This window comes from Mercurialis annua, linkage group LG5 (assembly GCF_937616625.2).
Source record: "Mercurialis annua linkage group LG5, ddMerAnnu1.2, whole genome shotgun sequence".
Classification (NCBI taxonomy): domain Eukaryota; kingdom Viridiplantae; phylum Streptophyta; class Magnoliopsida; order Malpighiales; family Euphorbiaceae; genus Mercurialis; species Mercurialis annua.
The window spans coordinates 20375471-20447559 of NC_065574.1; the positions used below are offsets into that span (position 1 = coordinate 20375471).

At 35.6% G+C, this 72089-nt stretch overlaps 5 protein-coding genes across 5 annotated transcripts; 4 read left to right on the top strand and 1 right to left on the bottom strand.

The window, feature by feature from the left end:
* The first annotated feature begins 27849 nt into the window (after positions 1–27849).
* Positions 27850–29918, top strand: LOC126681682 (protein MAIN-LIKE 1-like). The gene is made up of 4 exons (XM_056105876.1): positions 27850–27999; positions 28432–28762; positions 28850–29269; positions 29365–29918. The coding sequence occupies exons 1-4, from the start codon at positions 27850–27852 to the stop codon at positions 29916–29918; spliced, it is 1455 nt and encodes a 484-aa protein (XP_055961851.1).
* Positions 29919–29966: 48 nt separating this feature from the next.
* Positions 29967–30701, top strand: LOC130015540 (uncharacterized). The gene is made up of 2 exons (XM_056105877.1): positions 29967–30416; positions 30495–30701. The coding sequence occupies exons 1-2, from the start codon at positions 29967–29969 to the stop codon at positions 30645–30647; spliced, it is 603 nt and encodes a 200-aa protein (XP_055961852.1). The 3' UTR covers positions 30648–30701.
* A 598-nt stretch (positions 30702–31299) lies between these two features.
* LOC126681683 (PKS-NRPS hybrid synthetase cheA-like) lies at positions 31300–33760 on the bottom strand. Its single transcript, XM_050377236.2, has 4 exons — positions 32742–33760; positions 32430–32653; positions 31986–32351; positions 31300–31904 (listed from the first exon to the last, which is right to left on the bottom strand). Exons 1-4 carry the CDS (start codon positions 33758–33760, stop codon positions 31300–31302), a joined length of 2214 nt encoding a protein of 737 aa, XP_050233193.2.
* Positions 33761–41646: 7886 nt separating this feature from the next.
* On the top strand, positions 41647–42694 carry LOC126681685 (putative E3 ubiquitin-protein ligase SINA-like 9). The gene is made up of 2 exons (XM_050377237.1): positions 41647–42163; positions 42657–42694. Exons 1-2 carry the CDS (start codon positions 41647–41649, stop codon positions 42692–42694), a joined length of 555 nt encoding a protein of 184 aa, XP_050233194.1.
* An 8280-nt stretch (positions 42695–50974) lies between these two features.
* Positions 50975–52478, top strand: LOC126681686 (uncharacterized). The gene is made up of 4 exons (XM_050377238.1): positions 50975–51092; positions 51619–51739; positions 51812–51974; positions 52080–52478. The coding sequence occupies exons 1-4, from the start codon at positions 50975–50977 to the stop codon at positions 52476–52478; spliced, it is 801 nt and encodes a 266-aa protein (XP_050233195.1).
* The last annotated feature ends 19611 nt before the right edge of the window (positions 52479–72089 follow it).

A 72089-nucleotide genomic window follows, 5' to 3' on the forward strand; every position in this document is an offset into this window, starting at 1 on the left:
TATTTGTGCTTTTGTTTCACGGATTGTAATGGTATATGTTCTATTAAAGTAGGATTATTTGCTTTGTAAGCTCCTTTCATTAACTTAAATGACAACGACTTACTATTATTATAGGGTCATTTTTCACATGAAAACAATCAAAGGTGCATTACAAACAAAGCCTGCTAATTGTTCATTACCCCTACTAAATGGAGCATAAGAGCTCCTTTACCAACATACAAAAGTAGTGCATGGCATACACTAGCTCAAAAACTTCTTTTTTTGTCATCTAGAGCTTACTATTAATTACAGTTAAACTCTCTTCAAACAACCCCTTTTTCCTAAGAACATACAAATTCTTGTTCATATCAACATTGCTAAGTAATAACCATGGTTTTATTAAAAAAAAAGTTATTACCATAGTTCGAATTAGTACTCCTTGAAAGTTTAGTTGTGGATATTCGGTTTATAATACGTTGATACATGGTGGATTAGATAATGGCTATTATGGGTTTATCAAACAAGTAAGAGTCTCAGCAATATACCACGCAAAACAGAATGATCAAAAAATTAAATTTATCCATGTCATACCTGAACAATAACTAACTAATAAAACATTTATCCATGTTTTTTGTTTTTTACATTACTCATTTACAAATTATTGTGAATTATGTATAAATATCTATACTTCCTTTTTTGAATAATAATTGCTTTGTATTAGCCATAGTAAATAGGAAATTAACTTACTAGTCCATATGCAAATATCTTGTCGATAACTATAAATATTTCTAGAGTCCAAACTGTTGTTTGTTACACCATGGATGTTGGGATGACGTTCCCTGCGTCCTATATAAAGTATAATTAAGAAGGTAGAAGTAGGGATCGAAGTTTAATCGACGTTTACGAAGAGAAGTTTAATGAATGTTTTCCATGCTTAACCGTAGTAATAAGAAATTAATTAACTACTCCATAGAGTCGAATGCAGCATATCCGGTTAGTATCTATAGATATCTTGCTGTGTTATAGGTTTTATTACCTTGTTGTGTTATAGGTTTTAATGCAGCATTGGAGTAACCGGTACCTCCATCTTTGTCCCGCTCCAATTGGTATTCCGAGCTCTTTTAAGACAGAAAAAGTCTGCGCGACACTTATCGTTTTAGACATTTTCTTTTTCAATCGGTTGCATTAGTAAACGATTCAGAGTCTAAACCGCTTGACTGTATGGCTAATAAAATCAATTTTTATCCTTTTTAACATTTTTCATAGTGAACTGATCGTCACTAAACTTCATTTTGATTACTGTTTTCTTCCTAAAAATTTCACTTCTGTACTGACAATTTTTTCCCCGCATTAAATTAGTGCCATTTTATGAGTACTCTGTATGTGCCGATACTCTTTTCATCTAATAAAGACCTCCCTGCGTCCTGTATAATTAAAAACGGGGATTTTACTTACTCAAAAAATAAATATAAACCGTTTCTGTTGCCATGTCCATGTCTTTTCTATAAGTTATCCGGGCGATATCCGCCATGATATGGTGTAGATTTCACCCTGACTCTGCACACGCAGGGGCTTCAAGGGTGATTTCGCCCTTTTTAGAAGACGAATCCGGGTAGGATGTCCCTATGAAAGCTGTCGGAATTTCAATTATTCAACATGCTTACATTATTCTAACCCTAAGCCCTAATTGTAAACCTCAGTATGCCCCCCACAAAATCCAAATCCTAATATCAATTTCTTTTTGTCAAAGGCTAAAAAAAAATATTTTTTTTTGTCAAAGGCAATTTTTTTTTGTCAAAGGCAGTTTTTTTTTTGTCAAAGAAAAAAAAAATCTTTTTTTGGTCAAACGCAAAAAAAAAATCTTTTTTTTGTTAAATACAAAAAAAATCTTTTTTTTTGGCAAAGGCAAACAAAAAATCTTTTTTTTTTGCAAAGGCAAAAAAAATCTTTTTTTTTTGTCAAATGCAAAAATATATATTTTTTTGGCAAAATGCAAAAAAAATATTAGGTTTTTCTCTTTTAACTTTTGAATGCATTGAACTCATTATTAATGGTGATGCAGAGAACCGGTGGGTCGTAGACTAGACGGAACCCATAGTCTTGAAATTTCCACTGACGTACTAATACTAGAAGATCTATGACGGAGCAAGTCTTTTAAATGTTTACTGCAGCTTGTAGACGGCTTGTCGTCTACAGTCACCTGCCATATCGTATTAAATAGGGGCGGAGCCACTCCCCAGAATCTGAATTCAGTAGTTAATACTCTTGTATATCGCTTTTCATATCCAATCGGACTCCGGAAACACGGGTTTTTGCACGAAATGAGCCAGCCAGCTTTCCTGTTTCATTCGTGTCTCCGGATAGTAAACTTGATTCTCGCAAGTCCACGAATTGAAGTAAAATAGTTATCAAACGGGCTTGGCTTGGTATAGGGTGGTTTTCAACCAGCAAGAAATAGGTGAAACTGCGGGAAAAAAAAATATCAATTTGTTTTTGTCAAAGGCTAAAAAAAATCTTTTTTTTTTGTCAAAGGGATTTTTTTTTCCAAGGCAAATTTTTTTTTTGTCAAAGGAAAAAAAATATTTTTTTTGTCAAATGCAAAAAAAAAATCATTTTTTTTGGCAAAGGCAAAAAAAAAATCTTTTTTTTTGGTCAAAGGCAAAAAAAATCCATTACTTTTTTAAGGTTAAAAAAAATCCAAACCCTAATACCAAACCCTAAATACCAAACCTAGCGGTAATATTAATCCCTGATGCTCTAATTAGTAGGTGGGTGGAGTTATTATAATGTAAAATGACATGTGGCATTCATGCAAGAAAATAATATTGCGTTTTAATCATTCTCATCGATTGAGCGTGATTCAGTCAATTATGACGTTTTGTTTAGTCGGAAACTGTTTTCCATTTTAACCTTATCATATTAATTAACCAGACCATAGCAAGGGTCTCATCCATTAAAAAAAAAAAATCATCCAGGATTATTATAAAGAACATTTGGAACTAAAAAAGAGTGCCAGTAGACAAAGTAAAGTTCATAAAATCAGAAATCATCTTCTTACTAACATCAGTGGATAAAAAAAGCTGAGAGTTTTACATATCACTACTGCTACAGTGCTACCACTGTTCAATGCTACGATATCCTGAGCTGATCAACAACAGGCAGTGCCTCCATATCCTTCTCTAGATTAGAAACCCTGGCTTGTAATTCCTCAAATTTTAAATCCATAGCCTCGACCTGAATTTCAGCCCTCATCTTGGCACGGACTAACTCGGCGTTTCGTGCCATGAGGTCGTTGATAAGTTGGATGCTTTGGAGAAGCTCTTCTTTCAGTTGACGATGTTCATCCATTTATTTTTGATGAATAGAAACTTCGTCTTTAGAGTTTGAAGAGTCTCTATTTGCAGCCATTTTCTGCGAACTTTCTGCTATGATATTTGAATCTGAGAGTAGGTTTGCAAGGTCCCTTGTGTATTTATGGAAGAAGGGGGTGGTTCGATGAGAGTTGAATACGATTAAATGATCAGGCGTTTTCTTTTCTTATACTATATATTAGTAGTATATAGAGAATGGGCTAACAGATAAAACGACCCCAAATGGGCTTGGCTTGGTATTGGGTTTTGTGTTTTTCAGACAGCAAAAAAATAGGTGAAACTGCGGATACTAATACAAATAATTATGGGTGTAATTGGTAAAAAGTCTAAAAATGGTAAGGATTCAAAATGACTAAAATATGAAAAAGTAAAAAAGTATATTTTTTTAGTGAAGAAATTGATGCACCCATTGGAGTGAATTTGGTGAAAATTCACCAAAATTGATTTAAATGACTCCCAGAAAATGGGCTTCAATTGAACTTTTATCCTTTTTACAATGAATGGGCTTTACCGCAAGAAAAGAAAAGGTTCATTTGTGAAAAGAAAAGAAGAGTGAGGCCTGAGGACATGGGCTTAAATAAGTAGCAGGCTTTATGGCCTTAGGTTTGTAGCCGCAAATTTTTACAACTTCTTAACATTTTTCATAGTGAAGTTGAAGACTGAAGAGGCGTGAGGAGGCAAATGGTCGTCACTAAACTTCATTCTGATTTACCGTTTCCTTCTCAAAAATATGAGATAAAAACTATAAATGAAAAATATAATTAGTATTTTATCATACTCTCTAAAAAATAAAAAAATGTATATATACGGATACATGCATTTGTACATATCTTATCCAGGCGATATTTGCAGGATAGGTGTAGATATTTACTAATGTAAAGTATAGATACAAAGGTTATCTTGAGCATTTGTGCCATATCGAATAATTTTAATGAAAATAAGTACATGCTCATCCGAACGTCTCTGGACGTCCTTCAGCTTTCGTGGGGGACAGCCTACCCGGATTCGTTTTCTAAAAAGGGGGAAACCTCCCTTGAAGCCCCTGCGTGTGCAGAGCCATGGTGAAATCTACACCATATCCTGGCGGATATCGCCCGGATAAAAAACTAATGGTGCCTGTATCCGTATATATCCACTTTTTTTTTTTTTTTTTATAGAGAGTTCGATAAAAAAAAGTACATGCACACCTGCTAAAAAAGAAAGTACAGGCCTACTTTTGTATGTAATTGGTAAAGGAGCTCTTATGCTCCATTTAGCAGGTTTGTTTGTAATGCATCTTTGAATTAATACATGGCTGAGAAAAGGTCCTACAAGAACATTAACCATGACCCCCTTATGTAATATTTCTGGGAATACCGCAAATTGGATTAAGTAAAATACATGTTTGATTATTTTACTTTTCACGGTTACATCTACACCATATATAGGCGGATATCGCCTTGATAAAAACGTACAAGTGCCTGTATCCGTATATATCCACTTTTCTTATTTTTTGGTACAAGCAAACCTGGTGTTCCTGGCGTCCGATTGGGGTAATCGATGGGACAAAGATGGAGGAACCGGATACTCCAAAGGGCGATATGCAACGATTTTAAATTTTAATCAATGTGCATATATCAGGATAAATATAAATAAATTACGTTCAAACATCTCAAATCACGTTCAGTGCACGTACACAATTAACTAGTTCTCTTAAAAAAAATTAAAAGAGATGTACGATACATGCATGTGTAACTAAATTATCTATTTGTAGCTGCCGACGTAGCAGCTTTAAGGGACACGACGTCCGGATTAAGAAGTTTTATTACATATCCGTTGACTAATAACCCTGTCCGAGACTCTATCGATAGTTTTAATATTTTTACCAGTGTTGTTTTTCTCTGCTGCTAATCCTAGTAGGATTATTTTGGACGTGAACCCCTCCAATTATTGCAGGCTGTTTGATTCCGGTTTGTCGTGAAATTTTCAAGAAATGGCAAATATCAAATTCCCTTTGACTCTGAAAGTCAAAAGTGAGAGTGTATTGATGCATAACCCAATTTGTTTTAACCCCTTTAGGACGACCATGTTGGAAAACTAGAGTCGAATCTCTACGGAACATGAAAATAAAATATATTATTCAAAAGAAAAAATTCAGATACAATCAGATCATGATAGAATAAGAATTAATCTTACGAGGTAAATCCCAAGGCTCAAAATACAGGACTTGAAACTCAGGAGTTTGCCAGACTTCATCATCATTGCCGAGCATCTTATGCCTCTTATGGTATGGAATGGGAAAACGGAGGGTATGCATATATGCTGGGGATGAAATTGATGTCTGGGCTATGAAAGAATACGGAGTTAAGGAGTCCTGGACTAAACTCTTTTTCATTTGAGAGTTTTTATGTTAAAGAAGTATGGTTGTAATGTTTTATTGGAACTTCTTTAGCATAAAAACTCTCAAATGAAGGAATGGAAAAGAGTTTAGTCCAAGACTCCTTAACTCCGTATTCTTTCATAGCCCAAACATCAATTTCATTCCCATTTGCAAGCGGAATGCTAAGGAAAATAGAATCACCAAGAGGAAATGGTGGGAATACAACAAATAGGATCGCGCTCCTTGGAAAAGTTACGATCTTCACAAAAGAAACCCATCGGATTACTGGTAAAAGTAATCACCGGGAATATGAGGAAAGAGGAAAGGAAAATATAATCTTTTGGTTAAAGAAAAACTCGCAAAAAGATAGAACTGACAAGAAGTAGAAGTTGAATACGACACGGAAGAAACCTGAAGGGCTATTTATAGGGAGATGTAGTCGAAACGAAACGTTTAAAGGAGATTGAAGCGTTGCTTCGGGAAGGACGGTAATTATGAAAATGCAAAATATAAATTTATTTTTCTTATTTGTGTGTTTTTTAAAACTAATACTCCTTCTATACTTAAAGAGTTTTTTAATTTTAAATATTTTTGTAAATTAAATACATCATATATACATCGTATATACGTCTATAAATACACCAATAAAAATAAACTGTATGTGTATTATTTATTCAAATCAAATCTTAATCAATAATACATTATTGTCTAGAGAATAATCAGAACACAAATAATTTTGAGAGTAGGAAGGAAATTTAGAGAGAGTTATGCAGGTGTCATTTGAAATTCTAGATATTAACCGTATGTTACCTAGATAAAAAGTATGAGTGTTTTTTTGTTCAGTGTCAAAAACATATGAGTATTTGAAACTCTATCAAGTAGACATAGTGGGGATACACGTAAATATTTTAAGAAAATTATATGATCCAAAGGTAACAAACCAACTAAATACATATACTTTGAAGACACCTACCTTCATGACACACGAATAATAGAACTTCATTATCTCCATTACAGTTAAACAAAAGTAAACCCAATTGTATATACTGTGAACACTATATTTTTTGATAACTTAATTGTGGTCACCAAATATCAGTATTAATATTTGTAATTTTGATTATCAATTTTTTTTAAGTTATGGATATGAAAAGCTAAAATAACTGTAGTCAAGCCACGTAAGCCCCACAAGAGTCTAACCACGTAAGCCCTACAAGAGTATTACTTTTCCAAGGCATGGGTGGTCGGGGGTAAATCAGCCTATCCGTAAGAATATACAGTTGATAAAAGAATTAAACTTACTATATACGGGTTATTCTAGCTATAGGAAAAGGCCATAAATTTGCTACCAGATAGAAAGGCTACCTTTATTATCAAAGTGAATTTATAAAGTGAATTTGAACAAATGAACAACTAGAAATTCATGTTTTACCTTTTTATGGATATGAAAAGCGAATATAACTGTAGTCAAGCCACGTCAGCCCCACAACACAAGAGTATTAACTACTGAATTCAGATTCTGGGGAGTGGCTCCGCCCCTATGTAATACGATATGGCAGGTGACTGTAGACGACAAGCCGTCTACAAGCTGCAGTAAACATTTAAAAGACTTGTTCCGTCATAGATCTTCTAGTATTAGTACGTCAGTGGAAATTTCAAGACTATGGGTTCCGTCTAGTCTACTACCCACCAGTTCTCTGCATCACCATTAATAATGAATTCAATGCATTCAAAAGTTAAAAGAGAAAAACCTAATAAAGGTGTGTTAAAATATATGGGATATTTGTTAGACACGGATACAGGCAAGTGTACATTGTTTATCTATCGGATATTCGTTGGTCATGATATGGATATTACAAATTACAATGACTCTGCACAAGGAAGATTTTGCCCTTTTTAGAATACTAATCGGAAAGATTTCCTCACGAAAGCTGTAGCCATTCAAGTCAGTGTTCCTGGGACGTTCGGATAAGTCCGATCGGATGCCGGAAACAAGAGTTCAATATGAAGAGCCTTGCAGCTTTTCTATCTCTTTTGTAGAAATTACTTTCTCAGAAAAATAGAAAAACGATTTCCATGTCTTTTATTATAAGCCCATCCACTAGGCACATTAGCCGTAAAATGGTAAAACATGAATTGTCCGGCCAGGAACACCAGGTGTGCCTGTACTTTTTTTTATCATACTCTCTAAAAAATAAAAAAAAAAGGATATATACGGATACATGCATTTGTACATATCTCATCCGAGCGATATTTGCAGGATAGGTGTAGATATTTACTAATATAAAGTGGAGATACAAAGGTTATCTTGTGCCATTTCAAATAATTTTAATGAAAATAAGTACATGCTTATAATTTTAAAATAATTTACAAATAAATAAGTTCAAATTTGTGATTTTTGATAAAAAAAAATACTCATGGCTTATTAGTTCCTGGATGGTTTTAAACCAAGAAGTCAATATATAACATGAATATCTGCTGCAAATTAAAAGCTATGCCTTTGATTTTGATGAGTAGCTAGATAATACAGGACTATGGACTAACCTGACATAATAAAAATAGAGTTTTCTTAGTTCTAATAATCAGAAAAAATAATACTAAGACAAGCTTGAATCCTCATGCGTCTACTACCAGAAAACAACAACTAAAAACACATACCAGACTAATAAAAACAATTATAATTTTACACCAACTTGTATACATGAGGCACTTGTAGAGCAAAATCACATGTACCGTCTAAGCTTTGCAAAATCGAGGATGCATGAATATAGAGAGTCTCAGCATGCATGAATATCGAGAGTCTCAGCATGCATGACTGATACTTTTTCCCCTGCCCTAGAATTAATAGACCACTGGATTTACGAAAATGCATTAATGTTCGCTCTCTCAAATCTCATCCATCAGTTGAAATTCTTGGGAAGTGAAAAATTAGCCGATGGAAATTAGAAAATTTATTGTCTACTGTAGTATTTGTGTTTTCATAGATCGGTGACTTTTTGTTTTACTTTAATCTGCGAAGCGGTGGTTTAAGTGAATGCAGTGGGCTGGGAATTAATGTCAATATATATCGCTGGTTTAAAAATTATTTGCCTTGTAAAATCCATCAAATCAATTGAATTTTTTGTCTCTAAGCCTCAAACCCTAATAAAACATACTCCTCTAAACGCAGCATTCGAAAATACAGAGATTAAACACTTCTCATCCATTTATTAACTTTTTAGCAGTTCAAAGCCCCACATCATAGATACATCTGTTACACCAATAACAATAAACTGTATTCTCGTATGCTTCGCTAATTAGAGAAGTATGTTTTAGGGTTTGAGGACCAATGACCGAAAATTCGATTGATTCGATGGTCTAAATGATCAATATGGTATAGATATACATTTTAAGGAGTCAGATATTATCAAGAAAAGCATTGATCTTTCCGCATTAAATCACAATTTTTATTTGCAAAAAACATAAGGAATAAAAATATTAGCATATTCATGTTAAAATCAGTTGTTTATCCTACTAATATCTGCGCACATATCATGATGTCGTCTTTTTCAAGGGTAAATATGATATGTAAAGCATTTAGTAGTACTACTACTTAACAATTGCCTTATGTTAATGATGATGCAGAGAACCGGTGGACACTAGACTAGACGGAACCCATAGGGTTGAAATTTCCACTGATGTATTAATACTAGAAGATCTATGAATAAACAAGTCTCTTTGATTATGATATCTTCTTTATTGACGGCTTGTCTGCAGTCACTTGCCATATCGTATTAATTAGGGGCGGAGCCAGTACCCAGAATCTGCAGTCGGGAGTTAATATTCTTGTAGGACCTTTTCTCAGCTATGTATTAATTCAAAACCTCTCTATAAAAACTAATTTTCCTCCCGTATATTTTCTCTCATCCAACAATTATCTTCACTTATAACTTCTTTCTTATTCCAACCATTAATCGCGCCTACACTACTTATTTAAAATCCTTCAATCCCTAGTTCATTTCATCATGTTCAGTATAATACTTCGTCTCTCAAACCCTAAACAACAACCAAACAAAATACTTAAGCACCATCCGACTATCTATTTATCTCCCGACGTGTTAGGCTCCCAAACATCGGATGAACGACTCTACTTTTTCTTATAACCACATCTAGGGGTAGGCTTCGCCAGTCCGTCTCGGGGGAAGGGAAAAATCAGGGAGATACTCGTTTGATTTGCATGGGAACACCGAGTTCCTAAAATGCTTCATAAGAGAACCCTTCCCCTGGTCATAGTAACAAATTCCCAGTTAAAGTTTCTATTCACATAAGTAGAACACAATTAACGGATTTAGATAAAATCAGTCGTTAGGTATGATCTAAAATTACAAGAGTATATGGACAAAGATGAGGAGATTAAAAAGAAACATGTGAATGTAAAAGAAGACATATGGACTGCAACAAGAAACAAGAATGTTGCGTATATTTGTGCTTTTGTTTCACGGATTGTAATGGTATATGTTCTATTAAAGTAGGATTATTTGCTTTGTAAGCTCCTTTCATTAACTTAAATGACAACGACTTACTGTTATTATAGGGTCATTTTTCACATGAAAAAAAATCAAAGGTGCATTACAAACAAAGCCTGCTAATTGTTCATTACCCCTACTAAATGGAGCATAAGAGCTCCTTTACCAACATACAAAAGTAGTGCATGGCATACACTAGCTCAAAAACTTCTTCTTTTGTCATCTAGAGCTGACTATTAATTACAGTTAAACTCTCTTCAAACGACCCCTTTTTCCTAAGAACACACAAATTCTTGTTCATATCAACATTGCTAAGTAATAACCATGGTTTTATTAGAAAAAAAGCTATTACCATAGTTCGAATTAGTACTCCTTGAAAGTTTAGTTGTGGATATTCGGTTTATAATACGTTGATACATGGTGGATTAGATAATGGCTATTATGGGTTTATCAAACAAGTAAGAGTCTCAGCAATATACCACGCAAAACAGAATGATCAAAAAATTAAATTTATCCATGTCATACCTGAACAATAACTAACTAATAAAAACGGTGGGTCATAAAACATTTATCCATGTTTTTTGTTTTTTACATTACTCATTTACAAATTATTGTGAATTATGTATAAATCTCTATACTTCCTTTTTTGAATAATAATTGCTTTGTATTAGCCGTAGTAAATAGGAAATTAACTTACTAGTCCATATGCAAATATCTTGTCGATAACTATAAATATTTCTAGAGTCCAAACTGTTGTTTGTTACCCCATGGATGTTGGGATGACGTTCCCTGCGTCCTATATAAAGTATAATTAAGAAGGTAGAAGTAGGGATCGAAGTTTAATCGACGTTTACAAAGAGAAGTTTAATGAATGTTTTCCATGCTTAACCGTAGTAATAAGAAATTAATTAACTACTCCATAGAGTCGAATGCAGCATATCCGGTTAGTATCAATAGATATCTTGCTGTGTTATAGGTTTTATTACCTTGTTGTGTTATAGGTTTTAATGTACAGTCAATAAATTTTATAATTTCTGTTTAAAACTTAACATTTTTAAAGTAAGAAATTAATTGATTTTTTTAATGACTGCAGCAAATCAGCATTGATTGAATCCAAGACTCCTTAACTCCGTATTCTTTCATAGCCCAAACATCAATTTCATTCCCATTTGCAAGCGGAATGCTAAGGAAAATAGAATCACCAAGAGGAAATGGTGGGAATACAGCAAATAGGATCGCGCTCCTTGGAAAAGTTACGATCTTCACAAAAGAAACCCATCGGATTACTGGTAAAAGTAATCACCGAGAATAGGAGGAAAGAGGAAAGGAAAATCTTCTGGTGTTCCCGGCGTTCGATTGGGGTAATCCATGTTTACCTTTTTTTTTATTGACGGGGTGCCTAGTTTGGCAACGGAAGCGGTTCAAGATTATTTATCTTCGGAGTTAGTAAAATACATTCTTGTATCCGTATATGTCCACTTTTAAATCTACACCATATCCGGGCAGATATCTCCATGATAAAAAAACGTACAAGTGCCTGTATCCGTATATGTCCACTTTTCCTATAATTATTTATTTTCTAGTAAGTAAAATAAATATTTGATTATTTTACTTCTAAGTTTAAAAATACGTCGCTTTTAACGAGAATTTATAATAAACTATTTTTTATTCCGGGTAATTCCACATGTTTCTACAAATAGACATAAAAACGACTCAGGAGATACACATCTCCCAAGGCAATGGCCAAACAAAAGAGAAACATATCTCCCAAAACAAACAAACAACAACGCAATAGCAGTGTTGAACTGCCTCACATATTGTCCTAGTATTATTTTGTCTAATTATTAGAACTAAGCAAACTCTATTTTGATCATGTCAGGTTAGTCCATAGTCCTATATTATCTAGCTACTCATCAAAATCAAAGGCATAGCTTTTAATTTGCAGCAGATTTTTATGTTATATATTGACTTCTTGGTTTACAAAAAAATTAATTAGTGTAAAATCGTCTAGAATTAATAAGCCATGCGTATTTTTATTAATCTAAAATCACAAATTTGAACTTTTTTATTTTTTATTTCAATGGAAGGAGAAAACTTTTTTATATTAAAATTATTTTAAAATTATAAGCATGTACATATTTTCATTAAAATTATTTGAAATGGCACAAATGCACAAGCTAACCTTTGTATCTAAATCTAACCAGTTACTCATTAAGACCCCCCCTATAATAAATAAATGTGTTTTCCAAAAATAATTACTACTGTTTAAGATTACTTCAGTTTATAGAGGGACAAGTCATACTGTTTTTTTATGGCATATCCTCTTGTCCGGCAGTTCTAACTCAGCAATTAAAGATGTATTTACCAGATATCCGAAGTTTAGATGATATATCTTTATCCTTTTTTACATTTATCAATTACGACAAAATGTTTTTTATAGAAATGTCCCGAATTGAATAACAAGGTATTCATAAGACATCATTGTATTCTTAAATATACAAATATAGTTCAAAACTTCTTTCCAGAAAACTAATCCTGAGTCCCGGCCTTTATATCTATCTTCATATCTAAAATTGTAACAAACCAATTAATTGAAGACTCCTGGAATTAAGCATTTCGTACTTTGATAGATTGAACTTTGCCTTCTTGCAGGTACCAAAGTTTTCAAGTAGAGGACACTTCGGAATGAGCTTCTGAAATGTAGATTTTCCTTAGTATCGAAATGTGAAATTAATTTTACTCGATGATATGTAATCAGCACGATAATGTATCGTACCTACAATAATATCTATTAAATATAAACATTGTGGCCAATAGATTATAAATTTCAGCAATACTGTTGTGTTTTCATAGAGTCTAGAGTGGTGATTTGTTTGTTTTACATCATCCGAACCTTCGTGGAAAACTGTAGACAAGCCACGTAAGCTTCACAAGAGTTTTAACTCCTGAATTCAGATTCTGGGTAGTGGCTCCGCCCCTATTTAATACGATATGGCAAGTGACTGGAGACGACAAGACGTCTACAAACTGCAGTAAACATTAAAAAGACTTGTTCCGTCATAGATCTTCCCGTACTAGTACGTCTGTGGAAATTTCAAGACTATGGGTTCCGTCTAGTCTAGTGTCATGACCATTAATAAAGAATTCAATGCAAATGCTTTCACAAATCGGTGACTTTTTGTTTTTCTTGAATTTGCGAAGCGGTTGTTTAATATGATTCGACTTCGAATTAACTGCTATCCATATAGAGAGTCTCAGCATGCATGAATATCGAGAGTCTCAACATGCATGACTGATACATTTTCCCCTGCCCTAGAATTAATAGACCACTGGATTTACAAAAATGCATTAATGTTCGCTCTCTCAAATCTCATCCATCAGTTGAAATTCTTGGGAAGTGAAAAACTAGCCGATAGAAAATTTATTGTCTACTGTAGTATTTGTGTTTTCATAGATCGGTGACTTTTTGTTTTACTTTAATTTGTGAAGCGGTGGTTTAAGTGAATGCAGTGGGCCGGGAATTAATGTCAATATATATCGTTGGTTTAAAAATTATTTGCCTTGTAAAATCCATCGAATCAATTGAATTTTTTTTCTCTAAACCTCAAACCCTAATAAAACATAATCCTCTAAACGAAGCATTCGAAAATACAGAGATTAAACACTTCTCATCCATTTATTAACTTTTTAGCAGTTCAAAGCCCCACATCATAGATACAGCTATTACACCAATAAAAGTACAGAGATTAAACACTTCTCATCCATGTATTCTCGTATGCTTCGCTAATTAGAGAAGTATGTTTTAGGGTTTGAGGACCAACGACGAAAAGTTTGATTGATTCGATGGTCTAAATGATCAATATGGTATAGACATACATTTTAATAAGATATTATCAAGAAAAGCATTGATCTTGCCGCATTAAATCATAATTTTTATTTTCAAAAAACATAAGTAATAAAAATATTAGCATATTCATGTTAATTATAGGCAACTAAACCGTATTTGGCAATTTCCCCCTCAATTTATAAAGATAATTGTCCCTTATACTGGCATTTTGCCCACTCAAGTTGTAACCTAATTTACCAATATAGAGTGTACCGACAGTTTAATTGAGGAGAAAAAATGAGCTTAAATTCAAATTAACAGTTACTCCCTCCGGCCCACTCTAATTGACAAAATAACTAAATTACAATAACTAATACTAGAGAAGTTGGTTGCAGGAGAATACCCCGAAAAATAACACGAAACACTCCAATAAAATCTTCAAATGCTAATGTTTGTGATTTAATTTTCAATTAACCCATTTCTATTTGATAAGAAATTCACTTATATAAATACAAAGTAATAAAAAAATATAAATATAAATAATTGTTATTGTCTTCAGCCTCGTTCTCCTCATCAGTATCTTAAACGAATTCGGACTGTTGGGCCACTCCATGTTGACGGTACTGTTCTAATCCCGCTAAGTCACAGAATCTCAAACATCGGATGAACGACTCTACCTCTTCTTGCGTCTACTTAACTTTATTTTCCAGAACAAAAAAGGTTTCGATCCTCCACTCATAAATGCTTATTGATTTTGAGGGAAGAAGTTAAGCTAATCCTCAAAATATCCTAACCAAATCTTTTTAAACAATTTGAAATCTCATCTGTTGTTATGAAAGCTTGTGATGACAAGTTTGTAAAGAGAAGAAAACTATAGCTGATATTTATCAAGTAGATAATCGGTAAAAAGAAACTCCCAAAACAAATAAATCTATTAATTAGTAATTAAAACAATGTAAGTGTGGAAATCAAATTAATATAATGACAGTACCTTCTATATCTAGATCTAGAGGAAGAGATAGAATTGTTCATCCGTGTTCGTGATTATGTGACGAAAAGGGATTATGTTCTGGCTGCACAAAACAATACCTTCCAATATAGAGTGTACCGACAGTTTGGATTCGTTGAAGATATTCCAGGTTCGGTCACTTGAGCGGGTAAAACACAATTCCTGCTTTAAATGTTTTTTTTTTTTGGGGTTTATTGCTTTAAAAAGTTCTGAATTGTTGGATAAGAGGAAAAAATACAGGAAGAAAATTAGTACTGGTAGTTTTTATAAAGACATTTTGAATTAAACTTCAGTGGGGTGCTCAACAGGGCAGTTAATACATGGTTGAGAAAAGGTAGTGGTGGATAGTGGGTACATGGCTTATTAATTCTGCATTGACTCGATGTATCTAACTTATAGGGAGATGTAGTCGGAAAGGAACGGTAATTATGGAAGACAACCAATATAAAAAAGCAAAATTTAAATAAATGAGTATATTACGAATTCCACTAACATTAGACCAATAATAATGGGTGCAACCAAACGACCGTTTTATAGTACAATTTGAAATGACACAGATTGATGACAAGGCAATTAAGAGAGCGGCAATGGAACATGGTTTCTTAGAAAAAGGAATCGTGGTAATTAATGGACGGTTTTACAATGACACAGATTGATGACATGGAATAAAATTAACTGTAATAAACCCTAAGTAAACCGCTATTAAACCACATTTAAAACAAATTGTAAATACATATTTGCATTTTGCTGGTTCTGCTTTACCCGCATTGATGTTACACTTTGACTGGTCTTCAGGTTGTCATGTCCATCATCATCATCATCCATTGGTTTATCTTGCTTTTCTCCAGAAATAGCTTTACCATCGAAATGCTGCTTTTCCGGAACAAGAAAGTTGGAGGATTGACTTATCAAAGTTTACCAGATAACAAACCATACTGACCTCACAGGCTCACACCAATCCAAGCACTCAGATAGTCATCATCTCCAAGTCCGCTAGAGTCGTTCATCTGATGTTTGAGAGTTATGTTTGCCGTAGATATGTTTCCTTTTTCTTTGAGAGATATGCCATATATATCAAGATTAAGTTTGTAGATTTAAGAATAAATCAGATAAAAAGTCTTTTCTTGTTTGATTTGACTATGAGAAAAAAATAAGTTAAAATATTATGAAAAACAAGGAAGCATTGCTTCGGGAAGGAACGGTAATTATGGAAGACAACTAATATGAAAAAGCAAAATTTAAATTAAATAAATATATTACAAATTCCACTAAAATTAGACCATTAGTTTCAGTAACTTTGTTCTCATTTATAAACATTTATAACATTAACAAAAGGTTGATAAAAATGAAACGCCTCTGTGCGGATATTTATCTTCAGATAACTCTAAAGTCGAACCACGTAAGCCCTACAAGAGTATTCGGGTACCGTGTAAATCCTGACTTCAGATTTCCCTATTTAATATGATATGGCAAAGTGACTGTACACAAGCCGTCTATAAACTGAAGTAATCATCATTAAAGAGACCTGATTAGTCATAGACTGAGATATGCAGAAGCCGCTTGGTCATTTTGCTAGTCATTAATAATTCTTGGGAGGTATGTTGGCGGTGAGTATGGACATTGAATAGGCCAGGATTATTAATTACAATTAACTCTCTTCCAACGACCCCTTGTTCTTTAAGAACACACAACTTCTTCTCTCAAAATCAAATCAAACTGAGTAGCCGGATAAGAGTCATTAATAGCCGGATAACCCTAATACCCAACCCTGATACTAATACTAAGCCTAAACCCTAATAAATGGGGGCCTTAGCCAGCCAAGCTAGGCCCACAGGTTATGAAAATTTACGATAAAGAGTTGTAATATCTGATACTCCTCAACCATTTAATTATGTTTTTTTTCTTATCTTATTTGTAGATATGAATTTCGTAGTCGAAAAGAACAATGCTGCATTACAATCTGTGTCGTGGCATTCTCCTGGGCTGCCATCACACAGTCCTTTATCTCACTGTGTGGTGGCAGCCTAGGAGAGTGCCACCACAAAGATTGTAGGTATTCCTGCTAAGGCAGCTGGCAAATAGTATTGTTCACCGCTCTCTTTATTGCCTTGTCATAAATTTGTCTCATTTCGAATTGTACTATAAAAAGGTCGTTTGGTTATACCCACTAAGATTATACTTTCCTTTCCTCTTTCCTCCTATTCCCGGTGATTACTTATACCAGTAATCCGATGGGTTTCTTTTGTGAAGATCGTAACTTTTCCAAGGAGCGAGATCCTATTTGCTGTATTCCCACCATTTCCTCTTGGTGATTCTATTTTCCTTAGCATTCCGCTTGCAAATGGGAAGTGATTGATTTCTTCTTGTCGAAATGTTCCTTTTGACATAATTCAGTCGGTTCTCTTACGGGGTGCAGCTTAATGGTGTCTGGAGTGATCAATGGCTTCAAAAGTGGCCTTATGCTGTTGATCACTGCCTCTTTATTGTATCCATAATTAATAAATATTGCACCGGCCAGAGATTAAAAAACAATACAGTCACAACTTGTTACCGGCGTCGATGCTGTTGAGATAGGCCTGCGAGTCCAGCGATCGGCTCTAACTGCCAACTGTTAATGTAGGCGATGAGAAAGTTGGGTGTGAAATGATTTTGCAAAGCCTTTAGACTGTACATGTGATTTTGCTCTACAAGTGCCTCATGTATGCAAGTTGGTGTAAAATTATAATTGTTTTTATTAGTCTGGTATGTGTTTTTAGTTGTTGTTTTCTGGTAGTAGACGCATGAGGATTCAAGCTTGTCTTAGTATTATTTTTTCTGATTATTAGAACTAAGAAAACTCTATTTTTATTATGTCAGGTTAGTCCATAGTCCTGTATTATCTAGCTACTCATCAAAATCAAAGGCATAGCTTTTAATTTGCAGCAGATATTCATGTTATATATTGACTTCTTGGTTTATAACCATCCAGGAACTAATAAGCCATGAGTATTTTTTTTTATCTAAAATCACAAATTTGAACTTATTTATTTGTAAATTATTTTAAAATTATAAGCATGTACTTATTTTCATTAAAATTATTTGAAATGGCACAAGATAACCTTTGTATCTCCACTTTATATTAGTAAATATCTACACCTATCCTGCAAATATCGCTCGGATGAGATATGTACAAATGCATGTATCCGTATATATCCATTTTATTTATTTTTTAGAGAGTATGATAAAAAAAAAAGTACAGGCACACCTGGTGTTCCTGGCCGGGCAATTCATGTTTTACCATTTTACGGCTAATGTGCCTACTGGATGGGCTTATAATAAAAGACATGGAAATCGTTTTTCTATTTTTCTGAGAAAGTAATTTCTACAAAAGAGAGAGAAAAGCTGCAAGGCTCTTCATATTGAACTCTTGTTTCCGGCATCCGATCGGACTTATCCGAACGTCCCAGGAACACTGACTTGAATGGCTACAGCTTTCGTGAGGAAATCTTTCCGATTAGTATTCTAAAAAGGGCAAAATCTTCCTTGTGCAGAGTCATTGTAATTTGTAATATCCATATCATGACCAACAAATATCCGATAGATAAACAATGTACACTTGCCTGTATCCGTGTCTAACAAATATCCCATATATTTTAACACACCTTTATTAGGTTTTTCTCTTTTAACTTTTGAATGCATTGAATTCATTATTAATGGTGATGCAGAGAACCGGTGGGTCGTAGACTAGACGGAACCCATAGTCCTGAAATTTCCACTGACGTACTAATACTAGAAGATCTATGACGGAACAAGTCTTTTAAATGTTTACTGCAGCTTGTAGACGGCTTGTCGTCTACAGTCACCTGCCATATCGTATTAAATAGGGGCGGAGCCACTCCCCAGAATCTGAATTCAGTAGTTAATACTCTTGTGGGGCTTACGTGGCTTGACTACAGTTATTTTAGCTTTTCATATCCATACCTTAAAAAAAATTGATTTTTTGATGAATCAAAATTATACTAATATTAATATTGGTATTTGGTGACCACAGTTAAGATATCAAAAATTATAGTGTTCGCAGTATATATTTAGTTGGTTTGTTACCTCTGGGTTATATAATCTATCTATACTATATATAAAAGCACGGATAGTGAATAATCCTTTTCAGTTTACTACTAAATAAAGGTTTTATAGTCATTAACTAATTAGTTATTTAATTAATCACTATTGTAATTAAAGTCCTAATTAGAATAGGTAGCTAAATTATCTTCAATTTAGTTTTTAGTATGTAAAAATAACTAAATTGTCTCCAAATTAGTAGGAATACCTATCTTTTAGTTTGATTGAACTACAAAATTAAAATATTGTATTTGGTCAGTATAATATTATTTAAATTTCTATCTTATTATTTTAAAGATATTATTAATAAAATTAAATTAATTATTTAATTATGGTTATTATAAAACCAAAAGAAGAATAAATTCAGTATGGAAAAAAATTTAATAATCGAATATATTATATTTATTTTTATAAAAATTCTTAACTAATTTAATATTAATTATAAATAAAAAATTGATATAATTATAATAAATTTATTAATATGTTCATTGACGAGTTACGTTACGAGCCACGTGCATAGCACGTAATGCGAAACTAGTATTCTTAAAGTGTTTACGTGTATCCCTGCTATGTCTACTTGATAGAGTTTCAAATACTCATGTTTTTGAGACTGAAAAAAAAAACACTCATACGTTTTTCTAGGTAATATACGGTTAATTATATCTAGAAATTCGAATGACACCGACATAACTCTCTCTAAATTTCCTTCCTACTCTCAACATTATTTGTGTTCGGATTATTCTCTAGACAATAACATACAGTTTATTTTTATTGGTGTATTTATAGATGTATGTATCTATGATGTATTTTTGGTGTTTTTCTAAATTCATTATACAACGTTTGTTTATGCGTAGTCTAAATGTATAAATTTACAAAAATATTTAAAAAAACTCTTAAGTATAGTCGGAGTATTAGTTTTAAAAAACACAGAATTAAATTTTATATTTTGTACTTTCAAACCCTAATACCAAACCCTAAATACCAAACCTAGCGGTAATATTAATCCCTGATGCTCTAATTAGTAGGTGGGTGGAGTTATTATAATGTAAAATGACATGTGGCATTCATGCAAGAAAATAATATTGCGTTTTAATCATTCTCATCGATTGAGCGTGATTCAGTCAATTATGACGTTTCGTTTAGTCGGAAACTGTTTTCCATTTTAACCTTATCATATTAATTAACCAGACCATAGCAAGGGTCTCATCCATTAAAAAAAAAACATCATCCAGGATTATTATAAAGAACATTTGGAACTAAAAAGGAGTGCCAGTAGACAAAGTGAAGTTCATAAAATTAGAAATCATCTTCTTACTAACATCAGTGGATAAAAAAAGCTGAGAGTTTTACATATCACTACTGCTACAGTGCTCCACTGTTCAATGCTGCGATATCCTGAGCTGATCAACAACAGGCAGTGCCTCCATATCCTTCTCTAGATTAGAAACCCTGGCTTGTAATTCCTCAAATTTTAAATCCATAGCCTCGACCTGAATTTCAGCCCTCATCTTGGCACGGACTAACTCGGTGTTTCGTGCCTTGAGGTCGTTGATAAGTTGGATGCTTTGGAGAAGCTCTTCTTTCAGTTGACGATGTTCATCCATTTGTTTTTGATGAATAGAAACTTCGTCTTTAGAGTTTGAAGAGTCTCTATTTGCAGCCATTTTCTGCGAACTTTCTGCTCTGATATTTGAATCTGAGAGTAGGTTTGCAAGGTCCCTTGTGTATTTATAGAAGAAGGGGGTGGTTCGATGAGAGTTGAATACGATTAAATGATCAGGCGTTTCCTTTTCTTATACTATATACTAGTAGTATATAGAGAATGGGCTAACAGATAAAACGGCCCCAAATGGGCTTGGCTTGGTATTGGGTTTTGTGTTTTTCAGACAGCAAAAAAATAGGTGAAACTGCGGATACGAATACAAATAATTATGGGTGTAATTGGTAAAAAGTCTAAAAATGGTAAGGATTCAAAATGACTAAAATATGAAAAAGTAAAAAAGTATATTTTTTTTAGTGAAGAAATTGATGCACCCATTGGAGTGAATTTGGTGAAAATTCACCAAAATTGATTTAAATGACTCCCAGGAAATGGGCTTCAATTGAACTTTTATCCTTTTTACAATGAATGGGCTTTACCGCAAGAAAAGAAAAGGTTCAGCTGTGAAAAGAAAAGAAGAGTGAGGCCTGAGGACATGGGCTTAAATAAGTAGCAGGCTTTATGGCCTTAGGTTTGTAGCCGCAAATTTTTACAACTTCTTAACATTTTTCATAGTGAAGTTGAAGACTGAAGAGGCGTGAGGAGGCAAATGATCGTCACTAAACTTCATTCTGATTTACCGTTTCCTTCTCAAAAATTTCACTTCTGTATTACCGTTTATTACAATTTTTTCCCCGCATTAAATTAGTGCCATTTTATGAGTACTCTGTATGTGCCGATACTCTTTTCATCTAATAAACACCACATATTGGCAGATTAAGAAAAACATAATAACTTCATGAATTTAATAATAATCAAGCATGTATTTTACTAACTCCGAAGATAAATAATCATGAGTGAACCGCTTCCGTTGCCAAACTAGGCACCCCGTCGATAAAAAATGTAAACATGGATTACCCCTTATCCGGGCGATATCCGCCAGGATATGGTGTATATTTCACCGTGGCTCTGCACACGCAGGGGCTTCAAGGGAGGTTTCGCCCTTTTTAGAAGACGAATCAGGGTAGGGTCCCCCCACGAAAGCTGAAGGACGTCCAGAGACGTTCGGATCAGACTCCAATCGGACTCCGAAAAAAAATAGATCCTCGTAAAAGCGACGTACATATAGACCGGTGAAAATTAAAATAAACAAGCATGTATTTTACTAATTCCGAAGATAAATAATCATGAACTTCCCTGAATGGATTACCGCAATATTTTTTGTCAAAGGATAAAAAAATATCAATTTTTTTGGTCAGTGGCTAAAAAAAAATCTTTTTTTTTTCGTCAAAAGCAAAAAAAAAAAAATTGTCAAAAAAAATCTTTTTTTGTCAATTTTTTTTTTGTCAAAGGCAAAAAAAACCATTATTTTTCTAAGGTTAACAAAAATCCAAACCCTAATACCAAACCCTAAAACTAATTCTAACCCTAAACCCTAATTGTAAACCTCAGTATTATAAACCTAATCCAATACCATTATCTCGTAACCCTAATGAACCTAGCGGTAATATTAATCCCTGATGCTCTAATTAGTAGGTGGGTGGAGTTATTATAAATTGGATACTACAGATACAGGCAAAAAGGGCTTCAAGGGAGGATTCGCCCTTCTTAAAAGACGAATCCGGATAGGATGTCCCCAAGAAAGCTGTAGGAAGTCCAGGGTCGTTCGAACTCTCTAAAAAAATAAGAAAAGCGGATACAGGCACCATTACGTTTTTTATCCGGGCGATATCCGCAAGGATATGGTGTAGATTTCACCGTGGCTCTGCACATGCAGGGCTTCAAGGGAAGTTTCGTCCTTTCTAGAAGACGAATCCGGGTAGGCTGTCCCCCACGAAAGCTTAAGGACGTCCAGGGACGTCCGGATGAGTTCCATCGGACTCCGGAAAAAAATAGATCCTCAAAAGCGACGTACATAAAGACCGGTGAAAAGTAAAATAAAAGCGGATATATACAGATACAGGCACAAGTACGTATTTTATCCGGGCGATATCCGCCAGGTTTTGGTGTAAATTTCACCGTGGCTCTGCACACGCAAGGATTTCAAGGGAGGTTTCGCCCTTTTTAGAAGGCGAATCCGGGTGGGCTGTACCCCACGAAAGCTGAAGGACGTCCAGAGACGTTCGGATCGGACTCCGGAATACAAATCCACGTAAATGCGACGTACGTATAGACCGGTGAAAAGTAAAAATAAACAAGCATCTATTTTACCAACTCCGAAGATAAATAATCATGAAGCTGTTAACCCAAAGTTCTACAACAGTTTATTTGCTCAAAACCATAGTCTGTTTTTTTTATCGAACTCCCAAAGAATGTGTGCATATAACTTTTTTTTTTATCGAATTCTCTAAAAAATAAGAAAAGCGGATATATACGGATACAGGCACCATTACGTTTTTTATCCGGGCGATAGCCGCCGGGATATGGTGTAGATTTCACCGTGGCTCTGCACACTGCATTCACTTAAACCACCGCTTCGCAAATTAAAGTAAAACAAAAAGTCACCGATCTATGAAAACACAAATACTACAGTAGACAATAAATTTTCTATCGGCTAGTTTTTCACTTCCTAAGAATTTCAACTGATGGATGAGATTTGAGAGAGCGAATATTAATGCATTTTTGTAAATCCAGTGGTCTATTAATTCTAGGGCAGGGGAAAATGTATCAGTCATGCATGTTGAGACTCTCGATATTCATGCATGCTGAGACTCTCTATATGGATAGCAGTTAATTCGAAGTCGAATCATATTAAACAACCGCTTCGCAAATTCAAGAAAAACAAAAAGTCACCGATTTGTGAAAGCATTTGCATTGAATTCTTTATTAATGGTCATGACACTAGACTAGACGGAACCCATAGTCTTGAAATTTCCACAGACTTACTAATACTGGAAGATCTATGACGGAACAAGTCTTTTTAATGTTTACTGCAGTTTGTAGACGTCTTGTCGTCTACAGTCACTTGCCATATCGTATTAAATAGGGGCGGAGCCACTACCCAGAATCTGAATTCAGGAGTTAAAACTCTTGTGAAGCTTACGTGGCTTGTCTACAGTTTTCCACGGAGGTTTGGATGATGTAAAACAAACAAATCACCACTCTAGACTCTATGAAAACACAACAGTATTGCTGAAATTTATAATCTATTGGCCACAATGTTTATATTTAATAGATATTATTGTAGGTACGATACATTATCGTGCTGATTACATATCATCGAGTAAAATTAATTTCACATTTCGATACTAAGGAAAATCTACATTTCAGAAGCTCATTCCGAGGTGTCCTCTACTTGAAAACTTTGGTACCTGCAAGAAGGCAAAGTTCAATCTATCAAAGTACGAAATGCTTAATTCCAGGAGTCTTCGATTAATTGGTTTGTTACAATTTTAGATATGAAGATAGATATAAAGGCCGGGACTCAGGATTAGTTTTCTGGAAAGAAGTTTTGAACTATATTTGTATATTTAAAAATACAATGACGTCTTATGAATACCTTGTTATTCAATTCGGGACATTTCTATAAAAAACATTTTGTCGTAATTGATAAATGTAAAAAAGGATAAAGATATATCATCTAAACTTCGGATATCTGGTAGATACATCTTTAATTGCTGAGTTAGAACTGCCGGACAAGAGGATATGCCATAAATAACAGTATGACTTGTCCCTCTATAAACTGAAGTAATCTTAAACAGTAGTAATTATTTTTGGAAAACACATTTATTTATTATAGGGGGGGTCTTAATGAGTAACTGGTTAGATTTAGATACAAAGGTTAGCTTGTGCATTTGTGCCATTTCAAATAATTTTAATGAAAATATGTACATGCTTATAATTTTAAAATAATTTTAATATAAAAAAAATTTCTCCTTCCATTGAAATAAAAAATAAAAAAGTTCAAATTTGTGATTTTAGATTAAAAAAAATACGCATGGCTTATTAATTCTGGACGGTTTTACACTAATTAATTTTTTTGTAAACCAAGAAGTCAATATATAACATAAAGATATGCTGCAAATTAAAAGCTATGCCTTTGATTTTGATGAGTAGCTAGATAATACAGGACTATGGACTAACCTGACATGATCAAAATAGAGTTTGCTTAGTTCTAATAATTAGACAAAATAATACTAGGACAAGCTTGAATCCTCATGTATCTACTACCAGAAAACAACAACTAAAAACACACCAGACTAATAAGAACAGTTATAATGTTATGCCAACTTGCATACATGAGGCACATGTAGAGAAAAATCACATGTACAGTCATAAGGCTTTGCAAAATCATTTCACACCCAACTTTCTCATCGCCTACATTAACTTGTTGGCAGTGAGAGCCAATCGCTGTCTTTGGACTCGCCGGCCTATCTCAACAGCATCGATGCCATTGAATCAGCTCTGTCGCGGCTCTCTAGAGCTGCATTCCTCGCATGAAGAGTCTTGACATGATCTCGATACTTGGAGAGAGCCGATACCAAGTTTCCATTCTCCGTGAGAAGATCATCATACTTCTCCTTAGCTTTAGACGCTTACGAAGCTGCAACGTTTAGGGTCGATTTCTATTCAGTGAGACATACATCAAGCATATCAGAAAACTTCTTTCTTGACTGCTCGGCCACTATTTTAGCCAATATATAAATTCAATATGTGAGGCAGTTCAACACTACAATATGTGATGGCTTCTTTCATTTTGAGTCGGGATATAATGTCTTCAAGAAGTGTAAATTGCTCAAGTTTTTCATGCTTGGATCTCCTGCATCTTGAGTTTCACTACTCTCCCTCTGCCTTCTTCCACCGAACCAAAAACATAATTGAAATAGTGAAGGCGACAGGAAAGTCACCTCAATGATATCTTCTGTAAGAATTAGTTTCTCAGCATTAGCAAGTCCCAAAAACACAGCTGCTCCAGGACCAGACAACCGGACAAACAAACTGAAGTAGAACTTGAGAGCAGACAAAATTGAGAGCAGACAAACAAACTGAAGTAGAAACACTCAAATTGCTGCATAAGTTTAAACATAATGATGTCAATGTTGCACAAGTGAGCAAGCAAGAAGGCAAGACAAAACCACCATCTTCACTGCAGCACATATCCATGTTTTAAGACTCTCCCTCTGCCTTTTACCACCGAACCAAAAAGATAATTAAAAATAACGAGAGTCGTTCATCCGATGTTTGAGAGTTTTTTACTTATCAATAGCATGAGGATATGGAAGTATAGAACAATAACTTCCAACGTAGATTGTCAGGACAGTTCTCATTCGCTGAAGATATTTCATGATTATTTTGCTTCATACACAACAGTGTGGGGCTTTGAACTGCTCAAACAGTTAACAAATGGATGAGAAGCGTTTAATCTCTGTATTTTGGTATGCTTCGCTTAGAGAAGTATGTTTTATTAGAGTTTGATGCTTAGAGAAGAAAATTTGATGGATTTTGTAAGGGAAATAATTTTTTAAATCCAGCATATATATAAACTAGCGATATATATTGACATTCCCGCTGCATTCAATTAAATCACAGCTTAATAAATTTTCCAATTTCCAGCGATTACTTTTTCCCTTCCCAAGAATTTTAACTGATGGATGGGATTTGAGAGAGCGAACATTAATGCATTTTCTACGTTGGAAACAATTTTAAATCCAATGGTTTATTGATTCTTGGGCAGGGTAAATATATAAGTCAATGCATGGCTGAACTATCGATATGGTAACAGTTAATTGGAAGTCGAATCATATTAAACCACCTCCCAAATTCAAGTTAAAAAACAAATATTAGCATATTACTTAATAAAATAATCCACTGTTTATCATACTAATATACGAGTTAAATGCGTGCGTATCGTATTTTAGAATGCATTGAATTTATTATTAATGATGATGCAGAGAACTGGTGGCTAGACTAGACGGAACCCATAGTCTTGAAATTTCGACTGACGTATTAATAATTTAATACTAGCAGACTGATCTACATTATCGTATTAAATATGGGCGGAGCCAGAATCTGAAGTCACGACTTAATACTCTTGTGGGGCTTCCTTGAAGCTAAGAAGCACGGAAACTTCGACAAAGTTGCGTTTTCCGTTTTAGAAACGTTTCGGAAACCGGAAACTCTTGGACATCCGTACGAAACGTTTCAGGCCGTTTCCGATTGGGGTAATACATGTTTACCTTTTTTATCAACGGGGTGCCTAGTTTGGCAACGGAAGCGGTTCATGATTATTTATCTTCGGAGTTAGTAAAATACATATCCTTGTACTCTCTATAAAAAAAAAGCGGATATAAACGGATACATGCACCATTACGTTTTTTATCCGGGCGATATCCGCAAGGATATGGTGTAGATTTCACCATGGCTCTGCACACGCATGGGCTTCAAGGGAGGTTTCGCCCTTTTTAGAAGACGAATTCGGGTAGGCTGTCACCCACGAAAGCTGAAGGACGTCCAGAGACGTTCGGATGAGTCCAATCGAACTCCGGAAAAAAAATAGATCCTCGTAAAAGCGACGTACATATAGACCAGTGAAAAGTAAAATAAACAAGCATGTATTTTACTAACTCCGAAGATAAATAATCATGAACCGCTTCCGTTGCCAAACTAGGCACCCCGTCGATAAAAAAGTGGACTACTATTTACCGCCTCAAATTACTACCCACCGCCCCAATTTTGACCAAACTACCCCTAATCCTTTTTCAACTCAAAAAACAAAAAAACCATCCTCTCAACTTCCTCTCAAACCAAAATTCTCTAAAATCCATTACAAAATCAAGTAATAATCGGAGCCGATTTATGTCGGAATTGGCGAAAGATAAAAGGCGGGGACCTCCGGTAAGTAATTTAATTTCAGTTTTAAATTTTTTTAATTTTTTTTTTACGGAAACCGGTCATCGTCCGACGATGGCGATGACCGGTTGCACCATCGCCGGCCGATGGCGATGGTGCAGCAGACCATCGCCATCGCAATGGCGATGGTCTGCTGCACCATCGCCATCGGCCGGCGATGGTGCACGCCATCGCTGGGCGATGGTCTGCTGCACCATCGCCATCGCCGGGCGATGGTGCAGGCCGTCGCCTGGCGACGGCCAGGCCGTCGCCGGCGATGGCCAGGACCCGCCGGCGACGGCCTGGCCGCCGCCGCCGTCCGAGGACCGTAAATCGATTTAAATTTTTTTTATTTAAATTTTTTAATTTAAAAAATTAAAATTAATCGATTTAATAAATAATAAAACAACCTAAAAATTAATTAAAAAAAATTAATTGAAAAATACAATTAAATTTTATTAGTTATAGGTGTAATTAAATTAAATTTTATTAGTTATAGGTGTAGTTAAATTAAATTTTAGTAGTATAATTTTAGGTTGTATAATATAATTTTTTATTTAATTAAATTTTATTATATAGATTTAATTAAATTTAATTTTGATAGTGATATTATTTTAGATTTTAAGAAATAATCTTTAATTTTACGGACTAAATAAATTTAGGTATTTACAATTTAGAATTTTATTAATATATTTTTATTTGCTTAAGTTTAATAGTATAATTTAATTAATATTATTGATTGTAAAATTGATAATTGCAGAAAGAAGGACCCGGTAATGGTGGCAGGGGAAAGAGTAAGCCTATTATAGCTGAAGCTGATTTTGAGGAGTCGGGACAGCGAAATGTTCGAAAGCGTGGTGTGAGTGCCTCAGTCCGACGACACAAGAAGGGGACTCCTGCTATTGAGGGAGCTAGTGAGACGCCAGTCGATGATCAGATACAGGATGATCGGATGGAGGATGATGACATGGAAGACCGTCGGATAGACGATGCTGATTTTGAGACTTCTGAGGACGAGAGTTTAGGACCAATCGTGAACATTCGACGGAAAAAGGGGAAAGATGGACGGTTTATTGCTGAAACGTCATCAGGTAAATAAAATTTAATTATTTCATTAATTTAATAATAATAGTTAAAAGATGTTAAATTTATGTTAATTGTTGTAATTGTAATTTCAGTGACGAGTAAAAGAGCCAGGACTGAAATACCTGCTTGGACTGTTAGTGATCCAGTGCCAGGTGGACCTGAGGACGGGAGTATTATTCCCAGTTTCCTTGGACATGTCGCTTATGGAATATGGACAGGGAAGGAGGAGCGAGGCACTCTGAAGTGTCAGAGTAGACATGCAGTTTGTAAGAGGCTGTCAGCATGGCATCATGACGCCTCAGACGAGGTTAAACACCTGATAGCCGAGAGTGGTTTGGGGCATCTCCCTGATATTATGTTCAGTCACTTGGATATTCCGCTCCTTTCTGCATTTGTGGAGCGATGGCAGCCTGATACTAACTCTTTTCACCTGCCATTCGGGGAGATGACCATTACACTGCATGACGTGTGGATTATTCTCCGTATTCCTGTGGACGGAAAAGTGGTTTCAGGTAAATTTTACTATATTTTTGTTTAAATTACATATTCATTTTAATAATTTATTTTGTATTCCTTAAAATAATACATGGCTGGAATATGTTTTCAGATAAGCCCGGGAAACAGTTGTTGCTTGCCTCCTGTGTAGAGATTTTAGGGATCTCTATGGATGACTTGTTAGCTAATTCGACGAAGCATTATGAAAATGGAGGGTTTCTGATTGAGTCCATTTTTAGGAATTGTGGACGGGGTTTGAGTGCTGAGGTTGAGGCAATAGCGTGGATGTGGCTGACGCTAGGTTGCACTCTTTTCGTCGATAAGACTGGCCACCGGGTTAAACCAGCCTGTCTTTGGGAGGTTAGGGATGGAGTCGCAGACGCGAAGGATTATTCTTGGGGTTCTGCTACACTGGCCTATTTATTTCGTCAGTTAGGAATCGCCTCCAGAGGCGACTGTCACGGTTTGTCTGGGTGTCTGACACTTCTCCAGGCTTGGATATACGAGTATTTTCCATGTTTCAGACCCCAGCGAGATAGGCTGATTACAGAGATTGGCACTCCTCGAGCGTGTAGTTGGAGTGTATCCGGGACAGAGTGCACAGAGATCCGGCTTCAATCATTGCGTGCCCGCGTAGACAGTTTGACTGCCGACGAGGTACGTTGAATGTAATTGTATAGTTCAATTTTCTATATTTAGTTGAATTAAATTAACATGTTATTTTTTAATAATTTTATATATTTTGGGCAGGTGTCGTGGCTTCCCTTTGGTGGTGACCCTGCTGCAGTCCTTCAGCGGACTGCTTACATGGGTTGGATAGTGTACAGGGACATTGTTGAGCCGTACATGTCCGCCAGATTTGTACGTCAGCTGGGGTATGTGCAGAGCATACCGTCGCCTATTCTTCGGCCGGAAAAGGCCGTTAGGGCGTGGAATTCAAAGTTGTACAATGTGGAGATGGCTCAGATTGGTGCGGTCGACGGCTGGCAGGGTTTTCCTATGACTTGCATGCTTCCTTTGACGTTGCTCGAGCCAGCCACTGTTCTTGCTGGAGCTTGCCATCCCGCGTACTTGGAGTGGTACGCACGATTTTCCCACCCGCAGGTCCTTAGCTCTGACGTTACAGCTTCACGAGGCCGTCCTTCTCGCTCCAACATTGATTATGTAAGTCTTTATTAACTTAGTAATTAATATATATATATTTAATTGTTTAACTGATCTTAATTTACTTTCCTTTTGTAGTGGGTAAATCGTTTCAGTTCCCTGAGCCAGAGAAATCTCACGCGTATCACTGCGGCTAGTGCGCCGTTTGCCATTCCGGAGATAGATCATAGCATATCTGAGTCGACCACTGACTTGGAGCGACTCATTGCAGACTGGCGGCTGGCAGATTGAGATTATTGTTTTTAGTACTCTATTATATTATGGTTTTTTTTCATTTTGTTTGTTGTACTACATATTAAGTGATGTTTTTTAGTATTCTATTATATTATGTTTTTTAGTACTACATATTAAGTGATGTTTTTTAGTACTCTATTATGTAATACATATATAGCATCAATCCCAACCTAAAAACACATTATTTTGAAAAATATAATTTTTAGCAACAAAATATAACAAAAATTCGGCAGCATTTCCTCTATAATAGTAGCATCACCCATTTTCAGGGACTTCCTGTAAAACACAAATACATATATATTTGCCAACAACACCAACCAAAAAACACATATTATATTTACAGAGTATTTTTAGCAACAAATTCTAACAAAAATTCGGCAGCATTTCCTCTATAATAGTAGCATCACCCATTTTCAGGGACTTCCTGTAAAACACAAATACATATATATTTGCCAACAACACCAACCAAAAAACACATATTATATTTACAGAGTATTTTTAGCAACAAATTCTAACAAAAATTCGGCAGCATTTCCTCTATAATAGTAGCATCACCCATTTTCAGGGACTTCCTGTAAAACACAAATACATATATATTTTCCAACAACACCAACCAAATGTATTACTAAGTAAAACAAGTGACACGGCCTCAAACAGAAGCATCTAACAATCTCTGCCATTGCGCTCTCCTGAGAACGTACAATCCCTCCAAATACTCAACGGTAGCATCCCTGTTTGTGAACCACAAGGAGGCAATAGGAGGGACTGGAAAATTATCACATAAATCTAGACGAACAAAATGAGCGTATCTACCCAAAAATAGTATCACTATCTCTCTCAGTGGCCGTGAGTCGATATCAGAAGAATGTAAAGGCAGAATTGTACACGTACCAAAACCCGGCTGTGAGTTCGTCGCGCCATTTATGAAAATGACAGCTACATTGAAGAGAGTGGCAATGGGGAACAAGTCATCTATAACCTGCATCCAGTGATCGCGCCCACATGCCTCCCCTTCCCACCTAATACGTGAAATGGCCGCTTGCATCCCATCACTGCAAAGACCGTCATATAGGCCAGGGTTGCCGGCTAGTTCATTTGCAATGCTTCTTCTTATGAAACCCCACTTGTTTTGATCACCGTATATGTAATCTGCGACAACGCGAAACCCACAGTTCCCGTCGCCATCCACGTCCACATATTTCGTGACAAATGGCAATATGATTCCAGGAATAAGCTCTGAATTCGGGATAAAATCTGCATAAAACATATATTGACATTATTGTTATACACAATATATTAACTTCGCTGCATTATTGTTATAAAAAATATATTTACCTGATGTAGGAGCACTGTAGCCCCGACCTTGTGATGACTTGGCACGGCCACGACCACGACTGTACTCCCAAACACTCGGGTTCCGCTTGGTGGATGTGCTCCCCTTCGGTCTACCTCTCACCGTGCTCTTTACTTCTGGTTCAAGATAAGCAGATTCTTCGGGATGAAGTCGCTCGTTGATAATATGAGATATGTCGCGCACAATAGAGGGATCTTGAGACATCACCTCCTCCACAACCCCGCAAAAGTACCGATGATCCTCTGACTGAAAAGCGGCATAATCGGCTTGTTCTGATGTTTCAACCCCGTCACCGATAACAAGCGTCTTCCAAAATGAATGGATACTGTCCAGACTAATCGGAACACCTGACAATATTATATACGACACTTATATTAGCTTTCAATAAGAACATTACTATCGAAATAAAAAGTATTGCATTGTACCTGCATCAATCACCGCTTTCAGCTCACATGCACACGGAATCTGATGTGTTGTTCTCAGCACACAACCACAACGAACTAGAACATCGCAACTCAACTCTCTCATACGCCTTAGTTCCTTCGCCACTAAATCAAGACAGTAGTGGGAGACTTTGTAGGAGACATGGTCGTATGGATAACCTCGTCGATGGACGCCTATAGTTTGTCTGGAGCCCTCGAGTGTTTTCCTGCCAATATAGACAACACACTAAATTAATGATAATGTCAACGTTATTTTTTATTATTAAGAAAATATTAATTATTACAGAAACATACCTAATATCAGTCAACTGGGACTGTATAACGCAGTCCACCTTCGTCCAAACTGTGTCTAGAGCACCGGTACTAGAGTTGAGCCACTGCTTTAGCTGAGCATGTGCACTCTCCACTCTACACGTAGTGGTGTTTCCAAAATGTAAGACTTTGTTTGTCCAACATGATACAAACTTCTCTTTGTGCCCCAACCAAGTACAGTCAAGATATTGCATCACAGCTGGAAACGCTCTAGTCCGCATTTTCACAGTGGTCAAAGCTGCTACGTATTGTTCCTCTGTTTGAGCCTTAATAAGTTTCTTCCACGACCCATTCATGAAAGTATCAGTTATTGCGGTGTCTCTCCCACACAGTTTGAACACTTTGTCTTCTACATCCTTATTTATGTGCCACGTACAAAGCAGATGAGGGGTATGTGGAAATATCTCTTTCACTGGTTTAAGCAGCCCCAACTCTCGATCAGTAAAAATACAAGTCGGCTGTAGGTGGTCGCCAATCAAAAACCTCAACCTTTCCAACACCCATCTGTAACTCCCCTCAGTCTCATCCTTCATAATTGCATATGCAATTAAGAAGTTCTTGTTAGAAGGAGTCATACCGATAATCTCAAAGAAAGGCATGTGGTATTTGTTGGTCTTATACGTGGAGTCCATACCGATCACCCAGGGGTAAGTTCGGACTAACCGCACGGAGTCAGGATGCGACATGAAAAGATGGGTCAACACACCTGTGCTCTCCTCAGAAAGCGTCCAGTGTAAATAGTTGTGCGTCAGAGCCAAATGAAAAAACTGACCTACCATATCTCTATCCTCAAAGCTGGACTTTCTCAAATTATCTCTGTAATTATAAACTTGTCTTCTTGTAGGGTTGTCAGATGGAAATTTTTCTTGAACAGCCGCCAAAATAGCACACGGCTTAGCTTGTGCCGCACTCATATCCCGCACAATCATTTTGGCCGCAGCGCTCAGTCCGCTCATCTGACAGTGTCCCTCAGGATACACAGCTAACGCATGATTGTGCATACTTGAAATCCCAGACTTCGCAAAAACAGTCCATGTGCCATTAATAAATTTCACCACAATCCTGAAAGGGCATTGGCAGGCCTTCGTCTTCGTATTCTTTCGTGCAAAAAAATCTAAATCTGTGTGCGACCCTCTATATCTCTCACCCCGACAACATCTCAAAAGTTTTACCAACCCCCCTTTCTTGTGAGACGAAATAACCAGCTCAAACCCAATCTGTATAGCAATTCCCTTTGCCCAATTTATTGCTTCGGTATCACTTTCAAACCCGTTTTCATAAAAAAACCGTTCACTGTAATCGATACCGTCACTGCCATAATCTTCTAAATGAACCTGCAAAACGAAAATAATTGTAACAATTTTCAGAAAAATAAATTAAAATTACACTAGTTAAATAAAATCACAATTATAAAATAACATTAAACACATGAATACAAAAATTCGCTAACAAAAAAAGTTAAATTTAATCGAAACTCTAATTAAAAACACTAACAAATAAATAGTAGTCCACATAAAATTTAATTAAAACACTAAACTTATATTATAACTAATAGAATTTAATTGATCTCTAACTAATAAAAATTAATTAATTTAAAGACATTTAATTATTTATTTCATTAATTAAATTCATTAATTAAATTTTTTTTTTATTTATTTAAATTAAAAAAAATGAAAAATATTGTCCCTCAGGGACGGAATCGTCCCCGAGGGACAATTGATCCATTGGGCCATCGCCCAACGATGGCCCATGGCCGCATGGGCCATCGCCATCATTGGGTGATGGCCCAATGGTCCATCGCCGAAAGATGGCGATGGACCATATGGGCCATCGCCCAAAGATGGCGATGGCCCATGCGGCCATGGGCCATCGTTGGGCGATGGCCCATGCGGCCATGGGCCATCGTTGGGCGATGGCCCATATGGTCCATCGCCATCTGTCGGCGATGGACCATTTAAAAATATTTAAAAAAAATTAAATAAAATTAAAACGAACGTAAAATAGATAAAATACCTCGGCAAATCCGGATACGCTAATTTCGGATGGTGGATATTCGTTTCCCGACGAATTACGAGCGTTATCCGTCATTTTAATCGAATTAGTAAATGTGGACTACTATCATTTGAGAGAACACATTTTTTTTTTTGGTTCAGAATTTTTTTTTTTTTACAATAAGGGTAAAATGATAATTTTTGGGGCGGTGGCCAGTAATTTGGGGCGGCGAATAGTAAACCCCATAAAAAAAGGTAAACATGGATTACCCCAATCGAACGCCGGGAACACCAGGTGTGCCTGTACTTTTTTTTATCGAACTCTCTAAAAAATAAGAAAAGTGGATATATACGGATACAGGCACTTGTACGTTTTTTATCCGTGCGATGTCCGCCACGATATGGTGTAGATTTCAACTTGACTCTGTACACGCAGGGGCTTCATGGGACGTCCAGGGATGAATCCGGGACTCAGGATTAATTTTTTGGAAAGAAGTTTTTAACTATATATGTATATTTAAAAATACAATGATGTCTTGTTATTCAGTTCGAGACATTTCTATAAAAAAACATTTGGTCGAAATTGATAAATGTAAAAAAGTACAAGGATATGTAGCAGCCAGATCACAGATATCTAGTAGATACATTTTTAATTGCTGAGTTAGAACTGCCGGACAAGAGGATATGCCATAAATAGCAGTTCAATTAGGGGCATTTCCACAAAAAATCATTTTATCGCAATTGATAAATGTGAAAAAGGATCAGAATAATGCAGCTACACGTTGGATATCCCGTATATACATATGTTATTGCTGAGTTAGGACTACCGGACTAGGGGTTATGCCATAGATAACAGTATGACTTGTCACTGTACCATGCCTTCTAGAAACTGAAGTAATCACAAACAGTGGAATTATTTTTGAAAAACACATTTATTTATATAGGAGGGCTCTTAATGAGTAACTGAAGTAATCACAAACAGTGGAATTATCAAAACTGAAGTAATCACAAACAGTGAAATTATCGAAATGCTGCTTTTCCGGAACAAGAAAGTTGGAGGATTGACTTATCAAAGTTTACCAGATAACAAACCATACTGACCTCACAGGCTCACACCAATCCAAGCACTCAGATAGTCATCATCTCCAAGTCCGCTAGAGTCGTTCATCTGATGTTTGAGAGTTATGTTTTCCGTAGATATGTTTCCTTTTTCTTTGAGAGATATGCCATAGATATCAAGATTAAGTTTGTAGATTTAAGAATAAATGAGAGAAAAAGTCTTTTCTTGTTTGATTTGACTATGAGAAAAAAATAAGTTAAAATATTATGAAAAACAAGGAAGCATTGCTTCGGGAAGGAACGGTAATTATGAAAGACAACTAATTTGAAAAAGCAAAATTTAAATTAAATAAATATATTACAAATTCCACTAAAATTAAACCATTAGTTTCAGTAACTTTGTTCTCATTTATAAATATTTATAACATTAACAAAAGGTTGATATAAATGAAACGCCTCTGTGCGGATATTTATCTTCAGATAACTCTAAAGTCGAACCACGTAAGCCCTACAAGAGTATTCGGGTACCGTGTAAATCCTGACTTCAGATTTCCCTATTTAATACGATATGGCAAAGTGACTGTACACAAGCCGTCTATAAACTGAAGTAATCATCATTAAAGAGACCTGTTTAGTCATAGACTGAGATATGCAGAAGCCGCTTGGTCATTTTGCTAGTCATTAATAATTCTTGGAAGGTATGTTGGCGGTGAGTATGGACATTGAATAGGCAAGGATTATTAATTACAATTAACTCTCTTCCAACGACCCCTTGTTCTTTAAGAACGCAAAACTTCTTCTCTCAAAATCAAATCAAACTGAGTAGCCGGATAAGTGTCATTAATAGCCGGATAACCCTAATACCCAACCCTGATACTAATACTAAGCCTAAACCCTAATAAATGGGGGCCTTAGCCAGCCAAGCTAGGCCCACAGGTTATGAAAATTTACGATAAAGAGTTGTAATATCTGATACTCCTCAACCATTTAATTATGTTTTTTTTCTTATCTTATTTGTAGATATGAATTTCGTAGTCGAAAAGAACAATGCTGCATTACAATCTGTGTCGTGGCACTCTCCTGGGCTGCCATCACACAGTCCTTTATCTCACTGTGTGGTGGCAGCCTAGGAGAGTGCCACCACAAAGATTGTAGGTAATCCTGCTAAGGCAGCTGGCAAATAGTATTGTTCACCGCTCTCTTTATTGCCTTGTCATAAATTTGTCTCATTTCGAATTGTACTATAAAAAGGTCGTTTGGTTATACCCATTAAGATTATATTTTCCTTTCCTCTTTCCTCCTATTCCCGGTGATTACTTATACCAGTAATCCGATGGGTTTCTTTTGTGAAGATCGTAACTTTTCCAAGGAGCGCGATCCTATTTACTGTATTCCCACCATTTCCTCTTAGTGATTCTATTTTCCTTAGCATTCCGCTTGCAAATGGGAAGTGATTGATTTCTTCTTGTCGAAATGTTCCTTTTGACATAATTCAGTCGGTTCTCTTACGGGGTGCAGCTTAATGGTGTCTGGAGTGATCAATGGCTTCAAAAGTGGCCTTATGCTGTTGATCATTGCCTCTTTATTGTATCCAGAATTAATAAATATTGCACCGGCCAGAGATTAAAAAACAATGCAGTCACAACTTGTTACCGGCGTCGATGCTGTTGAGATAGGCCTGCGAGTCCAGCGATCGACTCTAACTGCCAACTGTTAATGTAGGCGATGAGAAAGTTGGGTGTGAAATGATTTTGCAAAGCCTTTAGACTGTACATGTGATTTTGCTCTACAAGTGCCTCATGTATGCAAGTTGGTGTAAAATTATAATTGTTTTTATTAGTCTGGTATGTGTTTTTAGTTGTTGTTTTCTGGTAGTAGACGCATGAGGATTCAAGCTTGTCTTAGTATTATTTTTTCTGATTATTAGAACTAAGAAAACTCTATTTTTATTATGTCAGGTTAGTCCATAGTCCTGTATTATCTAGCTACTCATCAAAATCAAAGGCATAGCTTTTAATTTGCAGCAGATATTCATGTTATATATTGACTTCTTGGTTTATAACCATCCAGGAACTAATAAGCCATGAGTATTTTTTTTTTATCTAAAATCACAAATTTGAACTTACTTATCTGTAAATTATTTTAAAATTATAAGCATGTAATTATTTTCATTAAAATTATTTGAAATGGCACAAGATAACCTTTGTATCTCCACTTTATATTAGTAAATATCTACACCTATCCTGCAAATATCGCCCAAATGAGATATGTACAAATGCATGTATCCGTATATATCCATTTTTTTTATTTTTTAGAGAGTATGATAAAAAAAAAGTACATGCACCATTACGTTTTTTATCCGGGCGATAGCCGCCGGGATATGGTGTAGATTTCACCGTGGCTCTGCACACGCAGGGGCTTAAAGGGAGGTTTCGCCCTTTTTAGAAGACGAATCCGGGTGGGCTGTCCCCCACGAAAGCTGAAGGACGTCCAGAGACGTTCGGATCGGACTCCGGAATACAAATCCACGTAAATGCGACGTACGTATAGACCGGTGAAAAGTAAAAATAAACAAGCATCTATTTTACCAACTCCGAAGATAAATAATCATGAAGCTGTTAACCCAAAGTTCTACAACAGTTTATTTGCTCAAAACCATAGTCTGTTTTTTTTATCAAACTCCCAAAGGATGTGTGCATGTAACTTTTTTTTATCGAATTCTCAAAAAAATAAGAAAAGCGGATATATACGGATACAGGCACCATTACGTTTTTTATCCGGGCGATAGCCGCCGGGATATGGTGTAGATTTCACCGTGGCTCTACACACGCAGGGGCTTAAAGGGAGGTTTCGCCCTTTTTAGAAGACGAATCCGGGTGGGCTGTCCCCCACGAAAGCTGAAGGACGTCCAGAGACGTTCGGATCGGACTCCGGAATACAAATCCACGTAAATGCGACGTACGTATAGACCGGTGAAATGTAAAAATAAACAAGCATCTATTTTACCAACTCCGAAGATAAATAATCATGAAGCTATTAACCCAAAGTTCTACAACAGTGTATTTGCTCAAAACCATAGTCTGTTTTTTTTATCGAACTCCCAAAGGATGTGTGCATGTAACTTTTTTTTATCGAATTCTCAAAAAAATAAGAAAAGCGGATATATACGGATACAGGCACCATTACGTTTTTTATTCGGGCGATAGCCGCCGGGATATGGTGTAGATTTCACCGTGGCTCTGCACACACAGGGGCTTCAAGGGAGGTTTCAACCTTTTTAGAAGACGAATCCGGGTGGGCTGTCCCCCACGAAAGCTGAAGGACGTCCAGAGACGTTCGGATCGGACTCCGGAATACAAATCCACGTAAATGCGACGTACATATAGACCAGTGAAAAGTAAAAATAAACAAGCATCTATTTTACCAACTCCGAAGATAAATAATCATGAAGCTGTTAACCCAAAGTTCTACAACAGTTTATTTGCTCAAAACCATAGTCTGTTTTTTTTTATCGAACTCCCAAAGGATGTGTGCATGTAACTTTTTTTTTTATCGAATTCTCTTAAAAATAAGAAAAGCGGATATATACGGATACAGGCACCATTACGTTTTTTATCCGGGCGATAGCCGCCGGGATATGGTGTAGATTTCACCGTGGATCTGCACACGCAGGGGCTTCAAGGGAGGTTTCGCCCTTTTTAGAAGACGAATCCGGGTGGGTTGTCCCCCACGAAAGCTGAAGGACGTCCAGAGACGTTCGGATCGGACTCCGGAATACAAATCCACATAAATGCAACGTACATATAGACCGGTGAAAAGTAAAAATAAACAAGCATCTATTTTACCAACTCCGAAGATAAATAATCATGAAGCTATTAACCCAAAGTGGAGTCATATCTCCAGGAAGGACAGCGATTGTTCCCTAACATAAAATTGTGAAAGCTAAGCTACTACAAAGGAAATAGACTGGAACAAGAAACATATCAAAGGCAAACAAATACCTTGAACCAAACCCCAAGATATCCCATAGATATGTCAACCAATAATGCACATTGTACTGTAATCTGTAGGTGCGATACATTTTCATGCTGATTACATATCATCGAGGAGTGGAATTAATCTCACATTTTGATACCAAGGAAAATCTACATTTTAGAAGCTCATTCTGAGGTGTCCTCGGCTTGAAAAATTTGGTACCTACAAGAATGCAAAGTTCAATCTATCAGAGTTCGAAATACTTAATTCCAGGAGTCTTCAATTAATTGGTTTGTTATAATTTTAGATATAAAGATAGATGTAAAGGCCAGGACTCAGGATCAGTTTTTTGGAAAGAAGTTTTTAACTATATTTGCATATTTAAAAATACAATGATATTTTATGAATACCTTGTTATTCAATTCGGGACATTTCTATAAAAAACATTTTGTCGAAATTGATAAATGTAAAAAAGGATAAAGATATATATGTCAGCTACACGTCGGATATCTCGTAAATACATATTTAATTGCAGAGTTAGGACTACGGACAAGAAGATATGTATATCAGTTAACGATTAAGATACAAAGGTTATCTTGTGCATTTGTGCCATTTCAATGATTTCATACTCTATATGTTCCAATACTCTTTACATGAACTTAATAAAATCAATTAACGTACAAATCTGTTTTAATTGTAAATGATGACTCCAGTTCTGAGTTAACATCTTATTCTCTCCTTCTCTGATCATCATCGTCCGAAAAGGAGATTCGGAATGAAACACCAAGGAAAATGCTAAGGAAAATAGAATCACCAAGAGGAAATGGTGGGAATACAGCAAATAGGATTGCGCTCCTTGGAAAAGTTACGATCTTCACAAAAGAAACCCATCGGATTACTGGTAAAAGTAATCACCGGGAATAGGAGGAAAGAGGAAAGGAAAATATAATCTTTTGGTTAAAGAAAAACTCGCAAAAAGATAGAACTGACAAGAAGTAGAAGTTGAATACGACACGGAAGAAACCTGAAGGGCTATTTATAGGGAGATGTAGTCGAAACGAAACGTTTAAAGGAGATTGAAGCGTTGCTTCGGGAAGGACGGTAATTATGAAAATGCAAAATATAAATTTATTTTTCTTATTTGTGTGTTTTTTAAAACTAATACTCCTTCTATACTTAAAGAGTTTTTTAATTTTAAATATTTTTGTAAATTAAATACATCATATATACATCGTATATACGTCTATAAATACACCAATAAAAATAAACTGTATGTGTATTATTTATTCAAATCAAATCTTAATCAATAATACATTATTGTCTAGAGAATAATCAGAACACAAATAATTTTGAGAGTAGGAAGGAAATTTAGAGAGAGTTATGTAGGTGTCATTTGCAATTCTAGATATTAACCGTATGTTACCTAGATAAAAGGTATGAGTGTTTTTTTATCCGTGTGATATCCTCCATGATATGGTGTAGATTTCAACTTGACTCTGCACACGCAGGGGCTTCATAGATCGGTGACTTTTTATTTTACTTTAATTTGCGAAGCGGTTGTTGCATTCAATTTTTGACGTTCCATATCACACAGAACAGTTGTAAAATAAAAACCGATATGATTTTACACAATCTCCATCGACCTAGTTACTAGTAGTAGCTTTTAAGTTAGATACATTGAGTCAATGCAGAATTAATAAACCATGTACCACTTATCCACCACTACCTTTATTGCCTTGTCATAAATCTGTGTCATTTCAAATTGTACTATAAAAAGGTCGTTTGGTTAATTTATACCCATTAAGCATTTGAATAGTTGTAAAAAGTTCATATTAATCTATTTTTTAGTAATCAGAGCAGCAATGGATCCATCATTTGTTGATTGTTCGTGCCCTATTTCAGGCTGTCCTGTCATTGGCTCATCTGAAATTATTTATGCTCACTGCAAAATGATGCATAATCACTCTGTTACTAATTTTGATTTTGATAGCAGTTTTGTTGTTTCACTTAGAGTTGATTATGAGTCTTTTGTTGTTTTACAAGAGAACAACTCCAATGCTGTATTTGTTTTGCACAACAATTCACAACCTACTGGAAACATTTTAACATTGAGTCGTCTTGCACCGTCATCAAGTAGCCCCCACTATTTTGTTATTGAAAAAAAATTTAGTGATGGTAGATGCATAAAGGTTGAATCTTTTGCTGGCAATTTTCAATCCATTGAAGCTTATAACAGGCCTCCAGTAGCCACTGTTTTTGGTGGAAGTTGTACATTTGTTGCTGAATGTTTCACAAATTTGGATATCATCGTGTATGCTGATACTGCAAGGCTTATAGACCCCCCCTTACAAGACGATTCAGATTCAGATTCAGATTCAGGTATGCAGAATCACAAATAAATTATGTAATTTCTAGTTGTTTAAATTCACTTTATAAATTCGGGATGACCTATATGAATATATCCAAACGATGTTGATGTAAATGTTTGTTTGAGGCTTCTTTGGAAACCATGCAAGTACGTACATTTGGATGACCTTTTTTATGCGTACGTATCATGAAATATGTCGTATTTATCAACTTAATGATCCCCTAGATCAATATAGTAGCGTGATGCTGCGAATTTTATATTTTAAACACCAATGGGACGGCGTCGTACAATCGGGTATTATTTGAAAATTAAATTTATTATTAAAATTATCAGTCCATGTCTAATCCATAGATATGCCGATGATAGCGAAAAGGGAAAAATAATAATTATGTTTGACATTATAATATCCACAGTACTTGATTTCAAAAGAAATTCCTGATTATTATAGAACAGTTTTAGTCTCCATCCGTTTATCAATTCGCAGATGGATTATTATCTTTACAGGTTATTTAGTATTTACGGTATATACAGTTTCTTGGTGAGGAGGCGCCACACATATCGAAAATAATACCCGGGTAGTTTGTCTTTTTGGTAGAAGAGTATGTAATATAAAATATGTTGGAATTCACCTACCACAGTCGTTTTTTCATACTGTTCGTGTGGAAAAGGGTGGAAAATACAGAAACCGACGGATGTGTTTTAATATCCACGCTTTATTCCACGAATAGTAAGGTAATATACAGTTATTTCGAAAGTAACACTGAGATTGTTTTTTGTTAAAATACTTGGCATATAAATTTTTATTCGGATTTCAATTTTTCAGGACAATTCGTAATCGTTGAAGATAGTTCATAATTTTAATTAAACCACCGCTTTGCAAATTCAAAGTAAAACACAAAAGCACCGATCTATTAAAACCCAATACTACATTAGACAATAAATGAATTGCCACTTACTGATGCCACCCTCTTGGTACGTATTCATCGACTCTCACGAGCGAAGAGGTAAGCCCAATTCCGAATAATATTTTATTTAGGGTGTTTGAAATAAATTGCCACTTACTGATGCCGACAATCATCGAGAACTTGTCAATGCTTATGTTAAATAAGCGTAAACAAAATAGATATACGTTAGATATGGAGCGGGAAAAACATTATATAAAGTTCTATTCCAGAAATATCAGTTTCCTGACACCCCGTACACAAAAAAAGTTCTCAATTTTTGAACATTTTATATTGACAGAAAAAATATTTCAATATTGCGCAAGATGATGGTTGTCATGTTGGTCTCACCAAATCGCGACAACGAGCCAGCCTTGCCATCACCAATACTTTTTTCTATTATTCTTAAACACTCCAAATCGCCACAACGAGCCAACAAGTCTCATGCGATACGCTGAAATATCAATCTTGCGGGGAACAGAAACGTTTTCAGTCAAAAACTCAGCCAAGCAGCAAATATAAGGACCGGAATCACTGAAATAAACAGTGATCTTATTCAAAATTATGATATGGAACATGGAAAATAACTGTGTAGTATAGCAATGTAAAAACAATATCTTACGATTCGATATGTTTCGGTAGTCCAAGCACTATCTCTACCTCCAACGTGCCGAGCAGATCTTTGCTGCATTCGATGTCATGCCTTTTCTCCCAGAACTCGCACACTTACAAATAATAGGGAATCATCGTCGCATATTTTGCCGCTGTGGTGTATGCAGCTTGAATATGTTGTTGCTCACTCATCGAACCGTACACATATATCTTTTTCTCCTTGAAAACATATCGGCCAAGCATAAAATAATTTGTATTAACTATCATGGGCATCAGCACTTGGTCGACATCTCTCCATGCTGTGTTGAAATTTGACACCATACTACACGGTGCACGTTCTTTCAATTCACAATAATTAAGCTGAACGGTTTGATCAAATTCGGTATCCGTGTAAGCATATGCCGAAAAGGCGTGCACCTTCCGCATGTAATAAAAGAAGCAATCTATATGTTGTACAATTGTTAAAGATAGATCAAAAATTGAAGTCAAAAGCCATTTGAATTTAACAGAAGAAAAGAGCTTACATCGTAGGAAACATTTTGACCGGGTGTCATTAGAGACCAAAACCATGTTTTTTTGTCAACAATCTTCCTTCCAAGTCTCATTGGAGAAACCATAAGGTCATTCCCAGGATAGTACGAGTCCTCAATTCCGTTGACATTAAAAAATTAGACGAAAAAAAAACCAAAGTAAACAAAATATGTTTAATAGTATTACCCCTTTCTGTTTTTGAGGCCCACATTAGGCCAATGCGTAAAATCTTCGAATCTACGCGGATCCACATGATCGGTTACAGAGTCTCTAAACGGATGCGAGACAGCAGAATTGGGAGAAGCAACACTGATGCTACATCCATCCTGACGACGAGATTCATCATCAAAGGGATCCTATAAAAGTGATATTGTTACTATACATAGAATTGAACAAAACCTACCATACATAATCTAACATACTGTTGTAATTAAATATAAAATTATTAAAAAGTACCTTTTTCGGTTCTCGATTACTAATTTTGGTAATTGTTTCATTTGGACAACTCATGTACACGCCAGGAGACGAATCATCCTATGTAGACATCGCGTATAGGAAGTCCTTGAAACATCAAATGTCAGTCGTTCGAATGAAAGTAAACATGCGCTATTACTAATCAATGAACAGACAACTTACCTTTCTCTCAGCAGAATTGTTTTTATCACTTTCACCTTCGTATCCTTTCTACTCTACTACCGTTTCTGCTTCTCCGTCTTCCTTTTGTACTTCCTCTTCCTCACCTTCCTGTACCTTATTTTCTTTTTCATGTTCTCCAGGTATTTCTACATCGTCATTTTCTTGGTTCACTAATTCTTTAGTTTCTTTCTCTCCTGCCACATCGCATAGTTGTACTGCCTGCTCGTTCCTCATGACCTCACACTGAACAGAACATTCGGACAATGAGTTAAATCTATTGTGTATCACTTATACATCTGTTGTTTTGTTAATCCAGTATGGGGACATTAATATAGACAGAACGAAATTGAAAATTGAAGTCCCACCCTTCCTGCATCAGAAGATCCCTCATTGGCTGCCTTCTCGAGCTTCTTGTTTCCACATAAAGTTGCATGAATGTCAGACAATAGGTTTCTCGCACAAAAAATAAACTTGCCGGATATATTTATTCGTGACATGGTCTCCTCCTGCCAATCATCATCGACGATGGTTCCACTTTTATCTGCTTCGGGGCCTTTAGACCTCGAATTTTCCTCTCTGACCCAGAAATCGGCAATCCCCAGTTGCGTAATTTCGTCAGGAGTAGGCGTCAAATTACATGGCTGAAGCTGCAACACCCGGACACGTTAAAAGAAAAAAATGTGAACACCTAACTGGACAAACACTAACTGTGCTGATCATAACTTACCGAATTCATGCCGTCTCTAAACATAGTACTAACATTGATATTTTTTCCTAAATACACGGACCTCCAACCCAACATCCGAGGAATACGAACGTCTTCTTTGAAGACAATGGCCGTAAAATAGTTCTGTGCCCCCTGACAGCACTCGTGAAACCAAACTTGTAGAGCATACGGGAAGCCGTAAATAAGTTCTTCCTTCTCCGTTCTTTCCAAACCTTCCACCGGGCTCTTTTTAATACTGCAAATAGTGGCTGTATAAGCATCCTTCCCCCAAGCATACCCATTGTAATCCCCATAATCAATGAAGTCGATCATGTCCCTATCCACACAGATGGTTGGCCGGCCTGAGAAAATAATCATCTGGATCACACACAACACGGCAAGCTTCACAGCGTCTGTATTACTGGCCTTCTCCACGTGACTAATGAACATATTATCAAAGGTTTTGCTGCATACACTACCTGCAAAATATTTCTCATAGAGCCCATCTTTCGTTTCCAAACCTTTCTCGAAGGACATACTGGTGCTGCCGTAACAATTTAGTCCTGTAATCAAAGCAAAATCATGGATGCTAAATCGAAGTCTAACACCGGCCACATCAAACCATAATTCATCGGGGTCGGGTTGTTTGAATTCCATCAGAAGCAATTTGTGAATTAAGTTCGTTTGAATATGGAATTCAGGCAATTCCAATAAAAACCCAAAACATGTTTCCCTAAACATTTCCTTTTGGCGATCAGAAAGTTTCTCAATAAGCTGTTCAACACATTTAAACTCCCGATGCTTTCTAACTTTAGTCTTTAATGACGAATGCTGACGAAGATAAACGATAGGTTCACACTTCTACAAACAAAGCAACTCCGTTTAGCTGGTTACCTCGAATTATCTACATAGGTAAGCGAGATATCTAAAGTATCACATGAAATTGTACCTTTGGCGTCGCAAGTGTTTCCGAACGAGACATCTCTCCATCACCCCAAAGTGGCTCGGCTAACTGCTTCCTTTTATCGGCCTAAAACAGAAAGGAAATAGAAAAACGATAACTAATAACTATAAGGATAAACGTAAACTTCTGATCAAATTAATTTTCACAAGTAAAACACAAACCTTCCTAGTTGTCGAACCAACATTTTTTGACTTCTTGGCCGGATTTAGGTCTTGCGGTGGATCAACATCCGCGCCGGTAAGAGAAATAATGCTCCGACTCCTTTTCCGTCCCATTGGCACAAAATATATAATATTAGCTCGTTTGGAATCTTAAATTTTTCAATTAAAATCGGGGCTTCTTTTACCTCAAATTAAAACCCGGAAGTCTTGGATAAAGCAGGGGAGCATATTTGAAACGGCGTCGTTTGATAGCCACGTCTAGATAAGTATGCATAGGCTTCCATTAGCTATCCTTGTCAAGCGACGTCGTATGAGTTTCGAGGGTGTTTAATTTTTTATGCCATATTTACAATAAGCCAATTAGCCTTTATGATAGAGAATCTTTTAATTTTTGTTTAATTTTTTATCAATAACTTTTTCATATGGCTAGCGCACAAATGTCATGGCGCAACATTGCCTACAATAATTTTTCTTGGATTTCTGATAGTGTATTAACTTAGTTTAAAAAAATTTAAGTAGAAATATGCCCCATCAACTTGTAAGCAATTGGAAAATAACACATAAACTTATTTTGTGGGCAAATTAGTCACGACTTGTTAATTATAAGCAACTAACCCGTATTTGGCAATTTCCCCCTCAATTTATAAAGATAATTGTCCCTTATATTGGCAATTTGCCCCCTCATACAAGATATGACAAGTCACTGTAGACAAACCGTCTAGAAACTGAAGTAATCATTACTCCGTTCTTATTTACTGATCTTCTAGTAAGTTGTTCTTCGAAATCCGGGTAATTGGAACACGAGTTGTAATGGATGTCACATAATAGGAGATTTTCTTATTCAGGCATGGTTTTTTTTCAGAAATCCCTACTGTATTCTTTTTCAGGATGTTACTCTTTTTTTTAAGAGAGTATGTGCCACTTCATGTGCGAAAGCTTTGAGTAGAGGAGGTGTTTTGCCACCTTTGATGGTTTTTAATATATTTCGATTTATAAAAAAAAACAGATGAATCTTTTAAGTTTGTATATCTACGGGATAGGATATGTATAGTTTGTATATCTACGGGATAGGATATGTATAACTACGACGTCGGAAACACGAGTATGCATGAAGAGCCGGGCACTTGACGTTCGGATCAGTCGATGAATTGAAGTCAAATATTGTAGAAATTACTTTTGTACCTTTTTTATCATACTCTCTAAAAAACAAAGAGTGGATATATATGTACAGATACTGGCACTTGTATATTTCTTATCTTGGCGATATCCGTTTGATATGGTGTAAATTTCACCGTGACTCTGCACACGCAGGAGCCTCAAGGGAGATTTCGCCCTTTTTAGAAGACCAATCCGGGAGATTTCGCCCTTGATAACAGTCCAAGACGCCACAATGTTAAAACGTTTCCAATAGATTTTGATTTGTTGTTCAAAACAAATACATCCCTGGAAAACTATCTCGAATCCCTACATGCTAGACTGGTCAGACTTACCAGACTCAATTCGTCTTCTAAAAACTTCATAATTTCCCTTGAAGCTGCTGTGTGTGCAGAGGCACTGCAATCTACAGACATGAATGTTTCATACGTTTTATCTGGATGACACCTACATAACTCTCTCTAAATTTCCTTGCTACTCTCAACATTATTTATGTTCTTATTATTCTATAGACAATAATGTATTTTTGATTAAGATTTGATTTGAATAAATAATTCACATACAGTTCATTTTTATTGGTGTATATATAGATGTATCTGGCAACCGACGTCGTAGTTAAAATATTCGAACACGCTACTTATATAAACCCATATCGAGAAGATATCCGCCTAGATATGGTGTAGAGTCACGGTGACTGCACATGCAGGAGCTTTAAGGGAGATTTCGCCCTTTTTAGAAAACGAATCCGGGTAGGATATCCCCATGAAAGCTGTAGGAGGTCTAGTCAGATATCCAGGGACGTTCGGATCATGCCAATTGGAAACACGAGCTTTTGCATGAAGAGAGCCGACCAACTTTCCTGTTTCTTTTCCTATTTTTTGCATGAATGCCACATGTCATTTTACAATATTAAAATCCAATAATAACCCCAACCATTTTTGCGCACCATCCTAGTAAGGGGTAATATAATTCGACTTCCAATTAACCGCTGAAAATTTCTTGTAAAATGACATGTGGCATTCATGCAAAAAATTAATATTGTGCCAGAGTTTTTCTGGATATATATAAAGATAAGAAAAGATTGTCGTTACGTTTATCTACGCAAGCTTCATTTAGAAGGGAACAAGTTGAACTAACTAGACCCTATACCCAATTATTACAGGCTGTTTCATTCGTTTACTAGTGTAACATTTATCAGGCAGATATCGTGTTTTTTGTTCGAAATATATATATTCAGTTTATTTTTATATAAATTCAATACAAAAGTGACACTTATCAATCAACAGGAGAAAATATCATGCTTACCAATTTTACTATGATAATTAAAAAGAAATGTTATAGCAATTTTAAAGAAATAATGCTAATAAAATTTTATAGAAATTTATAAGAACAAAATATAACCAAATTAGATTATCAAATTAATTGTTATATAAATTTTAAAAAATTAAATAAACATGAGAATGATAGTGGAAGTGTCATCCTGTCAATGCAACAAATTTAGATTAACAAACTAATTAATTATATCTTACCATATCAATTGAAAAAACTGTAACAAAAAATTTGAAGAAACAAATCAAAAGAATGAAATATATAAAAAACACTTACAAGATTTTAAAAAATATAAGATAAATGGATGATGACCTTATGAAGAGAGCTTCTCAATATCTGCATACAAAAAAGCAAAATATAAAAATGTAAAAAATTGTAAAAGAACTTTAAAATGAGAGATAAGAAATAAAAATGTACCTGGAAAATTATTAATAGATTGTAGTATTGAGGAAGAAGAACAAAGATATGAGCATTTTAAACTGCTTGTAGGTTTTAATATTCAATGAAAAAAACATTGATTAGCCATTTAAAATCAGTTACTAAAAAACTTTAACTACCCATTCTTTTTCAATGTTATTTTTTTCAGTTATCATTTGTTACCATGTAAAAATTTATATTCAAATAAAATATTTTAGGAAGTAATAGCCAAGTTGACTGTAATTTTAACAAAAAAAATGGTTATCACTTACTAAATTGCTTTATTTGAATATAGATTTGTTAGTATTATGTTTATAAATGTATATATTTTTAAAAAGAAAGAAAAAGTCCAATCATCAAATGTTAAAGGGAAAGTCTATAAATTTTGTAATTCCATTTTGTCTCAGCAAATTAATAACAAAAATATGTATAATTAATGCTATCAATTAACATCATTTTTAGAAAATTAATAAGTAAATCAATGTTGAGAAACAGAGCATAATTGCTTCAGCAGATTCATGCACGGTGACTTTTTGCCTAATCACGTTAAACTTGAATGTTTTTATTGCAAGTTTGGCCACCAATTTGGCTATTATTGCACCGGAAAATGCAATTTGGTTATTATTACAAAAATTAAAAGCATTGGTTAATTTGCATTTATGTATATGGTTAATTTGCATTTATGTATATGCAATTTGGCTATTATTACATCTATTCATTGGCGAAACACATAGCATTTGCATTTATGTATATGCTTAGCTCCCCTATTCTTAATTAGGCCATCTCCTTTTTGAAGCAACTTTTTACATCAAAATGCAGTATGATTTTAGTATTTTTTTTATCATAATGCAGTATGATTTGTGATAAATAATAATAATTTTAATCATAATACAAATTACATTTAAAGTTAAATGTTTCTTTACATATTCATCACAAATATAAAAATTATTATTATTTATTTATAATAAGGAATAAATTACAATTGTTTGTCTATAGTATCTTATGTTACAAACTTATGATATAGCAGATTTTTAAATATTTTTATTATTTAGTTAATTTTTAATTTTTATTATAAATCATGTACTTAATTTAATTTTTGGATGGGTTAGATAAGCAATTTATTTGAAGTTAAAAAAAATAAAAAATGAAGATTAAATAGTGCTACAACTTTAAAAATAAACTTTCACTATTTGCAACTCCAAAATAGAGTTGGGGTGAAAATAATTTTACTCCCGAATATGGTGTTTTACTCTATTTTGGAGTTGGGCGTCATTAAAAGCAATGTGAGTATTTTGACAACTATGAATAGTTTAAAATATAAAAATATTTTATAGAGATGTTTAGCAATTTATTGCATGTAAACGGTGAAAATGAAACATGCCTCATCTCGAAGTCTGGCATTTTCCAGGCGAAGATCCTCAAAGGAAATCCCACCAAGCATAGCTGGCCCTCCACAATTAGGGCAAATCAGAGTTCGCAATTCTGCTTGTAGCCGATAATTATCATTCTTTAACGAGTCATGAATTTTATTAAAAAAATTTATATAAATTCAATAAATTTAATAATTCTAATAATTAATAAATTTTTGAGTACTCTTGAAAATATTAAAAAATTGTAAATTAGAAAATAAGTGAAACAGATTATCACATAATAATTGCGACTCTTGGAAATATCAAAAAATTGTCCTTGAAGCAGCTGGGGCCTGGGTGTGTATAGGCATGCATGGAGATTCTTCACCAACTTAATGTATGGGTTTGACAGTGCTTTAAATATTGTTTAATAGTGATTTATTTGTGGTTTATTTGGGCGGTCATTAAACTACTTTTTTAATTTTCAATTTTCGAATATTTGGCAAAAAACAAAATTGATTTTCTGGAAAGGGAAACGACGAAACGCGTCTCTTCATTTATTTCCCCGTTTATTTCTATAAATAGCAGTGTTTTTCAATAGTTTTATCATAACTTTTAAATTATTTTATCTTCTTAACTTTTATCCACGCTACGCTTTGTCATAGACCTAGTTTATTCCATAATGGTGGAACTGTCTTTGTTGAATCTGCCTTATGAGTTGATCATAAAAATCTTATGTAGCGTTGCGGCATCAAGTTTGGCTGATTTATTACGCGTCAAAGAAAGGTAAATTTACATATTGTTTTATTTTTGACACTTGCTTGTGGTGTTACGAATGACGTGTTAATGATTATACAGTTGCAAAGGATTATATGAAGCGGCTGAAAACGAGATGGTATATAGAGCCATATCGTTAGAAAAAGTTCCAATTAGTTCATGGGGTATGACGGAAACAAAGTTAACCTTGTTAGAGAAATGCAGGTTGAATGAGAATCCAGAATCCTTATATAGAGAAGGAGTGGTATGCATTTTCATTAATGTTAATTAATGGTTATACAAAATTATATTTATTATATATATGTATGTTTGTATGTATATATAAACTTTTTGTTCCTTCCTATGGCAGATGCAATATTTTGAATGGAACCCTAAACCTGAACAGGGTCTAACATGTCTACGGAGAGCGGCAGGAGTTGGACATTATAAAGCTTCATACATACTAGGAATTATTTTGCTATGCTGTGAGGATAAGTGCAAACAAGAAGAGGGGATGGAATTAATTGATCTTGTGATGAAGACGAAAAAGCTAACAGAGAGTAGAATGAAACTGGGAGATATTTTACGTAACATCTGGTTGGGTAGTGTAAAATTGGAAGAAAGACCCAATACTTGTCCAATGAGAAATCAACACGAAAAAGAAGAAGGGTGGGAGCCTTTGGATCCTGATTTTGACGAGATTAGCTGCCGGGAATGTAGTTGCATCCGTGAAGTTAAATATGTGCGTGGACTGTTTAGAGGCCGATGATTGTCTGGTTTATGTTTAATGTTTTTTAATAAATACTTTTATGTTGCGTGAAGTGCATGAATTATAGTAATTGTGAAGAAATGGAGTTAACTGATTGTTAGTAAAGTTCATTTTGATTACCGTTTTCTTCCTAATAATTTCCCTTCTGTATGGACAGTGCGTTCTAATTTGTACCGCACTTTTATTACAATCTTGTATATGATATTTAACTAATATGTATGTTTAGAGTTGAGGCACCTTTATAAACTTTTGATAGCGTAGATATTGGAGTGAAAACAAAATGGATATAAACGGAAACGGGCGGATTTAGAAATATATATATCTACGTGTTATTCCATATATTGTTTGATGGGCCGCCGAAAGTCCTTGGCAGGTGAGAAAGCATGATGGACGCATATTGTAAAACCATCAGCTATAATCTGCTAGATGCCATATACTGACTAATGGTTAGACCTTCAAAACCAAACACTCCGTGCATAATAAAATACAAAAATACATATAATAAATCGTTGTCAAAATACAATAATAAAAGAAAAGAAGGCAGATTAAATTTGTTTCATATAATAGAAAATGTGTCAACGAGAAACTAATTAACTAGTTGATAGAATACTTTCAAAGTCGTATTATCTCATTAATATGCATCTATATCTACTACTAGAATATTTTAGAATTACATGGAGATTTGTATATTATAGTTTGTTACCCTATATTTTTTCGAATTACATACTAGACCCTAAACGCTAAATCTATTCTCTACTGCAGTGTAGTTTTTTCATAGATCGGTGACCTTTGTTTTACTTGAATTTGCAAGCGGTTGTTGCATTCAATTGTGCATTAAATAAATATACTACAAATTCCACTAACATTAGACCAATAATAATATATGTATCACCAATAATTCCAGTAACTTTGTTTTATCTACTGGTTATTCTATATATATTCACACTTTGCTTCCAAAAATCCCCTTATACAAGTAACGTATTGATTTGGTGAAGAACTAATTTGAAGTTGAGGGCTATTAAAACAAAAATGGTACATATTAGGTTTACTTAAATGTGTTAATGAATCATTGCCATTGCCATTGCCATGTCTTTTAATAAACATGGAAAACGCCCCTGCTGAAACGTCGGAAACACAAGTTGTGCCCTGTACCTTTTTTTATCATTCTATTGAAGAAAAAAAGGATATATGCGGATATATGCCGATACCTCCGGACTATTAATATGATTAACCTTCCTGTGGAATATAGCACAATAAACTTGATTCTCTCAAATTTCAACATATTGTCCTGCCTGTCAACTTGATGTGACTATTACAACAGTAACTTTTAAATTATTTAAATAATATATATTAATTTTTATTATTGATATGATTTAAGTTTTAGTAATAAGAGCAGCAATGGATCCATCATTTTGTATCTCTTGATAGTAAACTTGATTCGAAGTAAAGTATTGTAGAAGCCTGTGGAATTGCCCGGAAAAAAATAGTTTATTATAAATTCTCGTTAAAAGCGATGTATTTTTAAACTTAGAAGTAAAATAATCAAATATTTATTTTACTTACTTGAAAATAAATAATTATAAACCGTTACCGTTTTTGTTTTGGTATAAGTTCATCCCCTGGCCACACTAGCAGTACAAAAAAAATCATTGAAAACCCCAATCGGACACCGGGAACACACGGGACTCAGTATTAGTTTTTTGGAAAGAAGTTTTTAACTATATTTGTATATATTAAAATACAATGATGTCTTATGAATACCTTGTTATTCAATTCAGGACATTTCAATAAAAAAACATTTTGTCGAAATTGATAAATGTAAATAAGTATAAGGATGTGTATCAGCTAGATTGCGGATATCTGGTAGATACATATTTAATTGTTGAGTTAGAACTGCCGGACAAGAACAGTATGACTTGTCACTGTACCATGCCCTCTAGAAACTGAAGTAATCTTAAACAATACTAGTACTAGTATTATTTTCACGTTCGGATCCCTCATATATTTTTGTTACACCTTTGATATATTATTTAAAATTTATCAACGTGAAGGGAGATCAAGAGATAGCGGCCAGATGCTAAACTATCGCCATGAAGGAGACGGAAGAGTAGAACGCCTGCAAGGAGAAAGTCGAAGGACGAAGGCTAAAAGAGAGAGATAATAGCCTTCATTTTTGTATCAACTAGCATCTTCATGTCAATTTCAATACAATCAAAGTTCTGTTTTTGACAAAGTAGCAAAATGCCAAAACTAAAAGCAACAGCAAAATCGGAAGATATACACAAATAGACATAAAAACAACTCAGGAGATACATATCTCCCAAGGCAACGGCCAAGCAAAAGAGAAACATATCTCCCAAAACAAACAAACAACAACGCAACAGCAGGGTGAATCGACAAACAAGCAAACAAGGAGCCAAATACTTCAACAAAATCTCACAAGAAGCGGCAAAAAAGTAATATTATTAAAAATAGACGTGCGGCACAAAGGGAGGCCACACTCCCCAACATCATAAAAACAACAACAAACATTAAACACCACCGGAGGAAGGAGGCACACCCTCAATTAACGCAGGCGAAGAAACACCAGAAACGGGCAGAGGAGAAGACAGAGCAACAACAGCAGAAGAAGGCAGAGGAACAACCTCGGACGAAACCAACGCCTCAATCGCAGACTTTCTTGCTGCCTTTGTAGCCAGCTGCTTCCTTGGGGCCTTTCCTCTGATCGATCTTCTTGCTGTTTGCTTTGTACGCGCCATTTCAGGTAAATATAAAAGAAATAAAGACCGTTTGATTGACTGGAAAGTGTGAGAAAGTGAGCGAAAATTGGTGTTGTTGAGATTGTTAAGGTTTATTTTATAGGAGAACGAGGAAAATGCTGGAACGGGGAAATTTGGGGAATTTTTTAGACTTAGAATGGAGGGAAATAACGAGCCCTTGGATTGAGTGGAAATCTGACGGTCGTCTGTTCTATTGGAGATTGCAATCCGTGTTTATAGTAAATTAGCCAGTAGAATTTGTTTCTTATGGCGGGAATTATTTTGGGTCAAATCAAATCTTAATCAATAATCCATGTCCATGTAACTCCATGTCCATTAGTTGGGATGCAATTGGCGAGTCACGCTTCCGTGTGCAGAGCCACGGTGAAATCTACACCATATTCTGGCGGATATCGCCCGATAAAAAACGTAATGGTGCCTGTATCCATATATATCCGTTTTTCTTATTTTTTAGAGAGTTCGATAAAAAAAAAAGTACAGGCACACCTGGTAGCGTCTGATTGGGTCCATGTTTACCTTTTTTATCGACGGGTGCCTGGTGGATGAATTTGGCAACGGAAACGGTTTATAATTATTTATCTTCGGAGTAAGTAAAATACATGTTTGATTATTTTACTTTTTCACAGGTTTAAATGTACGTCGCTTTTAAAGAGAATCCACGATGATCTATTTTTTTTCCGGTAATTCCATAGGTTGCCATAATATTTTTCTTCGATTTGTGTGGAATTACGAGAATCAAATTACTATCCGGATACACAAAAGAAATAGGAAGCTGGCCCCCGCGTGTGTAGAGTCACGGTTATATCTACACCATCCGAGTCGATATCGCCCTTATAAAACACTTACAAGTGCCTGTATCCGTATATATCCACTTTTCTTATTTTTTGGTACAAGCACAGCTGGTGTTCCTGACGTCCGATTAGGGTTATCCATGTTTACCTTATTTATGGCGCAACTCTTGTTTCCGACGTCCTATTCAACTGTTTTCCATATTAGCCGGACTACAATAGAGCACATTCGTAACCAAGATATCTTAATCTAAACAGTTACTCATTAAGAGCCCTCCTATATAAATAAATGTGTTTTTTAAAAATAATTCCACTGTTTGTGATTACTTCAGTTTCTAGAAGGCATGGTACAGTGACAAGTCATACTGTTATCTATGGCATAACCCCTAGTCCGGTAGTCCTAACTCAGCAATAACATATGTATATACGGGATATCCAACGTGTAGCTGCATTATTCTGATCCTTTTTCACATTTATCAATTGCGACAAAATGATTTTTTGTGGAAATGCCCCGAATTGAATAGCAAGGGATTCATAAGACATCAGTCTATTTTTAAATACACAAACACAGTGAAAAAAAAAACTTCTTTCCAAAAAACTAAAAATGTATCTACTAGATATCTGTGATCTGGCTGCTACATATCCTTGTACTTTTTTACATTTATCAATTTCGACGAAATGTTTTTTTATAGAAATGTCTCGAACTGAATAACAAGGTATTCATAAGACATCATTGTATTTTTAAAAATACATATATAGTTAAAAACTTCTTTCCAAAAAATTAATCCTGAGTCCCGGATTCATCCCTGGACGTCCCATGAAGCCCCTGCGTATGCAGAGTCAAGTTGAAATCTACACCATATCGTGGCGGACATCGCACGGATAAAAAACGTACAAGTGCCTGTATCCGTCTATATCCACTTTTTTTATTTTTTAAAGAGTTCGATAAAAAAAAAGTACAGGCACACCTGGTGTTCCCGGCGTTCGATTGGGGTAATCCATGTTTACCTTTTTTTATCGACGGGGTGCCTAATTTGGCAACGGAAGCGGTTCATGATTATTTATCTTCGGAGTTAGTAAAATACATGCTTGTTTATTTTACTTTTCACTGGTCTATATGTACGTCTCTTTTACGAGGATCTATTTTTTTTTCTGGAGTTCGATTGAACTCATCCGAACGTCTCTGGACGTCCTTCAGCTTTTGTGGGGGACAGCCTACCCGAATTCGTCTTCTAAAAAGGGCGAAACCTTCCTTGAAGCCCCTGCGTGTGCAGAGCCACAGTGAAATCTACACCATATCCTGGCGGATAGATCAGATTCATAGGATGTTCCCTGACCCTCCTTGTGATGTTTCAAAATTGCAATGTATTCAATGCTTTTACCCGCTCTTGAAGTTGGATGCACCTAAACAGGGGAATGAGTAAGTTTCACCGCATTGGAACAATGCATTTCGTATATATTAAAATTGTTTGGGAGTTTATATGTATATATCATTGTTCACCTAACAAATTATAACATTACAGCTACGACTGTGGAGTATTTGTAATTAAAAACATGCAAGACCTCCAAAGGAAATTACGGGACGACGCCTTCCATACCCGCATAGGCTTAGGCAACGAGGTGAATGTTTCAAACTTTGCAAATTGAGTGTGGTAAAACATATGATCATCGTATTAATATTTCTTTCTTTTTTGTGCGCTCGAATCCGCAGTTTCAAAGTCAGCTGACTAGAATCAACATTCTGGCATGGCTTATCACTCATGACTGCAACGAGAAGAGAGCATGTGTAACACAAAATGCCTCTTGTATGGATGTTGCCGCACCAAAATTACCAAATTATTAATGAAGAAAGCCTGCAATAGCTTTTTAAAATTTTGACGGAGGCACAAAGGTGCATGACAATTAAATGACCTATATTTTTGTAGAAACAAAAACAATAGTATCTGGCGATGACCGCAGATATATTATATTACAATCTACGGTATTCTAAAGACGCCTCCGAGTTTTACTGTTATTTATGGCATACCCTCTTGTCCGGATGTCCTAACTCAGCAATTAAAGATGTATCTACAGGATATCTGACGTGTAGCTGCATTATATGTTCTGATCCTTTTTCACATTTATCAATTGCGACAAAATGTTTTTTTATTTATGGCATACCCTCTTGTCCGGATGTCCTAACTCAGTAATTAAAGATGTGTCTACAGGATATCCGACGTGTAGCTGCATCATAATAAAATCTTATATCAATATCATACTCCCAATATTTTTCGCATTTGAGAAATGGTTTTGGTCCACAATATTTGTCATTATAGAATATCAAGAGAGCATTAATTGCTAATTTTCCATGTTTGCCCCCTATTAATTTATTGAAAGAATACGAGAAACAAATGAAAATGGTAGTCATAAATGTAAACAAGTTTCAATGTAGGGTTAACTTAGTAAAAGTGTTTGTGCCAAAGCCAAATGCAACAAATATTTGTAATACCATAACTTCTAGTACTATTATTTACTGTGTTTCTTCTAGCCAAAAGTAATGGATCAGCTGGAAAAATGATGATTACGGTTTCGCCCTTTTTAGAAGAAGAAACCGTGTAGAGTATCCTCTCGAAAGCTGCAGGAATCCGAGTCAGCTTTCCAGGTCGGATCAGTCCAATCGAAGGTGTAGCTATAGATATCTTGGTTACGAATGTGCTCTATGGACTCGTTTTTTGTCGAACTCTCAAAAAAATAAGAAAAGTGGATATATACGGATACAGGGACTTGTACGTTTTTTATCCATGCGATATCCGCCAAGATATGGTATAGATTTCAACTTGACTCTGCACACGCAGGGGCTTCAAGGGACGTTCAGGGATTAATTTTTTGGAAAGAAGTTTTTAACTATATTTGTATATTTAAAATTACAATGATGTCTTACGGATACCAGATATAGTTAAAAACTTCTTTCCAAAAAACTAATCCTGAGTCCTGGCCGTAACATCTATCATCATAACTAAAATTGTAACAAACCAATTAGACTCCTGGAATTACTTATTTCGTCCTTTGATAGACTGAACTTTGCCTTCTTGCCGGTACCAGAGTTTTCCTTGGTATCAAAATTTGAAATTAATGAGCTTCTGAAATGTAGATTTTCCTTGGTATCAAAATTTGAAAATAATTCCATTCCTTACTCGATGATATGTAATCAGCATGATAACGTATCGTACCTACAGGACAATGTGCATTAGTGGTCGACATATCTAGGGGATATCACAAGATTTGTTAGTAATTCACCTACAGCTTCCTTGAAGCTGCTGCGTGTGCAGAGGCACAGTGGAATCGCCAATTGCATCCCAACCTAAGAAGCACGGAAACTTCGACAAAGTTGCGTTTTCCGTATTAGAAACGTTTCGGAAACCGGAAACTCTTGGACACCCGTACGAAACGTTTCCGGCCGTTTCCGATTGCGGTAATACATGTTTACCTTTTTTATCGACGGGGTGCCTAGTTTGGCAACGGAAGCGGTTCATGATTATTTATCTTCGGAGTTAGTAAAATACATATCCTTGTACTTTTTTTTATCGAACTCTCAATAAAAAAAGCGGATATAAACGGATACATGCACCATTACGTTTTTTATCCGGGCGATATCCGCCAGGATATGGTGTAGATTTCACCGTGGCTCTGCACACGCAGGGGCTTCAAGGGAGGTTTCACACTTTTTAGAAGACGAATTCGGGTAGGCTGTCCCCCACGAAAGCTGAAGGACGTCCAGAGACGTTCGGAAGAGTCCAATCGAACTCCGAAAAAAAAATAGATCCTCGTAAAAGCGACGTACATATAGACCAGTGAAAAGTAAAATAAACAAGCATGGATGATGGGATGCCCGTGTCTTTTACTATAAGTTCATTTTGTAATATCATCATCACTACTGCTACCACTGTTCAATGCGGCGATGCCCGTGTCTCTTACTATAAGTTCATCTTTTAGGCACATCAACCTTACAAAGGTAAAGCATGGATTCCGTAATCGGACGCCGGGACACGAGGCGTGCCTGTACGTGGATATATGCGGATACAGGCACGTATTCATTGTTTTCAAGGCAATATCTTACGAATATGACGTTGATTTTGCAGTGACTTTGCAAACGCAGGAGTTTTAAGGGAGATCCCACCATGTAGTTAGCCCTTTATAGAAGACGAAACCGGGTAGGATGTCCCCATGGAAGATGTAGGAAGTGGAGTAGGATATCCAGGGACATTCAGATCATTCCAATCGGCCGCCGGAATACTTTATAAAGCGACGTGAATTTAATCTGTAAAGTAAAATAATTGTAAACCGTTGCCGTTGCCATGACCATGTCTATTAATATAAGTTAATCACCTGGCCACATTAACAGTACAAAGGATATCATGGAAAACCCCAAAGGACGCAGGGAACACCAGGTGTCCCTGTACTTTTCTTTATCATTCCCTGCTTTAACGTATCGTATTCGGTTCAACGAATTTGTCGAAATGGAGAAGTCCTTTTAGGTGAACCAAGTCCACCCTGTAGGATTATGAACCATCCATTTAAGTGACATGTGGCGTGATTATTTCGAGTTACATTTGACATTTGAGAAGATTTATTAGGAATACAATTAAAAATTACCCATGTAATCTCTAAGGAAAACGCTTTATTACCCACCATCTCAACCCGGATTTACAAATATCTTCTTTATATCCTTAAATGAGTTGTGTCTCGCCAATGCATGTCACTTGTACAATTGAAATTTTATGCTTCAGGGTACAATTGAAATGAATAAATGCAAAATAGTGTAAAATTGACTGATTTTCAACGTCAGGGTAGGATTGAAAAGGGAATAAAAAGTTGGGGTTTTTTAAGTTATTAGGCCAAATAAAAAAAGTTAAAAACCTATAGAATTTTACAATTCGTAGAATCAGTACGACGTCGGTTGACTATTTTCCCTCCAAATTCTTCCGCACAATTGGCGCCATTTTGATTGATTATGGGCTCTGTGCCCTCATTAATAAGATAAGACAAGTCACTGTGGACAAGCCGTCTAGAAACGGAAGTAATCATACGGATCTTGGTTAATAATCTTCTGATATTAAAACCCAGGTTGTTGCAAACTTGGTTAATGATCTTCTAGGCTCTGTCTACCAGTTCTCTGCATCCTCATCAAAAATGAATTCAATCGAGTCAAATAATAAGGTAGTCGAATTTATTATTAATTAATGCTTTCATTTATGACTTGTTTCGTCACCGCTACATCTTTGTATAAAATTAATTTTCAATTTTCCACAAGCGGGTCAATATGTTGATATTTGAAATTTATTGTGGATAATTTCCACACTTTTCGGGTATAATATTTAACGAATACTTATTTTATGGAGATGTAGCTTATTGATCTTTTAATAACAGGTTGATCTTTTTAATAACAGGTTGATCTTATTGATAGCCTGGCGGAATCTGTAAATCCAAATAATGATGCGTTTGACTATGAGGTAAAGACAAATACGTTGGATATTGGAACAATCTAACCGTATATATCTAGATGATATAATTTTGTGTAGAAGATAATGCAGGAATATAACGTTTGAATATTAATGTTTTCCTTCCAAAGATTGCTCAATTCGATAGCCTGCTGGTGGAAATCGAATCAGATTCTTTAAAGATGGGGAACGATGAGTTTGTGGTAAGAACTTACAATTAATATATCTTTGATTATCTAAGCCATATATTCATATTTGTTATTGCTGTAGTTATACTGAAACGTTATTCCTAAATGTTGGACAGGCAGGTTAATATGTTGAAATTTATAATTTAAATGTGGATAATTTCAACACTTATCTTAATTATATTTAACTAATATACATGTGTGCAGTGGCAGATCTATGACATGTGAATTTGAAAAGAAAAAAATTAGTAGAAATTTAGTATAAGTAAAGAATTAAAGGTTAAAAAATTATTATGCAAATTTATAAATTAAATTAATTAATATAGATAAAATATATAAAAATATTTAGTCAAACCCAAAGGTAATTTGATTTGGAAAGAAAAAATTAAATTAATGAAGCCCACCCTAGCCTAAGGGTAGATCCGCCCTTGCATGTGTGTATCTAGAGTCAATGTACCTCATTATCTATACCTTATTGATTTTCGGAAGATATCTATACCTTTACAATTGAGGTAAAGACAACTACGTTGGAACAATTTAACTAGATTATATCATATATTTTGCATGAGAACCATTATTTGCTTCCTTTATCGAAGGTTTATCATTTTGATAGCCTACTCCTGAAAACCGAATCTTTCGCATAAAATCATATATTGACTTATTTTATTAATTTGATTATGATGAATTAAGTTTCCTGAATGGGTTATTAGATAACTTTGCAATATTCCACAGTCAGGTCAAACGATAGTCAGAGAGAATAAAAGCTTAATCAAAGAATTGCGTAAAATGTCAGAAGAGCTCACAGATTTACGTGAAACACTGGAGTTAAAGATAATGAAGAAGCGGGTAAAACTGGAGCGGGAAATATTACACGATTCCCTTACCTTTGCACCAACTTTCGCTCTATTGACCCCGCCGTTGGTGGAAGGTAAGGTTGAAGGGACGGGTAATATAATACAAACAGTAAGTCCTGAAGGCCCTCAGGCGAGGAAGAAATTGGTATTCAAATCATCCCAGATATCAACCGCCCCCGCCCTGCACCATAAAGAAACATGGACACATTACAACGGTAAAAGGAAAATAAGCGAGATTCAAATAATTGACGCGTCTTCTGATTCAGATTCACGTTCGGCCTCATCTCCCGATTATTGCAAATTACTCGACGTATACCAAGAACCGGCGCAGGACATTGTCTGCGGCGCAACTGCGTCAAACATAATGCAGATCATGTCGTATGCCTTTAGCAGTAAATTCGAGGAATGGTGTGTTATTTCTGGATTTTAAAAATTAAATTACTCAGTTATATAAAGCAAGTCACTAAACAACACCTCCATTTTTTTTATGTGACCAGCGAGTTTCTTTTCTTTACTACCGGCTTTTATGGTACAAGAAAAGTATTCTTCACCTTGCGAGAACGTCAATTTCTTGATAGCTTGGTACGCTGACTTAACTACAGTCCTTTCTTTTGGGGGAATGATATTAATTATAGTTATTAGACCTAACTGAACATTGATATCTCATTTGTATCTATTAGGTTGTGGATATGGCTTCGCGGGCACTTATGTCTGAACAAAAACCCAATGGAAGTCAAATGACATCATGGTTTACCCCTGTTGTACACACAGTGAGTTTAACATTTGATAATAAATAACTGATTTATGTCCATATTAAGTAATTATTTATGTTCATATGTCGAAGTAATGATTTATTGCACCATGCAGGAGCACCATTGCAGTTCAGAGTTATTGTGGGACATATTTGTTGACAGTCACAAATTAAGGGAAAGATTTTGGATAGGCGATGCATACGGGTGCGAGAAGGTAACTGCCATAATTTGACCATGCAAACTATGCTCCAATATTTTTAGTTAGTTATAGCAGGGAAAATAGGAGATATGATTGCATCCGTAAATGCAGATTTTTATTCCCCTCTATTGTACAAGCCGACGCCACTATACCTTGTTTGTCATCGATATAAAATGGAAAATAGCAATGCTTTGGGACTCATCGAAAACTAGAGAGACTTCGTGGGGATGCGAAAGAGAAGTTATACGCTTTGTGGTACGCTTTGCTGTATTTTATAATGTATGATTGGCTGATCGAGCTCTAACCCGGTTAGTCCCATCATGTAGTTAGCTCAGATTCATAGGATGTTCCCTCCTCCTGAGGTTTCAAAATGGTGGAATTTTCAATCATTTTGGGCGATATTGAAGTCGGATGCACCTATACAGATGAATAGGTAATTACAATTTTACGACATTCGACAATGCATTTAATAGACAATGGAGTACGTTGTTTGGGAGTTCAGATGTATTATAATTAACTTAAGACAAATTACTACATTACAGTTACGACTGTGGAGTATTTGTAATTAAAAACATGCAAGACCTCCAAATGAAACTTCGCGAGGACATCTTCCACACCCGCATAGGCTTATGCAACGAGGTGAATATTTCAAACTTTGTAAACTAAGAGTATTAAAGCATTTTATCATCTCAAATTCTCAATAAGGCATCTAAATTTTATGCGGTCGAATCCGAAGTTGCAGAGTCTGCAAACTAGAATCGACATCCTGGTATGGCTTATCACGCATAACTGCAACGAGAATAGAGCTCGGGTAACAAAATATGCCTCGTGTATGGATGTAGCCTATCCAAAAACACCAACTTTATAATAGAGAAAGCCTGCAATGGCTTCTTTAATTATTGAGGGATTCACATAGCTGGAAGACAATCAAATTGCATTTATTTTTGGAATAAAAAGCAATCTATTGCTTTCAAAGAGATCCATCCTTTTGCGCACGTTTAAACTTTGGTCTGTCAACTGTGTAATATTCAATGGATTTGTGTACTTTTCTTGTTACGGGCTTCAGAAGACTTATATTATTGATGACTATCTGCCCAATATCTATCGTGTATTGTTTGTTTTATGAGTATTTTAAGTGTCACATAAAACTAATTTAGGGAACAATTTTATATTTTTATCTGACGCTGTAATTTTTCTAGAACTTCAGGCGTCTCCAACCCAACTCTAAAAAAGAATTGGATCCCACCATTTAGAGTTAACCAACTTCAACATATTGACCCGCTTGTGCAAAATTGAAAATTAATCTTATACTAACTCATTCAAGAAACAATTCATTATAACCAAAGAAATAACAGAAGTCAAAAATAGAATATTTAATTTAGATATCCGTATATATTTTAGAGATATAATTTGTATAAAACTAGTCATATCGGAGGATATTGGAAATAATGAAATATAGTTTGCATAAAACTAGTCTAGAAATATTAAACCTATTCAGATATTAGAAATATGATATACATAAAACTTTGGTCTGTTTACTTCCATTTCTAGACGGCTTGCCCACAGTGACTTGTATATATTAAAATTGTTTTGTATATATCATTGTTTACCTAACAAATTATAACATTACAGCCACGACTGTGGAGTATTTGTAATTAAAAACATGCAAGACCTCCAAAAGAAATTACGGGACGGCGCCTTCCATACCCGCATAGGCTTAGGCAACATTCTGGCATGGGTTATCATCACTCATGACTGCAACCAGAAGAGAGCATGTGTAACACAAATTGCCTCTTGTATGGATATTGCCGCACCAAAATTACCAAATTATTAATGAAGATAGCCTGCAATAGCTTTTTAAAATTTTGACGGAGGCACAAAGGTGCATGACAATTAAATGACCTATATTTTTGTAGAAACAAAAACAGAAGCTGCATTATATATTCTGATATGTAATATTACTCCGAATTGTCATATTTTAAAAAGTTAATAATCCCTGGTATTAATGCGGTGATATAAAAAAAGAAGCACACGTCTAAAATAAGGAAGAAACTCAAAATCAAAATCCCCAAATTGTATTTTCTAGGGTTTGTAAGAAATCATGGCAAACATCGTGTCGGAGTTGAACATTGGTGATGACTGCCAGATATGTGATATTACAATCTACGGTATTCTAAAGACGCCTCTTGTCCGGATGTCCTAACTCAGCAATTAAAGATGTATCTACATGATATCCGACGTGTAGCTGCAATATGTATTCTGATCCTTTTTCACATTTATCAATTGCGACAAAATGTTTATTTTTTGTATGTAAAAATATTAAACCTAGTCTAGAAATATTGCAACAAATATGGAGTACCTTTATTTGTAATACCATAACTTCTAGTATTATTTACTATGTTTCTTCTAGCCAAAAGAAATGGATCAGCTGGGAAAATGATAATTACGGTTTCGCCCATTTTAGAAGAAGAAACCGTGTAGAGTATCCTCTCGAAAGCTGCAGGAATCCGAGTCAGCTTTCCAGGATGGATCAGTCCAGTCGAAGGTGTAGCTATAGATATCTAGGTTACGAATGTGCTCTATTGTAGTCCGGCTAATATGGAAAACAGTTGAATAGGACGTCGGAAACAAGAGTTGCGCCATAAATAAGGTAAACATGGATAACCCTAATCGGACGTCAGGAACACCAGCTGTGCTTGTACCAAAAAATAAGAAAAGTGGATATATACGGATACAGGCACTTGTAAGTGTTTTATCAGGGCGATAACGACTCGGATGGTGTAGATATAGCCGTGACTCTGCACATGCAGGGGCCAGCTTTCCTATTTCTTTTGTGTATCCGGATAGTAATTTGATTCTCGTAATTCCACACAAATCGAAGAAAAATATTATGGCAACCTATGGAATTACCGGAAAAAAATAGATCATCGTGGATTCTCTTTAAAAGCGACGTACATTTAAACCTGTGAAAAGTAAAATAAACAAACATGTATTTTACTTACTCCGAAGATAAATAATTATAAACCGTTTCCGTTGCCAAATTCATCCACCAGGCACCCGTCGATAAAAAAGGTAAACATGGACCGAATCGGACGCTACCAGGTGTGCCTGTACTTTTTTTTTATCGAACTCTCTAAAAAATAAGAAAAACGGATATATACGGATACAGGCACCATTACGTTTTTTATCGGGCGATATCCGCCAGGATATGGTGTAGATTTCACCGTGGCTCTGCACATGCAAGCGTGACTCGCCAATTGCATCCCAACTAATGGACATGGAGTTACATGGACATGGATTATTGATTAAGATTTGATTTGACCCAAAATAATTCCCGCCATAAGAAACAAATTCTACTAGCTAATTTACTATAAACACGGATTGCAATCTCCAATAGAACAGACGACCGTCAGATTTCCACTCAATCCAAGGGCTCGTTATTTCCCTTCATTCTAAGTCTAAAAAATTCCCCAAATTTCCCCGTTCCCGCATTTTCCTCGTTCTCCTATAAAATAAACCTTAACAATCTCAACAGCACCAATTTTCGCTCACTTTCTCACACTTTCCAGTCAGCCAAACAGTCTTTATTTCTTTTATATTTACCTGAAATGGCGCGTACAAAGCAAACATCAAGAAGATCGATCGGAGGAAAGGCCCCAAGGAAGCAGCTGGCTACAAAGGCAGCAAGAAAGTATGCGATTGAGGCGTTGGTTTCGTCTGAGGTTGTTCCTCCACCTTCTTCTGCTGTTGTTGCTTTGTCTTCTCCTCTGCCCGTTTCTGGTGTTTCTTCGCCTGCGTTAATTGAGGGTGTGCCTCCTTCCTCCGGTGGTGTTTAATGTTTGTTTTTGTTTTTATGATGTTGGGGAGTGTGGCCTCCTTTTGTACCGCACATCTATTTTTAATAATATTACTTTTTTGCCGCTTCTTGTGAGATTTTGTTGAATTATTTGGCTTCTTGTTTGCTTGTTTGTCGATTCACCCTGCTGTTGCGTTGTTGTTTGTTTGTTTTGGGAGATATGTTTCTCTTTTGCTTGGCCGTTGCCTTGGGAGATATGTATCTCCTGAGTCGTTTTTATGTCTATTTGTGTATATCTTCCGATTTTGCTGTTGCTTTTAGTTTTGGCATTTTGCTACTTTGTCAAAAACAGAACTTTGATTGTATTGAAATTGACATGAAGATGCTAGTTGATACAAAAATGAAGGCTATTATCTCTCTCTCTTTTGGCCTTCGTCCTTCGACTTTCTCCTTGCAGGCGTTCTACTCTTCCGTCTCCTTCATGGCGATAGTGTAGCATCTGGCCGCTATCTCTTGATCTCCCTTCATGTTGATAAATTTTAAATAATATATCAAAGGTGTAACAAAAATATATGAGGGATCCGAACATGAAAATAATACTAGTACTAGTACTGTTTAAGATTACTTCAGTTTCTAGAGGGCATGGTACAGTGACAAGTCATACTGTTCTTGTCCGGCAGTTCTAACTCAGCAATTAAACATGTATCTACCAGATATCCGCAATCTACCTGATACACATTCTTATACTTATTTACATTTATCAATTTCGACAAAATGTTTTTTTATTGAAATGTCCCGAATTGAATAACAAGGTATTCATAAGAAATCATTGTATTTTAATATATACAAATATAGTTAAAAACTTCTTTCCAAAAAACTTCTTTTTAGTTCCTATCTTCGCTGTGCCCTTGTTTTAACGGCTGAAGTATCCTGATCCTTTTCCGGCAATGGATCGCCAGAACTATGAATAGTTCCATTTTTCTTGTTTTCTGCATACCGCCAGAACGAGCCAGCAATTCTCAAGCGATACAAGTTAATATCAGGATTCGTGGGAATGGAAACGCCCTCACTTAAACACTCAGCAAAGTAGCAAACAAAAGGACCGCAATCACTGAAAAACAAGGCATTCAAATCATGACATGAAAGACGGAAAATAACTGTACATGTTAATGTACAAGTAAAAAATCTTACCTATTGTTTGCTGCGGTATATTACGCACATATTCTGCTTGAAAGTTATTGGCTACACTGGCGTCACATAGGTTTCTATAAAATGGAAGCATCACTGAATATGCGTCTATCACCTTATTTAATTCATCATTATAGCCTCGGCTACACAGAGAGTCGAACACATTTAGCCTATTTTGTTTCACAATATATTGGCCAAGTACAAAATGATGATTGTTATTAACTGAGATAGGCATCAGAACCATGTCCACATCAACCCATGGTTTTACGTACTTAATTTGACTACCACCACAGATGTAACATGGCGGGATCGAATCAAAATCCGGTCGACATTTTGCCAGCTGAGCAAAATCAATCTGGAGAGTTTGGTCGAAAAGTATGTCCGTGGCCATGAAATTAACAGGAAAAGAGCTGGTGCTGTAAAAGCTCTTCTTCCGCAAGTAGTAAAAGAAGCAGTTCATATGATGTACAATGATAAAAGATAAATTGCCTGTAAAACTTCACGTCAAAATCCATGATTCAAGAATTAAAGAACTTACATTGTTATTCACCGGGTGTTTTTAATATCGAAAACCATGATTTTTCATGCTCCTTAACGCCCCCAAGTATCAATGGAGGAGCCAACTGCCCATGCTTATCACTGTATGATGTTACTCTGAAACACAAAATTAGAAACAATAAACGTAGAGCACAAACGACAAAACCGAATAAACGAATATGTTCAAATTATTACCCTCCCTTAGCGTTCTTTGACGTCAGACCCTTGTGAAGCCATCCCTGAAAATCTTCATACTTGTCTTTCTCCAAATCCAAAACAGAGTCCCCAAACGGATGAAAGACAGCAGAATTGGAAGAAGCTACATTGACGCAACATTCGCCTTCAGGACGAGATTCATTTTCAATGGCATCCTATACAAATGATTAACAAACCACTAAACAAAGAACTGAACTGTAGCAACCATACCAAATCATTTAAAATAGCAAAAAAGTACATGTTCTGACGTATCCTTAAGAACATTGTTGATTATGTTTACAATTTCCTCGGTCCCAACAAACTCCTCTTCATTCTCTCCATTCTTCTCCTCTTCTTCTTTCTCTCCTTTTTCATCTTCTTCTCGCTCTCCTTTTTCCTCTGCTTCTTTCTCTTCAGTCAAATCATCTTCTTTCTCTCCTCTTTTCTCTTCTTTCTCTCCAGTCAACCTCTTCTTAAACTCGTACTACACATAAAATAATACACGGAGTATTAGAATTGTCTGTAGATTATCTTATATATATATATATATATGCACTAATAATGTTGATAAAGAATATTAGCACAGACACCACGAAATTACTAAAGCTAAATAATTATATCTTCACAACAAGATTCATCTTCAGTGGCATCCAGTAAAAACCACTGGACACAGAATTAACAATACGAGCCATGTGAAATCCAACATACAGTAGTAAATAAAATAAAATTGCAAAAATGTACCGTATTAATTTGGGCGACTGCTTCAACTGGACGACCAATATCCACTTCAGATGACGAATCATCCTATGTAGACATCCCATAGGAAGTCATTGTTAAAAAATCAAACGCCAAACGCATGCAAGTGTTTCTACGCTATATTAATGTATCACTGAAAGAACAGACAACATACCTTAGATTCTGAACATTATGTTCGGTCATTCTGTCCACTCTCTCCTTTCTTCTCTTCTTCTTGCTCTCCTTCCCTTTCAACTTCTCTATCTTCCTTCTCAGTTTCTCCATAATTACCTTCAATCTCTGTTTCCCCATTGCATAATTCTAGCGGACTCTCGATAACCTGAACCGAACATTCCAGTTACCAGTTAAATCTCTTGTGTATCATCTGTATATCTGTTGAATTGGTAATAAAGTGTATGGACATATAATGTAGATGCAGCGAAATTGCAAATTATAATCCCACCCTTCCCGCATAATCTACGTCCTCGTCATGTCTACGCTCCTCAGGCTTCATGAATCCATCTAAACGTGCGTTAATTTTAGAGAACTCTTCTTGCATCTGAAGACGAAGTTCATCAATGCCTCTCATTATTCTTTTCTCCATTCCTGACAGGGACTTATCCGGCTCACTGTCATACCCTTCGCTTTCAATTTTATCCTCGGCTACCGGGAAGTCCTCAATTCCCAAGTTTATTATTTCATCAGGAGTGGGCTTCAAATTACATGCCGAAAACTGCAAAAAAAAAAACAAAAAAAACAAACTGGAAAAATTACGAAATAACCGTATTTTTGTGCTCCTTTGACACTCCCCCAACTTGATTGGACACTAACCGATTCCTTGTCTTCAAGCATACGCCTAAATGTGTCCTTTTCTTCTATTTTTTCCTCTTCTGAAGACCGCCAACCCAACATCCGAGGAACAAGAATTGCGTCTTTGAATACAACAGGATCAACATAGTTTGTCGCCTCCTGGCAGCATTCATAAAACCAGACTTGTAGAGCGTAAGGGAACCCGTACAGTCTATAATTCCAATCCTTTCCCGTAAAAGTTAGTCCGTCACTCATTCTCTTTTTCAAACAGACAATAGTTACGTCAAAAGAAAGCTTTCCCCAAGGATACTTATTGTAATCGCCATAATCAATGAATTCGATCCATGATCTTTTCAACAGAACGGTTGGCTGGCGTGAGCAAATAATATTATGGACTACATACAGCACGGCAAGCTTCACAGCTTCTTCATTATTGGCAGACTTAATAGCTAAATCAATATTAGACATACGAGAATTTTCATGCCCTTGCCACCATAAGCCGATTCAAAAAAATTTTGATACAGCCCACCACTAGTGTCTTGTGGACGGTCGAATTTCATGGCACTGTTGCCTTGGCATTTCAGTCCTGTTACCAAAGCAAACTCATGGATGCTAAATCGAAGTTTAATGCCGGCTATTTCAAACCACATTTCATTAGCGTTGGGTTGGTTCAGTTCCTTCAGAAGCAATTGATGGATTAGTTGGGTTTGAATATGGAAATAAGGCAATTTCAATAGAAAACCAAAACACGTCTTCTCAAACAGCTTTCTTTGATCAGGTGAAAGCATCAGTCCTAGGTTCTTCACAGATTTATGATCCAAATGCTTGCTAACTTTAGCATTTAACGATTTTTGCTGTTTAAGATTCAGCAAAGGCTCCCACTTCTACAAGAAGAACAGTGAATAACATAAATAGAACTACTACATTTAAATAATGTAGTTAAGTTATCTACAGAAATATACAAGATATACACAAAAACAAATAAAAGATTACCTTCTTACGCTCCGCAACACATATATCCGTATCATAGTCGTCTATTTTTTTCAAACGCATTTTTTTTCTTTCCATTTGCGAAACGCTTTTCCTATACAAAGATAAGAAAAAAGGCCACTGATAATAAGATAATAGACCGGAAATAAAATTATGATCAACAAGTCATAAGTGAAACACAAACCTTCCGAGTTGTTTCAACTAATTTCCTCTTCTTTGCCTTTTTTAAATTCAAATTTTGATCCTGCCACTCATAATCAGCAGAAACAGTATGAATGAAAAAACTTTAATTAAGTTAAGAACACAAACAACCAAAGATGTCTAA

What these genes read in the sequence shown, in the direction of transcription:
- LOC126681683 (XM_050377236.2), bottom strand. Translation starts at nt 33,760, where the DNA reads ATGCACAATCATGCGTTAGCTGTGTATCCTGAGGGACACTGTCAGATG. An exon ending in TCCCAGTTGACTGATATTAG is followed by an intron (nt 32,654 to 32,741) that starts GTATGTTTCTGT and finishes CTATATTGGCAG; the next exon opens with GAAAACACTCGAGGGCTCCA. An exon ending in CTACAGTGCTCCTACATCAG is followed by an intron (nt 31,905 to 31,985) that starts GTAAATATATTT and finishes TGTTTTATGCAG; the next exon opens with ATTTTATCCCGAATTCAGAG.
- LOC130015540 (XM_056105877.1), top strand. Translation starts at nt 29,967, where the DNA reads ATGTTATTTTTTAATAATTTTATATATTTTGGGCAGGTGTCGTGGCTT. An exon ending in CTCGCTCCAACATTGATTAT is followed by an intron (nt 30,417 to 30,494) that starts GTAAGTCTTTAT and finishes TTCCTTTTGTAG; the next exon opens with TGGGTAAATCGTTTCAGTTC.
- LOC126681686 (XM_050377238.1), top strand. Translation starts at nt 50,975, where the DNA reads ATGAAACATGCCTCATCTCGAAGTCTGGCATTTTCCAGGCGAAGATCC. An exon ending in CAGAGTTCGCAATTCTGCTT is followed by an intron (nt 51,093 to 51,618) that starts GTAGCCGATAAT and finishes GCTTTGTCATAG; the next exon opens with ACCTAGTTTATTCCATAATG. An exon ending in TTATTACGCGTCAAAGAAAG is followed by an intron (nt 51,740 to 51,811) that starts GTAAATTTACAT and finishes ATGATTATACAG; the next exon opens with TTGCAAAGGATTATATGAAG.
- LOC126681685 (XM_050377237.1), top strand. Translation starts at nt 41,647, where the DNA reads ATGGATCCATCATTTGTTGATTGTTCGTGCCCTATTTCAGGCTGTCCT. An exon ending in AGATTCAGATTCAGATTCAG is followed by an intron (nt 42,164 to 42,656) that starts GTATGCAGAATC and finishes TTATCTTTACAG; the next exon opens with GTTATTTAGTATTTACGGTA.
- LOC126681682 (XM_056105876.1), top strand. Translation starts at nt 27,850, where the DNA reads ATGGTGCACGCCATCGCTGGGCGATGGTCTGCTGCACCATCGCCATCG. An exon ending in TATTGCTGAAACGTCATCAG is followed by an intron (nt 28,763 to 28,849) that starts GTAAATAAAATT and finishes TTGTAATTTCAG; the next exon opens with TGACGAGTAAAAGAGCCAGG. An exon ending in GGACGGAAAAGTGGTTTCAG is followed by an intron (nt 29,270 to 29,364) that starts GTAAATTTTACT and finishes ATATGTTTTCAG; the next exon opens with ATAAGCCCGGGAAACAGTTG.